Source organism: Akebia trifoliata, chromosome 2, assembly GCF_017979445.1.
Source record: "Akebia trifoliata isolate Shusen 1 chromosome 2, ASM1797944v1, whole genome shotgun sequence".
Taxonomy (NCBI): domain Eukaryota; kingdom Viridiplantae; phylum Streptophyta; class Magnoliopsida; order Ranunculales; family Lardizabalaceae; genus Akebia; species Akebia trifoliata.
This window is the reverse complement of record NC_141376.1, coordinates 58,568-122,276: the sequence shown is the minus strand read 5'-3', so window position 1 is coordinate 122,276 and position 63,709 is coordinate 58,568. Positions and strand designations below refer to the sequence as shown.

Below are 63,709 nucleotides of genomic sequence, written 5' to 3'. Positions count from 1 at the left end.
ATTCCAAAACTTCTAACCCCATCAAAATTGATTACAAAAATTGGACGGTCTATAATTTTTCAACAAAAATTGGACGGTCTAGAAGTTTCATAATGAGCTGATTTTTGGCAAGGATGATCTCCTCACAAAAAATCAGCCCATTCCAAATATTTTTGCCCATATAAGACAAAACGGTGTGTCGCAATGTGAGTCCCAATATGAGTCTTAGGAACGCTATTCATATATATATATATATATGGGTCCCGTTCGGCACCCTAAGTTTTACCACGCACTTTAACAAACGTGTTTTGTCTTACATGGGTTAGAAGTTTCGGAATGAGCTGATTTTTGTTGAGAATGATCTCTATGGTGAGGAGATCATCCTCACCAAAAATCAGCTCATTCTAAAACTTCTAACCCCATCAAAAATGGTTTACAAAAAATGGACGGTCCACAATTTTTCAACGTGTAAACATGGGGCTAAACATTTCCGAATGGACTGATTTTTGGGGAGGATGATCTTCTAATCATAGAGATCATTCTCACCAAAAATCAGTCCATTCCAAAACTTCTAACCCATGTAGGACAAAAAACGTTTGTTAAAATGTGTGGTAAAACTTAGGGTGCTGAACATTTCCCTATATATATATATATATATATATATATATATATATATAGGGTCGCGTTATTACGACCCCCATTACGACCCCCTTTGCGACACACTTTTTGTCTTATATGGGCAAAAATATTTGGAATGGGCTGATTTTTTGTGAGAATGATCTCTGTGATGAGGGGATCATCCTGGCAAAAAAACCATCCCATTCCAAAACTTCTAACCCCATCAAAATTGATTTACAAAAATTGGACGGTCTAGAAGTTTTGGAATGGGATGATTTTTTGCCAGGATGATCTCCTCACCATAGAGATCATCCTCACAAAAAATCAGCCCATTCCAAACATTTTTGCCCATATAAGACAAAAAGGTGTGTCGCAAAGGGGGTCGTAATGGGGGTCGTAATAACGTGACCCATATATATATATATATATATATATATATATATATATATATATTATATATATATATATATATATTGTGGCAAGTGAATCAATTATATTTTTCTTAATTGGAATTTGTAATTTTTTTTTTTTTTTTTTGAAGATTAATGGGGAGTTAGGCAAACCTCCAACTAAAAAAAGGAACATTACAATCTATCATGATTGTGCCTAGAGACATCCTTACATACAACGTCTATAAGACGACTTGGGGTATCCTTGTGAGTCAATAGAATCCTACCAATAAAATGGAGATAGGAGGCTAAGAAATCTGTGGCTTGGTTGCTTTTTCTATAGGTGAATATGAACTCAATTCTTTGGAAGAGGGCAACTTTAGTCTTAATAGCTTTTAACCAATCTTTCTTCTCTTCAATTAGCAACACACTCCCCCTTGATAGAGGCTATGACTACTTGAGAGTCAACCCCTGACCTCTAAAACTCGAATGTTTTCCTCTCTAGCCATTATCAACCCCTTAAGAATTGCTTGCATTTCGTGTAGGAGGATTTACTTGTCTTGGGTCGGCTCAGCTAGAGCTCTCACAACATTACCTTTACTATCTCTAATAATAATTCCCCCTCTACCCACATTACCTCCAAAGGACCCATCGGTGTTCAGGACAAATCTAGATAAATACGAAGCACATAAACTACCCGTGATGTTTGTCAAGTTGACAAGAAACATTTTAAATGCTGCATTTATTAAGGAGAGCATCAAGAAAGGTTGCTTCACTTATAAAAAAAATAAAAGGTCATTTAAATAAATTTGGTGTATGCATGATTCGAGGGAATATAAATTTATGACTAATGATAAATCGACTCAAAGAAAGTCACTAGAAATTCACTTGGCGATGCAATCATAGATCTTTTTCCTTGTGTATCTCGAAGAAAAAGATTTATTATTCTATTGAGGAAAAAGATATTTTTCCTCATTGCTTTTCCAAATGAGTCGTGTTGGAGTAACATTGAAATGTACAGGACATTTCTGACGTGGATTTGTATTATAGCCATAGATATTTTTCATTGAGATACGAAGCACATATGATTCTGACATACATCCACGTCAGAAATGCTCCCCCCAATGTACATTTTAATGTTACTTTAGCATTATCCTTTCCAAATTCGTTCTCATTGTCATATATTTGCTGGCATGTTCTTATCTTTATCATGAAAACTTTTAGCCCTCTGGTCAAGATTTCTTATTATGATTTAGTACATAATATTTGAAAATAATATAGTAAAGTTGATGATTGATTTTTTTATTTATTATAGATGGGGACAAAAATTATTAGTGCTAATAATTATATTGATGTTTTATAAGAGAGGATTAAAGTAATCTTGTTGTTAAATGCTAAGGAATTTTGTGGGACACACACTCCAAGAACACTACCAATCTCACTCTAACATGCTGAGATGTGGTAGTCTTAGGGATATGGATATGAGGCACTCTGAAATGACCTTGAGATTGACCTCATTTCGTACTTTCTTGACATGGAGTTGTGCATAGAATCATAGATGTTTTTCACTCGTATCTTGATGAAAAATACCTATGGCTCGTACACATGTCCACGTCAAGAAAGTGTGAAACGACCGAGGTCAATCCTTGAGGCCTCTTCAGCATTATTCTAGGGGTATCTTAAAGAAATGAATCTAATGTGTTGTTTTCTTCCCATCTCCTTAATGCATTATGTATGTGATGTGAACGTTAACACAAGAAACAGCTTATTTTTATGGGTGATTAAGATGTAACCCGTTACTTTTTATAGAATATTTGAGACACCCCTTATGTTTTAAAATTGTTGATATGCTTCCCTTGATTTAAGCCTTCTTAGTAGATTAAAGGAAAAAGGACCTAAATGTCATCGTCTTCAATTTTTGGCAAAACCCCTTGATTTTTTTCTTAAAAGTAATCATCTTCTTATTACTCTTAAATGTCTATGTTATCTTTTTGTAATCTACTCAACATTCTCTTTATTTCATCATTTTCAATCTAAAATTCAATCTTTTCTAAAAAATTCTAGAGTTTCTCCATAAAAATTTTATCGTTTTCTTCTTCCCCAAAAATACTATTGTATTATTCTTCCCTTAGCCAGTCGTCTTCAAGCCGTTTAACTTATTTGGTAACTTTAATATATTCAACCTTATTCTCCAATTCATCTTTTTCCAAATGTGCCTTAATCCATTGTAGAAAATCCTAGTTTTTGTTATCCAAAATTCCATCATTTTACACTTCAAAAAAACTTATCTTTCCTTGAGGTTTGAAGATTGAAGTGAAAAAATCTTTAGATTGAAGATCAAGGTACTCATTCAAAGAGGCCAAAGATGACAAGTTTTAAGAAGAGAATAAAACAAGGGTTTTGACTAAAGGTTGACGACAAGGGCATTTGAGTTTTTCCCATTAATCTATAAAGAGGACTGAGGTCAAGAGAGGCATGTAATCAGTTTCTAAAGCTGGGGGTTTCTCTAATATTCAGCAAAAAGTAGGGGTGCATGGCTAATCACCCTATTTTTATTTATTAGTATTCTCTTTTCAAACATTTTGATTATGTACCTTAAGACCCTTCCAAGGGATTTATTTTTCTTCCAAAATATCAAGCATTTATTTTATGCCAACTGTAGTTGGCTAACTTCCTAATTCAAGTAACACTATTAGCAATTAGCATCCTATAAAAAATTACCTATTTTACAAAGATTCATAAATGCTAATTATGAGTAAATAGACCCATAAGTGCAACCTGTTTTCTACACAACCACACGTTTGATATGCGGATGAAAGTTTATTTTCTGTTATTCTCCAAATATAGGTATCCCCTATGACATGTGGCACGGTATTCTATCCACCCAAGGCAAGTTCTTCACTTCAGACTTGAAAAAATATCAATGGTCATTCTGTATCATTATGACGATTAATCACATTCGACCCATAATTAGTTATATTAACATTTTTTATGGTCTACCTATCACTTGTTTTGTAACTCCAACTTAAATATTTCTTGAGTTGTGCAGGAGTGACACAGGATTTACTGTGATTCTCACAATTCTGACGTGGACATGCATACCTAACCGTAAATGATTTTTACTTGTATCGCGAGAAAAAACATTTATGGTTATGTGCACATCCCACGTCAAACTTGTGAGAATGATAGTAAAGTCCCTGTGTCATTCCAGCATTTTTCATATTTCTTTTAAGAGTCATACTTGAGTAACATTCAGGGGGACATTTTTAACATGGAAGTGTGCAGGAACTGTATATGCTTTTCATTGGATCAATGTTATTTCAGCATTATCCTTCTTTTAATTGAGACAGTAATCCATCTTTGATAAACATATCTAAACCAACTGTCAACTTTCTATTACTTTACACATATTGACTTTACTCCTACAAAATTGTAAACTAACTCATGCCATTAGATCCTATAAAGTTATTAATTAACTAGCAGTTAGAATCCCATAACTAGCCCATGAAGAATGACTTATGGAAAAAACACATGATCCCAATTATTTAAGTACAAAATCCAACAATTGAGATTTATCCTCGAGAAAAATATCCCAAGTTATGTGTGATGGAGATATATATAAATTTCAACTATTGGATTGATCGGGATCATGTGTTTTCTGGTGAGTCACTAGAAGTTGACCCTTATAATTAATTGTAATAGTGATAACAAGAGATCCCTTGATGTTTTCATTTGCTTAAAATGACAGACTTACGGGCTGGTGGACTGGTTCATATGACATGTCAGGTCTTCTAGAGAAAATGAAATTGTCAATTTTTAGAATCCAATCATGTGGTCAATTTGGGCATGCAATTGTCTTTCGTATGCCTCAAACCTCTTGAGAAAAACTTTGCACTTCAAATTTTGACCTCCAACCCTAAAGTATGTCACATAAGATTGAACTTTCTGTGGTCCCACCTCTTTTGGTTGGTTTATGAAATACTCCTAGTTCCACATTTTGATAGTTCAAAATAGAGTGTGTAGAGGGAAAATCGAGTTTTACCTTGATCGATTTTACTCCATTGATCCGAAGTAACTCCTAAGTCCCTGTTGTAAGCATCGATGTGATACCTGTCAATAATTCTCCGACGTCCAAATTAGAGTCGTAAAGATAACCATATTAAAGAAAAAAAGTTTTAACATTTGTTCTCCGAGTGAAAACCAAAAGCCTCCTTTCTTCCTAGGCCCAAAAGATCATTTTTTTTCTCCATTAATTCTTCTATTTATAGATTCTTCCTTCAAATCAGAATTTCTCTTTTTATCAGGATTTGATTACGGTGAATCCCTTGATTGTAAGGATCCTAAACGGAATTTGAATCTCTGAAATTGAGTCCAAGATTCTTAGGAGATCTCTTTCGAGATCTCCAAACTTGACATGCTTAATCCAAAATTATGCAAATAATCGGATTAGATTTGCCCTGCTAAGTAGACCAGATCTCCCCTTATGTTGTCTTGCCATATCGGTCAAACTAGACACTACTACCTTAATCTACCTTGCTGCTGGGCAGAATTGGAGTTACTGACTCGCTCCAAGTATCACTTACTCGATTAGAACACGTGTACGGTCTAGATAATGTACCATTATTAGTCTCCACAGGGTGTCAGTCTTCTTCCTCTTAGTTGGGTTGTGCCTGCAATAGTAATGACATTCTGACAGCTCATGGTCATTATAAATTCCATGAGAAAATCCCAAGTGGGCCATCCAACAGTTCTGACATTGTGAAATTTTTTAGGATCAATGTTCACTTGCTATAGATACCATAGCTTTCAGATTGCTCATGGTCCTTGCAATTCCCATTATACAAATCACAAGGATCATCTTGTTAGATATCAGAAGATGCTGCTAGAATATCCACCAATACTGCTGGCTTTACATCTTATACGTTACCTTTCAAGCAAGAGTTGTTTGGTGTAGCTTAGTTCCATCAATTACAATGGTTCAAAATTGGATTTTCAATCAAGAATTCAAAATACCTTCCAATCGAGTGCTATTTTGCTCATAGGCCAACAACCATTTGACATATGGTGCAAATAACATCAATGATTAGAGAGGAAATTTCTCTCTCCTGCCATGGTGAAAAACGAAATTTTCCTCATCTGATCACCTTGTGGCACATTCAAAAACGTGATCTAATACCATGGGGTTCTAGAGGACAAAATTCTACGAATTAAAAAAAAAGGAAAAATTTTTTTTTTTTTTTCACCGTTGAATTTTAATTTTAAGTTTGATTACTCGAGTGCCATTCTTTTTCAATTCCACGGATCAATGACTTGTTTTAAGATTTTAAATCTCAAAATCGAAATTTGTGAGCAGGAGAGAAAATTTCTCTCTATTGATGATGTCATTTGCACCACATTAGCACTAGCAATGATCCGAAATATGCCCAATGTCCGAATCAATCCGATCCAGAAAAACATGAAAAATTGGATTTTCTGATCGGATTCGAATCTATCCCAATGCAATTCATACGTATTTTAATAATTATTTTTTTATTCTTAAATTCATATGAATACATATAGATAAAATGTTTTTGTCTTTTTGGTTTCCCTTTATATTCGTAGTTGGGAAGAAGATTTTTTAAAATTTTATATTTTTTTTAACATTGATCATTTGAAAATAAGACATGTGTTCAGATTGGATCGGTTTCGGATTAAGGATGAAATGAAACGGATCAGATTCGGTTCCCATATTCATTAATCTGTTCGGATTGATATTTAAGTGGTTCTGATCCGTTACCCAATCGATCCGTTGCTAGCCCTACACATGTCAAGCAGCTGTTAAGTTGTGAGCAAAAAAGCACTAGCTACTTCTCATGGAGCACAAAGGCATTTTAAAGATGGAAAATGCTGATGTAACATTGAAATTTACATTGTTTCACACATTGCTGATGTAGATGTGTGTATAGAACCATAGATGCTATTCAACGAGATATAAGTGAATAGCTTCTATGATTATATATGCACCTCCCATCAGCAATGTGTGAAATGATGGGAATGTGAATGTCACCCAAGGACAACTCTTTTAATATTTCAAATCTTAAAAAAATCAAACTGACAATCTAACATCACATCCTTCTAAATTTCATAAAAAATTAAGATTCAATTTTTAGTTTTTCAAAATTTTCTGTTTTTTTTTTTTTTTTCAAGCTTGATCCAAGGTTTTGAAAATGGACGACTACCGAGCACCCAAATTTAAAAAATATTTTTGTTTTTTAATTCGTAGAATTTCATCCTCTACAACCCTGTGGCATCAGAGAGAAAAATTCCTCCTTTTTTTTATTTTGTCTTTTTTAGTCACATGTGAAATCGTTGAGAACAAAAAATTACTCAAAAGATTAGAAAAAATTCAGGATATCAAAACCTAGAAGTGTGTGGTCAATTATATCTTTCTCGTTTTTTAAAATATTAATATATTCAAACTAAGATGGTAATTAGCAATTTTCACATTATCAGTATTTGTAAAAAGGATCCATAACAAATAATGAAAAATTAATAACTAGAATAAAAGAAAGCGTAGAAACAAAGTCGGAGTGCAGGTCTAAAATGACAAGGAAATTTTTATAAAAATTGTAAAAAATGGAAAAAAAAAAAAATGAGAAAGAAAAGGAAAAAAGAATGAAACATAAAAAATATAAAAAATAATAATAAAAAATGCATGTATCTAATAATACATAAGACATTTATTTTAATTTATTGTATGTTTCCAATATAGCATGGTCTCCATCATAATTATACATGTCATAATGCCAAAAAAAAACTAAAAACAAAAAGTTTTACTTGTCAATATATCATTTGTTTAAAATAATACAATATTAAAAAAAATCAAAAATCATAACCTCAAGACATTATAATAAAATCCCATATTTCTACATATGTGAATCACTAAATTCCATTATGTAGCAAATCCCACATTAAAATTAGAAAGTGTTCAGTATTTGTTTTTTGAAAAAAAAAAAATTGTTTAAAACGTAAAAAATCGCATTTAAAAGGAAAAAAATAGATTTTTAATAAAACACGATGTAAGCACCAAAATTTTGAGGAGTCCTTTGCAAATTTTATAAATAAAAATAAAGTCCCTAAAATTATAAATGGGCCTCGCATCCAAATTGAGTCAATTAATTGGGAACGTGCCTCCTATAAGCTTAGGTTTGGGGTTTCGCAAATAAAGCCCACAATCGAAATAAAATCAAGTGATCTACATAAGTATCAAGCCCTACATCCAAATAAATGAGTTTGGTCCACCAATAATACATAAAATTGGATTTAAATTTTAAACAAATCAATTAAATCTCTTTAAGTTAGGGTGTAATTGAAAAGTTAAATTATCTTTAAGTCTATAAATATTAAAGTATTCATCATTGAAAGGAGATCTAAATCACTTTATCTCAAAAGACATAAGCTCTTTCTACAGAGAAAAAGAAGCTCTCAAGCCTTCCTTTAGAGACAGAACAAAGTTTTTCAGAGATCCGGACTTTGATTAAAAAGAAGATCAAGCATAAAGTCCTTCTTCGGAAATCAAAAAAACCTTCTCAATTGATAAAGCGCAAAGTTTAAAGAAAATCAAATTTACAGAAACCTCTACTGAAGATAAAAAACAAACAAAATCACTATCAAATCAACTTTCTCAATCGATAAAGCGCAAAGTCCAGAGAGAAAAAAAGCTACATACATCACTATTTTGTACTTAACTATTAATTAGAGGAAAATATTGAGATTTGTACTATCGTTTTCATCTAAATCAATAAAATTATTTGTGATCTTATTTCACAAATCTCGAAGTAGATTTGTTGAAATTTATTGTCGACACACGACTTTATAAAAAAGTCATGTTTTTTTTTAATCATTAGGGGTACAAAACGGGTTTAAACCCTTTTTATTTTTGGTAAAAAAAAAACACATTATTTTGTTACTAGCATAGAACATATGTTTATCTACACAAGAAGTCTGATACTAAATGAATTAAGAAAGAATTAGACAATTTGGGGTATATTAGAAAGTATCAACTTGCTAAGTTTGTTGAAGTTTGCGAGTAATCATTGGAGTCATCATGTAGTCCTAAACATCTTAATTTTATTGTCTACAAGGGTGGGAAGATTGAGGATGATTGTTCATAGAATTAAGGTGAAGGCTTATGTGACTAACACACCACCATCTAGTTAAGAGAAAATTTTATTAATTAGCCAGTAGTAAAATCCATTATACTTTATTATGGGGATAAATGTTCAACAATTAAAAAGCATATTTTTATAAATTGATCAATATATTAAAGATATGTATGTAGATATGGATGAATAGAAAGACTAAGAGAAATACAGTTGGAAATGAATCATCTTCATCACATCTATTATTGAAAATTGTTCATATTTGCCTTCAACTCATTACCTTGTTACACATTCTTTTGGATCTTCCTCTCACCAATTTTGAACCTACATCTTCAGAAGACACGTGACAACTAATTATTGTTGGGGATTTTTATTATTCACATTTCCTATTCTTGTTCTATTTTATTTTTGGGTCCACATTATGAAAAAAGCCCATAGTTGACGGCCCAAGGCCATGGAATTTTATCCAAGAAGTTGAATTTTTAATTGTTGAATATTTTTTTTCAATGAATCGAAACCGTCTAATTAATGACCGATGGGAGAAATTGACAGTTCTAAGCCATCAAATCTAGGGAATATCAAATTTTCAACGGTCCTGGGCTGTCCAAATTTGATTTTTAAAATTTGTGTGCCTTGGCCCATCGAATTTTCTTGTCAAATTTTTCTAATTTTCACATAGTGGTCTGGGGCATAGCATATGAACAGCAACCCTAGTGTTCAATGACTCACCCACTATGGGTGTACACAATCTCATCACCCATGTATTGGTGGTAGAATTCTTCTATTTTGAATTACTCTCCATTTGCAGGTTTAGATCATCATCAATTAAAAATAGAACCAACTATGTGAAATTTTGTTAAATTGGTTGGACCGTGGTATAGATATATTTAAAAGAGCCGTGCTACATAGACTTCCTACAACACTTCCTTCAACACTGTGTTGATGTGGTGGTGTGCACAGAAAACATTTTCCAGTATGTCTTTGAATTTACGAAATCTGTAGTTGTCTCCTCCACCATCAAACTTTTCTAACGAACAATGAACATCAATTTGGACTTTTATCAGATCGAGTTGGAATTGATCTGAATCCAATTTGAGAATTCAAAATTCAGATCAAAATCCTATTGTTTAGGATCGGATACCACCTGGTATCCAATCCATTGCCAGCCCTAGAATTTGTTCCCTCTGGGTCTATTATGGTAGAGACTAATCCCATTCCAAAAGAGTGTGCATGGGAAGAGAGAGAGAGAGAGAGACGTATCTATTCTAACAACCATTTCAATTATATGATTATAATTCTCTTTATGTTTTTGTTCCTATTACTTTTGGATTATTCCATGTAATCTGATCCGTGGCAAATTCAAAATGTTTATAATGTGACTTCGACTTTGTGTTTGAGATTCGATGTTCCATCATGTATGTATGGTACCTGGAAGTCTGGTGCTGATTTTTGTTTCCTGAGATTAATGAATTTACCAAACTAGTGTTTTATGGTCTCTGTAAATAGGGCCATCCCGCACTATTCCCTTGGTCCAAACTTTCAATCACTCGACATCACTTTAGAGCGCTCTCTCTCTCTCTCTCACATATTCCATTTTCCCTCTGACTTTAGCCTTTTTTAATTAATAAATATATATGTAGGGTACTGTACATGTCTTTAAAAGTGAGTATGCTCTTGACCCGTCTGTCATCCGTTTGGCCCAAGTGTATCTTAAATCCTAAGGAACACACACGTGGCATCCACTATATAAACTGGTTAAATTATTAATGTTATTAGTGCAATCTAATTTGATCTTTAATGGGAGATCAATTAACTAGAGTTTTTTTTTTTTTTTTTTTTTTTTCCAGAAAATTGTATAAAGTTATTCCATTGAAGCCCTTTTGGACGGGTTTCAATGTTTTCTCCAACTAATCATAGAGAATGAGTGAGTGCATGATCATAGAGATTTGCTATTCTCAATCAAATATAATCTTAAAGCTAATTAATAATCATGCACTGATAGCCATAAGCAGTGGAGCGGAAAGCCATTAGACCAGGAAGCCCAAAGCATTTGCATTTATTAATGATAAATGATGAAATAATAAAATAATTACAATTTCATGAATGATTCCTCCTTGCACTATAGCAAACTTTCTCATTTTCTCTGAAAGAAAAATAAAGCCCATAGAAAATTATTTAATTTTAAAGGAATGATGATACCAATGCACACAAGAGTATCATAATGACTGATATACCTATCATTGACCATATTCTCATGCGCTCATAATATTAAAACCCCTTCATTGCTACAAGACATGATTGCAACCCATTCAACTATTTTTGTCTGAGAAATGTTTCCTAAACGACGTAAACAATAAAGTAAAGCTTTATTAAAGCAAGTGGTGGGAGATCCTAATATTTTGTTTTTCTCTCAAATCTGTAGACAAAAGGAGAGAAAGCTCTTTGCTAAGGAAAGCACATTTGTTGGACCATGGGAACCACCATGACAGAGAAAACCTCAGTGGGTGGCATGAATTATTAAATCACAGAGGAAAAAAAACGGAATGAGCGTGCAAAACCTAGTTCTCTTAATCACTTTGGTGGACCAACCCAAATGAACACTACTATTTTACATTATGGGATTGGGAAGAAGAGGTCTTATGTTTTTTAACTTCTCTTAATCCATTGATCATTTTGTATGGGCAACTACTCAACCAAATGTTCTTGAAAAACTCCCCAAACTCTATTTCTAATTGAAATTTAAGAAAAGATATAATTTTAATTGGAATCTAGCTTATTTTATCTTAATAATTTTTGGAAAAATAAAACTAGTATATGAGACTAGAGGTCTTGGCGGTGTGGTTTTTAACAAAGTAGGTGATGAGATATCCATAAACAAATAGAGTGTACAAAGTTTCAAGGGCATATTAAGGCTTAAACCCAAAGCTCAATTGATTTGACATATTGCAGAACAACTTAGGGACAGTGGGTATAGTCCAACTTACCCATCAAAAAGAAAAAATTAAAAGGTCTATTATTATAAATTTTCATAAGAGGGAAATCATGAAATCCCCCAAAAAAAAAAAATTATAGCATCCCTTGAGAAAATACTTGCATTCAAAATATCTTGTGACAATTTCAACTTTAAACCATGTTTGCCAACTTCTAACTTAATTTATAGTAACATTCCACGATGTGAAGATATTTGTTCGGTCTCAAACCACCTTTTCTTAGAGAAGATTTTGGTTATCTCCAACATAATTTCATCATTCCAAACAATAAAATTTCCACATTAATTATGCTTAATAATATTTTTATAATTTTGTAACATAAGGTGATCATATATATATATATAAACTTTAACAATAACCCCAATATCATTGAAATTCTAAAACAGTGGGGATAATGAATCAATCTCTTTCCACGTGACCACACGTCAGATCTATCTTTTTCACCCCTATGAAATATCAATCAATTGGATTGGGAAGATAAAACACTGCAATTGTTGACCACATGCAATCACTAAAGTCCACATCATGTTTATATATAATTCAATAATGCCAAGCTAGATAGCAAAAGAAGAAAAATTAATGTAAATTTCTATATATAAATATAAATATATAAAAGGAGGGTGAATTAATGGTTGCCACACACAACCACTTATCTACAACAAATTAATAAGGTTGAAGGTGATGTTTTCTTTTTTCCCTATCTATGCTAGACCGTCTATGCTAAGATAGATAAGAATTAAGGGTCATTTTGGGGAAATTTAATTTGCTGCTCACAAAAGGTGGATTGGCAGCCAAGAAATATTCATCAAAAAACCAGTGGTCCCTCTAAAGACTAAAGGCGTGTGTGTACGTCAGACAGAGAGGTAGCATGAAGATTTTTTTTTTAATTCAATTTTTCAGCAGGTCGATGGTAGATAGATAGGCACGCCTGCTTCCTGATTAGGTGCAATGATTGCCCATGGCCAATTGGCCATGCATGAATGATGAATAATGAATACTCCCAACTCCAATCCACTATTAATCTATTATAACCCCCATTCTAATTAAGTTATAAACTAATTTGTACCTACATCTTCATCATCTCCTTAATTAATTTCTCACCCACTATCATATTTTATATCTTTACTTAAATTAATGAAGATCCCTGCCCCATTCGAATACTAAGGATATAATGCTCCATCGGATGATTCATGTTGCTAACTCCTCATCAGTGGCTTATATAAAGATTATTCGGATTGATCATCTAATCCTCCACTTATTTCCCATTCAAACTATGGTCCATCAATTACACATTTTATATATATATATATATATATATATATATATATATATATATATGTTTCAATATCAATTTAGTCTTTGCATGTTTACCTACTCCATCAACTCGTAATACTTTTTGAAAGAAAAAAATAAAAAATAAAATGACCTTCTCTTTTAGTAAGAATTGCTAATTTTTTAAGAAAGTAAAGATACTTTATTTATAACTTGTGCCTTAAAAATACGATAAGAACTCCACCTTGGTGGATAAATAAATTAGTTATACTTTCAATTTTTATGTATCCACAATATGGTAACATTTTTCACATTATTATTATAACTTATTAGTCGCCAATGTTAATATGCCACTCACAATGTACCTTCAATTAGTGTCAATAAAATAGTTCTAGATCAAAATCATTATTTATTAGTAATAAAATATTCAATATATGTTTTAACGGTTGAAGCTTCTTTTGACATATGACACATCTAGATACAAATTAGAGGTTTCCTTTCTTCTTAACTTCATCCACACGACACGCACTATGAAAAAGTTTCTAACAAAAGTTTTAAATTATTTTTAGAATTTGAGAATTCCATATACATGACCATTTACTAGAAGATATATATGTCCGATTAAAAATTAATAGAATATATTATATCTCTTCCCAGCAATCAAGCATAGATCTTCATACTAATATTACACTATTATTGTCTTCTAATTGCAATACTCACCAATATTTCATTTTAAAATTTATTTTTAAGAACACACATGATCATTATCTATTTAAGAAAGAAAAAATAATTAATATAGTGGATAAAGTGAGATTTTTCATGAAAAGCAAGTTTCCAATATTTTGGAAGTGGGCAAAGAGCCAAAAAATCTAGTCATTGAAATTTTACTTCTTTATTTGTTCATTGTGATTTTACCTCTCTTCTACATCCTACACTAACTTGTATGTCTACACTAGAATTGAATCTTAACCTACATTATCCCTTGATAGTCTTAAATGAGATTGTCTTGAGTAGAAGAACTTGAAATTGAAAATATCGACTAATTATAGAAGTAAGAGATAAGTGATAATTTTTGTTTGAAATCTTAAAAGTTGAAAGAAGATTGAGAGATGGTTAAAAGAGTTGAATAAGGATTTTGGTAGAGTTTGAGATTGAGAAATTGGGCTTGAAAGCAGGAATTGCTCATAGGAAATAAGGCTATTTATTGAGTTTTTGAATAACTTTTGAGTATAAAGTGATCCAACTCTAAAAATAAAAATAAAAATGAACATGAGATTCTGATTGTTTCTTTTAGGATTGTTTATCTTTATGCGGATAAAGGTGGAATTTGTGATATGAACCTTAAAAGTATTTTAATCTTTGATTTTTTGATAAATAGAGATGAAAGAATAAAAGTACTTTTGGAAAGATGAGTATGGGAGTGACATGTATAAAAGTGAAATAGTAGGTAAAATGTAAATTTTGATTCATTTATAAATAACTTATAAAGCAATAATTTATATATATTTTTGAAATAGACTAATGGGAGAATTCTATGAAGCTTTTGACCTTTTGGGGTAGAATTGAAAGTTCTCTCAACTTTAGAGATTTTTAACAATATCTCAAGTACTTTTTTGGTTTGACCTTGCTTTTTGAAAAGGGTATTCTTGGATTTTCTCAAGGAAAGTTGACTCTCCAATTAGGTCGGAACATTAGGCATTAGGGACTTATAAGAGATCATGTGTCTTCTTTAAGAAAATGTGTTTGGCATTGGATTTTGATTTGGAACTTGAGTTATGGGCTCATGGTAGTTTGGATTTGTATATTTGGACTAGGTTTGGTATTGAGTTAGGGCATTATTTTTAACAATAATGCTTCTCCTACTCAAACTCAAAACATAAGCCACACATAACTCTATTGTTCGTCAGAGACTCCTTGATTAGCACCACACCAATGTTTTTTCAAGTTAAAACGAACAGAGAAGATGATCTAGAAAATGAAAGTTAATGGGAAAAGACAATCGAAAACTTAGAAAATTACCGAAGAAAAAGATCAGAGAGACACATTAATTATAATACAGATCTCGATGAGTAGGATATCTTAAAAATCCCCCACTATAGGTAAGCATAAACACACATTATGTTCCCCTAGTATACCAAATTTCTATTTCAATAAATAGAAGAAAATTATCCAAATCAATGACTAAAAGACAAGTTTTAAAAAAAAAATCCTTATTTATGAAAAATGGTGAAAATTATTAGCTTGACATTTATCCTTGAGGACTATAACCAATCAGTCACTTTCCCATTATGAAAATTAGAGTTTTGATATAAATCACTATGTAACGAGGACTCACAATCCATACTAGTAATTGCAATATCTATAAGATTGTAAAATAGGAAATTTCAATTAACTCTTATTAAAATAATAAAATAAAATCCTTTATTTGTAAAACGTCTCAGAGTAAAACCCTAATTATATTTCTAAGTCCTTTTATCTTTTTGATCTCTAATCCTTTACTTTACTTTCTAATCATGTTTCTTCAACTCCAATTTGCATGGGTACGCCTATTAAAACACATCAGCGGTTAAGTTAATTGTGAATCCAATAGAGTTTAGTTAAGATAATCAAAATTGTATTGATGTGCTTTCAATTATTACTTATTTAAAGAGTTGGTATCTTTGGTTGTAGAGTGTAGAGACTTATTCATATCACACAGAGAGATGATGACACATGCCGACAAAGGGTTGGAACTCTCTTTCATTATACTCAAAAAATTTGAAGTTGCATGTACTCGGCAAATAATTGATCGCTTGGGATTTGGTTATTTTAATAAAGTGTCTGTTAGCGGAATTTACAACTCCATGCACTTCACCTGTCCATGGAATGCAATCATCTTATTTGTATCCATTTTCTTGAGTGAATAGGTGTGCCTTCGTGTACCTGATGAGTGTAGTTAATTTGTTGGTTATGATCCCATTTGAACCTTGTGTCGGATTTGATGTGATTTTCACTTGGTCTCATAATCTCTGTCTCTACAAATAAACTCGAGAAGATTAAAAGATAAAGTGTCATGATAATCTAACCTCCCCCACGTGGCATACTCAAATACTCTCCTGACATGAGATGTGTCAGAACCATAGATTTTATGCCCCACGATACACATCTACACATCCCCATAAATATGTGTAATTGTGTATCCCAAGTAAAGATTTATGGTTCTAGCACGTGCCGCATCACGAGAGTATTTTGAGTATGCCATGTGAGGGAATAGAAAATCATTACTCAAAAATAAATTGGGGAAGGTTTTTCCCAATGAGTCTTGATAATCTGACTATCCCACATGACATACTCAATCGACTACCTGACTTGACAAATTTGGAAACAGTAGATCTGCGCTTCTCGTATACACAATTCCCTCGAAATAATTTTTTTTTATGAGGAAATGCAGTCGTGTATCTTGAGGAGCACAAATCTAGAGTTCCCGAATTTGTCATATCAAGGTTGTCGATTGAGTTTGCCACGTGGGGTAGTCAGATTATGATGATGCTTTCCCAATACCACGCGCGTTACCCAAGTGCATCCATTTGGGCCCTACACTCTCTCGTGGGAAGGATTATTATTGCCTCTGATTCTTAGGCCCACTTACAAAGCCCTCATTCCCCTTCCTTCTATTTATTCAACCTCTCCTTCCCCCTCAGCTTTTCATCCTTTTTCTCTCGGCCTTGTCTATTTATTCCCTTAAAAAATCATCCCTACCCAACTAGTCTCTCTCTCTCCACCATGAGGATGATCGACTTAGGAAGCCAGAGAGGGCATCTCCACATTATCGACACGTCGACGGCAGTGGAATGTGGCCGGGAAATCAGATACAGGCGATCATTTAGGTCAATTGTGGAGTGCATGGTTCCATGTTGTGGCTTCCAACAACAATCTGAGTTACTCTCTAGCGATACTGAGTCGACTCATGGCTCGACCGTCACAGGCACCTTCTTTGGTTATCGGAAAGGCCGAGTTAGCTTTTGCCTTCAAGATGACTCAAGAAGCTCTCCTCTCTTACTACTCGAATTTGCAGTCCCCACAGCTTATCTTGCAAGAGAAATGCAATATGGGTTGCTCCGAATTGCACTGGAGTGCGACCGAGTCAGGTCCCGCTCCCATTCCAACTCACAATCATCATCATCATCATCATCATCATGTTCTCTCTTCTCCATCCCTGTCTGGTCTATGTACTGCAACGGTAGGAAAGTTGGGTTTGCGGTTAGGCGTCAGAGGAGGGAGAGTGATGTGGCAGTCTTGAAGCTCATGCAGTCTGTCTCTGTAGGTGCCGGTGTGTTACCAGTTGACCCAAAGTCAGAGGAAGGAGAACTTATGTACCTTCGTGCGAGCTTCGAAAGAGTCATTGGATCGGCTGACTCAGAGTCGTTTCACATGATCAATCCAGTTGGAAGTTCTGGTCAGGAGCTAAGTATATTCCTGTTGAGATCATGAGTGACGATGGGTTGACCACATATCACCACAGTCCACAGCTGATGATGAAGTTGAATCAATATCACATAATCCTAATTAATTGAGGTCATGATGCAATGATAATGCATGGCTGCATGCAACATGATGATGTTAAGAGAGATAGTGTGTGCGTCTCTTATCTCTCTCTCTCTCTCCGTTCCCACCAACACCAAATACAGAAGATATACAAAACCTCTCTGCATCATATTTGAAATCGAGAAACGGAAAATTCTTAAAAATGATTCCCCTGGCTTCAAGGAGTCTGGTGTAAATATTTATTCTTCTGTAATTTACTTTGGGTATGTAAGTTGCTTATTAATTAAGGTTAAAGTTCATCTAATTAATCTTTTACTTGGGAGTTAAATTCAAATTAATTAATATAGAGTGGATAAAGAAGTTAATTAGATGTTATTTGATGACGTTGTGGTCGTGCTGTCGACCATTGACCCACCCCTTCCTTTAATAATTCATCGCCCCTTGCAAAATGGTTGTGAGTGAGTTTGTGGTGACTTCCAGCTTGGAATGGTTTATTTGTCCCCTAAAATTTAAAAGTAATGTAGGGTTGAGTGCTATTTCACAACACTTTCTCCTTTAAAAGCTGGTGATGGGTAGTGTAGGATACGCCATATGTATCATCTATCAATGTAAGGGATCCACAGTGGTACATCTTTATTTTTGTTCCTTATCAGGGATAATTAGTAAATTAGGAAAGAGTCGTGCTGGGGTGACACAAAGAGAGACACAAGGGTGACAAAAACTCTCGGTATCGTGCATGTTACCATAGATGTTTTTTTGCGAGATACGAGTAAAAAGCATTTACGGTTATGTGCACTCCACCGCATCATTTTTGTCACCTTTGTGTCTTTGTTCGTGTGATTTCAGCATTTTCCATTAGAAAAAGCCGACCAACACCATGTGGGCTTTGAGGTAGGGTTTGATGATACATGACTGCTGCCCCTCTCTCTCTCTCTCTAGTCATGTTATTGGGAAATCAAATAGATAATCTTAGCCCACACTGACTTGGGGTATCTTTCTACCATAGTCATTGAGGACCGGAGGGCCTTGAAAATAAAAATCTCATGATGAAAACAAAATCTCATTATGGGAGATGTGCAGTTGTGTATCCCAAAGAAAAATTTACAGTTCTTGCACATGCCATGTCAGTGAATTTTTAAGTTGAGTTACAAAATCATTATACCTTTTTTTTAGTTCTCTAAATAGAGCTATTTATTCTAGTAACTAATGTTTTTTTGATAGAAATCCTTCCTAAAATTTCTCTTAGAAATCCTTTAAAAATAACTTCCTCCTTCCCAACATTTTATACCATTGAAATAGAAAGAGATTGATTTATTCTCTCTACCAGAAAGTCATTGAAGTTCACCAAAGAGGCTCGAGATTTGAAGAACAATGGTGAACCTTGTAGACCTACGCATTCTCGTGTTAGATCTACGATCTATTAAAAATTTTCACCAAGATTATCAATTTCTCCTATATTTTTATATAAATGAAAAATGATAGCAAAAAAAATTGATTTCACGGAATTTTTATGGTTTTGTTCATATAATTTACCTAACATCAAACCTAGATGTTAAAATGTATTATAGCATCGATGCTCAACAATACCTATTGTCGAACCTCGACGAAATTATCTAACAATAATTTTTGGAAGTAAAATACTGTTCATATCATTGAACCTCGACAATATGTACCATTGAAACTAGATGCTATAATACATTCCAGATAGCGTCGAGATCCGATATTGGGTAAATTGTATGAACCGTAAAAATTCCGTGAAATCAAACTTTTTGATACCATTTTCTATTTATATAACTATGAACGAGAAATGTAGCAATATTATAAGAATATAAGAAAATTTAAATAAATAAATAATAATAAAAAACAAGAAGAAGAAGAAGAAGAAAGAAATTGACACCATTTGGTGGAAATCTTCAATAGATTGTGGATCGAATATTAGAATGTGTAGATCTACAAGTTTCACCGTTGTTCCTAAAATCTAGAGCCTTTTTAGTGAACTCCAATGAACTTTTGGTAGAGAGAATGGATCTCTCTATTTTTATGGTATAAAATGTTGGAAGGGAGGATGTTACAATTTATTAGAGAAATTATAGATTAGAGCATTTCTGTCCAAAAACATGAGTTCCTATAGCAAATAGCCCCATTTTGAGTATTAAAAAAAGGGTCACGATCCGTAAATTCATGAAACATGAATTCATATGTTCACACACAATCCCGACTGTGTGTATGCGAGATCCATTCTCTCTACCAAAAGTTCATACTCAAAGATGTAACCCGAGAATATATTATAAATTGCTAAGATACATCTAAACCTATAGATCTCACAAATACACGGTCGGGATTGTGTGTGAACATATGAGTTCAAGTTTCATAAGTCTTCGGATCCCAATCCTTTTTTTAATACTCAAAATGAGGCTATTTGGCATAGTAACTCCTGTTTTTTAGACAGAAATGCCCTAACTTGACAAGTAGTAGTACTACTTCCCAGCAACCTCTCTACTACATATGTAACCCTGCTACAAACAACTGGATCTCTCTGCCTATCCCTTGTTCCCCACCACCACCACCTACACAGCAATTCTATCGTTGTGCCTATTCTGATGCTGCTCTCACCTTCCATCCTTACGGTTCCCCTTACTTTTTTGTCATCCATTTCTTGAGCAAAAATGGACTATTTGATGATCTGTGCCATTGCATAAACATTCAAATCTTCTCGTAAAAATCCAACCACTGGGTTAATTCCACTCTGCCCTACAACCCATGCGGTGTTCCCTCCACTGGCTCGGCGTGCTGTCTTTCTGAATGGAGCATTGCATTTATTTGTTTACCCACATCACTTGCTGGAATTCAAAGTCGACAAGGAACATATGTCTCAACTGATTGAATTGCCTGAGACCGTCAACTTACACAACACTAGATGCTTGGGGGAATTTGGAGGCTGTTGAGGATCTTACGCGGCGGAGCGAACTCTTCTATCGTGTTGCATTTCCTCTGGCGGCGTAGCTGCACCCCCTCGATCCATCGTACTGGAGCGATCCGAGAAGAACGATTAGGGTCATATTCTATCCTTTCTACAATACCCATAGACGAAGTGCTTCGTTTCATATCAATTCTTCGCTGCAATCGCTTCGATCCACCCCCTCGGTGAAAAACCGTAATCCATTTTGCAGACCAAACTATTACCCAATGCTTAAGGGTAAAGACAATGACGACACTGATATTACCCAATGTGTCTTCAAGTATAGTATAAATTTGGCCGCCTCCAGTCTTTCCTCTTTGACAAGTATAGGTTGTACTTCGAATATTCCATCTATCTTGGCTTTTCATCCAAACTTAGATGTTGTTTACCTTGCGAAACCTGGGAAGATACTTTCCTATCATCTCATCAGTGGAAGAGTGAAGGAATTCAAGACAGCTGAACCACCTTCTTATCTAAATTGGCGCTGGGTCTTCCCTTTCTCACATTGCCTGCTAGACCCATTCCATGTGAGTCACTAGTGGTAGCAGTGTGACTTTGGTGCTGGCGCCAAGCATTCAGCTCATAACATCAGCGGTATTGGAAATTTTTGGTTCAGAAATAGGGGGTGATGGAAATCACAAACTGCTTTTTTCCATGAATTTATTAGCTAGGAAAAATGTTGACATTTGTTCCTCTTCTTAAGTCACTTGTGCGTGCATGTGCTTACAATATATGATTGATCATCACTAAACTGCACGGTGTATCCAACAACAGGCATCATACCCATGGTGCTGGTGCCTAACATGCATAGTCCTGGCTGGGTCCCAGATGCAACTCATGTAATTCACCTGTAGTTTAAATTTAATCATTCAGTGTCACTTCTGTTGGTTTGGTTAAGAATCTTTGAAGATGAGATGAAGTTCAAATCTATGTAATTTGGATTGTTATGATGGTAAAAGCAAAAAATGAAGATTATATTCATCTGGTCAGGAGATCAATTGTGGGAACACATTTATTCCTAAAAAAATGGACGTATAGGGAATAAGAGACATATGAGTGGGTTAGATCCAATGTGTCACCATCATCATCACATAGCCTTAACCCTAGAATGAATTCGCCATTCCCTCCACTGGCTGCAGTGGGCTATTTCTATTAACAGAGCATTAGATTTTCTTGTTGAAATTTGATGCAAGAAGAGATTTACTCAACTGATAGGATCACCTGATACTGTAAACTTGCTTCCAAACACTCAAGGGAATTCAGAGGCCATCTCCATTTTCAGAACAAAAGAAAAATTCTGATACAAATTTGAAAACCTTATTAAAGCAACATCCTTAAGTCTTTGCATATTGTCTACCTTGGGAAACCTCATGAGAAGATTTTCCTATCCCTTCAGCAACACAAGGGTGAACAATTCAAGAAACCAGAAAAACCTTCTCATACACATTAGTGCTGGGCACTTCAAGCGACTACCATGTGACATCATCATCCTGGTGGCAAAACAATTGCTCGTAACAGCAGCGCAATTTCAACATTGTGGTCGAGGAATTGAATTTGGGGATGCTAGAATTCTCATCCTTTATAAGGAAGAGAGTGAAGGCAGGGTTTCCATTTATAGGATGAAAGATGTTCCTGGCTTCTATGCATAATTTTACAATTGTACCTTTGGTGTATAGCAGTTTTTTTCCTAGTGTGATGTGGCCACTATAGCATGAGTAGGCTAAATTTAGACTGACACATGTCAACTTGTCCTCATAAAGAATTGACTTGGCTGACAGTCAAACTCCCCCACGTATCAACTCCCCTTAGCCTTGAAGAGGACTCAGCCAGAGCCAGAGTGACATGTGACTGAAGCAGAGCACTCGGCTCAATGTAGCTGACTGATTGTTGCTCTAGGAGAAGATCATGGAAATAATGAGAGAAACCACGTGGATCCTAATAGAATATCTCCGGAGATATATAAGATTCTAATTGCAACGATGTTCTCAGATATAATTAGTAAGAGATCAGGATTGGGAATACTTGTGAATCAACATGGAATGAAAATGATAAGAATGGAGTTTCCTAATTGGGGAAGGACAATAACGATAAGCGAAGATTGACAATATTCTCACCAAGAAAGTTGGCAAAAGAAGATGAACTCTTTTAAGTTTATAAATAAAGGAATCAACTCACAGGTAAATAATTTTTCACTCATTCTCTAACTCAGACTTTTTTGATTTCTTGCTAACTTTATCGTCAAAGGGTGTTGATCTAAGAACCCCTCCCAAATTTACGATTTTTTGTAGGAAACATGAGATGTCATCGAGATACAAGTTTGGGGTGAGGTAAAACCTTTTACCAACAAGGCTACAAGAAGTTATGTAAATTTACAATTTCCCATTAGTATTGTACTGCGAATATGAATACAAAGCACCTAAATCTTGTGGCCAAGGAGTCCAGGTGCACCATTCACCAAAAGCATGTCATGTCATTTAACTTTAGGAGGAATTTAATCCTTCTATTGATTTGGTTAAGACTATTTGAGATGGGAGGAAATTTATGGGTTGTCATAATGGCAAAGAAGGTAATTTATACTTGTGTCCTTTTTTCTTCCCTTTGAAATGTTGCCCACCAAAATGAATTCTTAAACGAGGAGATTATGAATATTTAATAGTCCAATTTATATAATTGGGATTTAATCATCAAATTAGTGGTAGCTACTTATTCGAAGATAATAAATACAGGTTTGGAAATGCATGTCTTGATGGAAGATATAGTGTTAGACAGAGTTGTATGACTAAATAGGACCCCCAATATTTGGGATAATGTGTCGATGCACGATGATGGTAAAGATGAAGTATAACCTTGTCATAGTTATGTCGGTAGAGTCCTTTTTATCTGAAGATTGAGCAAATTCATAATTGAGTCACTGCGGTAAGTAGGCATTGAGGTGCCAAGAGGACAACACCATCACAGGAAAGTTCAGCATCATGGGTTTAACTAGCAATTTTTGAAAATGAGATAGTTACAGTGTTGAACATTGTTATGAGCAATTTTCTACAATAACTGATTAAATGCACTGAAAGTTAAATCAGTCTAAGAAACATAGGGCTAACCTCTCTTTGATCACAATAAATTCAGCTAAATACGCTCCAACTCTTCATAGATGGAAACAACTTAAACCATTAGTTCAGACTAATAAATATCAAAAGTTGATCACAGTGATACTTGAGCTAAATCCTTTAATCAAGCAAACTTGATAACAAACTTTTTTTTATTGCAGTCCAGCATTTCACTCAGGCTACAGGCTATGTTTTTCTGTTTCAAAAGCCTCTGCCTCAACTCCAACCTCTTCTTCAGACTGTGCCGAAAAAAGTCGGGGTAATCTACTACTTCATCGACCTGTCTCCCCATTACCTTCACCAAGAACCTGATCCTTGGTTCCAAAGAATTCCGGATGCTCTTGATCAGAATAGGGGGATACCCAGTAACCAAAATTGCAGTTTGTCCATCCCCAAACCCACATGTCTTCAGAAAAGTATAATTAGGTCTCAGGATCTTTTCAGCATCTCTACACAAAACTTCAGGATAGTTCATCGCCACCCTTTGAAGATCTAATTCAGACAGACCTATTGATTTTAGAAACTCAGTAGTAGGGTGAAGCCTTTTCTCAACACTGTAACCCATAATAAATGGATTCTTCACCAGAACCTTACCAATTGTTCCTTCCCTACTCAAGCCAAGACTAGCAAGAAAATCAACGATTTGGGAAAGTTTAGATTCAATGCTGTAACTGATGAGCCTTGGATTGAGCAACAGCAACTTACCCAATTGCTTTTCGTGGACCCCAAGCACCTCGAAGAAAGCTAGTAGAGGACAAAGTTTCTCCTCCACACTGTGGGAGAGTATGTTGGGAAATTTGGTTATTGCAGTAATCACCTCATTAGGTTTAGTTCCTAAGGTTGAAAGACACTGAACCATGGGCACGAGCTTCTCAGTCAAGCCTAGAGTAAGGATCTTGGGGCACTTTGAAACAACAGAGGGAAGCTTCCTTTCTTGAATACCAATGCTTCTCAAGTAATCCCAGTTCTCAGAGACTTTATGACTTTCTACACCTTGTAGTCGCTTGCATCTTTTGAACATTTCATCAATTTTTTTATCATCAAAACCTCTTTCCCTGAAGAATCCAACAATGCTACCCTTTTGACTGCTGGTGATTTCCATGCTTCCTGAGATGATAGTTTGAGCGGAATTATACACAAGATTGACTCATAAGAACTAAGAACACGGTGTGCTGGTGTTATAGGGAAAATCAAATATTGCTTCAGTATGCTAAATGAGTAGTTTTATTTATTTTTTATTATTGGTAAGTGAATATATTTATAGGATCTATAACCTACTAATTTGACATAATGAAAAACAATCTTTTCCGAAGGGTCAAGTGAAAATTGGTTATGTAGGTGTATTGGTGTCATAAAATTAATAGGAAAAAAGAAGAAAATGCATCAAATTTTCAAAGAGAAAAAAAAAGGAAAAGGGGGGGGGGAGGGTGGAAGAGAAACTAGAAACTAGTATCTACGAAATTCAGCATAGCTGATCAAGGTTCCAGGATCCTTAATATTCTGTTTTACAAGATAAAATGCATAGTTGCCAACTAGTAAATTGGATTAATTGCTTAAAAGGTTATTATATACTAATATATGTGGCAAGTTGAGAGCCCTTCAAAATTTGATTTTGATGGCATTTTTTCTGTGGTATTGCCACTCACAGACTTTACGAACTTCACAAGGTGGCACCTTCAATTTGATGGCACAAAATGCTTTCGAGTCTGCTGAAAATGAGTGTATCTTTTCCAATGGGTGTATCTTCTCCCTGAAATTGGTTTAATCAACCAAATGTGCAGGGCTTACAAATCAATCAAATTGAAAAAAAAAAAAGGGTTTGTCAAATAATGAATTGGGCAATCACAAACTCAATGACAGGACAAAGAGAAAATGAAGAACTTAATTTCACCAAATGAGGTATCATTTGCAAGGAAAAAAACTATATAGTGGAGTGAGTTTGAATCGAAAGGTCTTAAAGATCCTCCCTCAACTCAAAATAGATAACCAAATACTCACTTTGATTATTTCATTAAAAAAGGGTACATAGATGCCGTAAGAGCTCCTTGTTCATTGAAAGAGGAAGAGAAGTGCAAACCTTGAATAAGAAGAATTGATAGTTCAGGCAAAGCTTCCTCCAACCATTCCAGAAACTTGGGTCTCCAAACACAAATTGTGGAACCTGAACCTGATTGAGCGACCAAATAGAGTTTCGAACCAAAAGCCTTATCTTGAGAGATGTAGAAACTAGAGAGAGTAGAGAATTGAGACTGATACGAACTGAAAATATACCCCCATCCATCCGTTATGGCGTTATCCTCTCTTTTTTTTTTTTTTTACCTTATTACATTTTGTCCTCTTTAATTTGCATTATGACAAAACTACCCCTCATTTCAAGGCTACTTGGTTTTCGGCAAATTGGCATTTTGGCTGGCTCAGTGGCTCCCCAAAACCAAAACCCTAAACCCTAACTCTCTCTCTCTCTCTCTCTCTCTCTCTCTCTCTCAGACTTGTCACTCTTGATTGAAAAACAAAAAAAAAGGGAAGAATCAGAGAGTCTAGGCAAGAATCCCAGTCATGCCAGGTAAGGTTTCTAAGCTTCTCTGTTCCAATTTTTGTAGACGTTCAACAATACCTCTTTTAAACCATTTTAGTACCATTCGTAACGGACCCATAAGAAGAGGAGAAAGAAGATATGATGCATCCGAAGATGATGTCCTCCGAAAATTGGATTCTGGTTATGAAGAAAACGACCAAGTAGACGAAAGAAAGAGCGAAGCCCACTTTGATCCTCCAAACCCAATTCCAAACAGACCCTTGAGAGGAGAAAGACGAACCAATCCCTTCAAGCACGAAAAATATGATGACAATGATGAAAAAATGAAACCATCTCTGTTCCAAGTACCTAGAACCCAATTCCAGAATAGACCCATGGGAGGACGAGGAAGTGGTGGAAGGAGTAAAGATAGCATTAACAATAATGATCTCTTTACTGGAAATTTCAATCTTGGTGGAAGCATCGACAATGACGAAAATAGGAGGAAGCAATCCTACAAAAATCCTACTACATTTCATATTCCTAACAAAGAAGAAAAGAAAGATGATCAGTCTGTTGATAGTTTCCTTGAAAAGTTCAAGCTTGGTGATGAGAAAAAGGAAAGTCCCCTTAAAGATACTCCCATCCAAATCTCCAAACCCGATTCTCCAACTCCAACAGACTCACTACCACAAGACACTGAGGAGATTTTTAAGAAAATGAAGGAAACGGGTCTTATCCCGAATGCTGTAGCCATGCTGGATGGTCTCTGTAAGGACGGGTTGGTCCAAGAAGCCATGAAGCTCTTTGGTTTGATGCGCGAGAAGGGTACCATCCCCGAAGTTGTAATTTATACAGCAGTGGTTGAGGGGTTCTGTAAAGCTCAGAAGCTTGACGATGCCAAGAGGATTTTCAGGAAAATGCAGAATAATGGGATTTCACCCAATGCATTCAGCTACACTGTCTTGATTCAGGGACTCTGTAAGGGGAGGTCATTAGAGGATGCTGTTGACTTTTGTGTTGAGATGTTGGAGGCTGGTCATTCCCCAAATGTTGCCACATTTGCAAGTTTGGTCGATTGTTTTTGTAGGGAGAAGGGCATGGGAGAAGCCAACAGCGTTATTGGTAGGTTAAGGGAGAAGGGGTTTTTCGTCAATGAGAAGGCTGTTAGAGAGTATTTGGATAAGAAGGGACCGTTCTCACCCTTAGTTTGGGAGGCTATCTTTGGGAAGAAAAGTTCACAAAGATCATTTTAATTTTTCTTTTAGTTGATGAAAACTTGTAAGTTCCTGTCTTTCACTCTTCTTTGTTCCTTTGGATGTCTCTAAACTGTCATGCAATCTTAGTTGAGATCATTGCTGTCACCAGAACATGTTAGCCTATATTGTATTGCTTATTATGGAATTTGTTAGAGAGACATATCGGTTTGAGATTCCATGGGTGTTGCATGTTAGTATTCAATAATAACTCATAAGTAGACCTACTTACATCTTTTACCTAACTCATACCAATGTGTTTAATATAATCCGAACTTTTTGATGTCAGGTGCAGAGTACTTGAGTGGGTTAATGTTCTGTTTTAGAGTTATATTCCCATGTATAATCAGTTGAGAGATAAATGATGATTCACAAAGGCCTATGTACATTGATAGGGGTGGGCCCTGGGCAACCAGCTGATTCCTTTGTGCATGCAGTATGGCATAGACGTGAGTCACCTAGCTCCCAGAGATGATTTTGTAGGTTACATAAGAACAATATTGAGCAACCAACATTTTTTCATTTTCTCTTGTCGTGGGCCTTCCTTTTTCAACCGCAAGGAACAGTAATAGAGAGAACAAGATGGACATTTTTGTTAAACAACAATTCAATGCAATTCCATGACTGGCTGTGGGTATATTGTATATGAACTGCAATTTGTTATCTGTAGAAGAGGCAAAGTAGACTGTAAATTCAGAGACATGCATTTTGCTTCATGTGGTTTTAGGAGTTTTGCTGGGTCCAATAAATCACATTTTTGGTATCCCATTATAATTTCTAGAGGCTTTTCACTAAATCTTGCAAAATACAGTGCCAGTTTTTCGTAATGTATTTACTACCTTCTGTAGATCCTTGCAGGTAATGTACATGACATTGAAAGTTACTTGGTGTACCTTTTGCCATGTATAACTGTTTAACCCAGCTGGTTTCTTTCAATGGTTGGAAGTCATACTATCTCCATGCACCAATGAGTCTTATGATTTATCCTTACTCGTCCAACTTTTTTTCTTGTCTTCCCCAGGCAATGATAAATTGCTTAGCGTTAACAGTTTCTTGCTTTCAAATCCACTACCATTGTTGGAATTTGGTTCAAGAATCTCCCATTTTTAAGAATTCACCCATTGGTTTCCCATCAAGTGTGTTCCACATAGATACACCCATTGTTTTACCCAATTCTGAAAGTAGCCCTATGAATGTTATATTTTTTGCTTGACTCTCTTTTCCCCCAGTGTAGATAGAAATTATTATTTTGATGGTATATTGAAAGTTGTAAAATAATACCTTGTAGTATGGTCACTAATCAAAAAAAAAAAAAAAAAACCTTGTAGTATGGTCGCCCCATTCCTCCATATTTAAAACCAATCCACTCAAGCTCCGGTTTTTCTATGGTCAAACCATGTCATGCCTCTTAGGGATAGTTGGCATATCTTTCCCACTCTTCTGGGATAACATATTTAGTTTGTCAGAGAAATACAAATATATTGTTTCAACGTAGATGGTGCTTCGTCCTAGGCAGTTAATTTTTTGACATTTTCCCATATGTGATTTTTGTTATGTATTCCTAGGGAGTGGTTGTGTAGCAGTGTTGATTTTAGTGCTATGTTGGCAAGAGGTGTCCGACACTTCCTTTCGTTTGCGGTTAGTCTGTCTCATGGCCCTGGTGGCCATTTTGTCTGACTCATACGTCTGTACCAGGTCATGCTGCTAACTTGGTGTGTATTTTCTGTGTGTGGGCTCTTCAGTCGATGATATTTCAACAAGATCATTTTCTTTACAGACACATACGATAGCCTAGTTAGAGAAGGCTTGGCCATTTCAGTTGTTTCAAAGTTCTTGAGCACGTTGAATTACTGTGTTCTGTATTGGTTTGATCTTGTCTCAGCCATTTGACAGGATGACTGTATTTTCCTGCATAATTGTTCCCCATGGAAGAAGTGGCTCCAAAGTTGTCTTCCAGATTTTCACACAATAGTCAATGAATAAGAGCAATGACTATTTATTTTGTCAAAGTTGTCAATCAAGATTCTTTGGTTACTACGTAATGGATTTTTCAAATATTCAACATATTGTAGTGATTGGATAAAAGTTCATATTAATAGAAAGTAAATTAGGAGGCCCAGCAGACCTACCAGATACAAGCAAGAGGTCAAAGTAAAAACTGCCCCCAGAAAATCCTTTTTTCTCGACTTCATGGATAAACTTCTATCAAAAAAGAAAATCTTCGAAGAAGACCTCTTTGAATTCTGTACAAACCTTGCACCAATGCCACAACAATGATATTAAAATGGAAATGAGATTAACGGTCGTCCTGTCTTAGTCCCTAGATTTTCTGAAGAAATCCGTCATACTACCATTCTCTAGGATTGAGAATGTTGTCAAAGCCACATTTCATAATCCAATTGCTTCATTTTTCACTAAAACCCATATGGCCAATAAATATTGCAACAAGCCCCCACTATATATGGTCGTAAGCTTTATCCAAATCAATTTTGCAAATCACCCTTGGCATCCTTGATCTTAACCTGAAGTCTGTTTGTTCATTTGCTATCAATGCTCCATTTACGATTTTAATGAACCTTAATGAAAAACACCTTGAAGCAGGCTTATCACTGATGGAATTATTTCATTGAGTCTAGAAGCCAGGATCTTTGAAATTATTTTGGACATGGCTCCAATCAAACTAATTGGCTTCATTTCCCCAATATCTTCAGCTCTTGCCTTTTTTTGGAATTAAGGCAAACTAGGTGTTGTTGGAACAACAATCCAAATATCCTCTCACCTCGAAGTCCTTAACCTCTTGCATCAACTCATCCTTGATTGTGTTCCAACAATCTTTAAAGAATGCCATTGAGAAACCAAGACTCAAAGCTCTATCATTGCTGAAGCTAGAATATTTAAATTACTAAATAACTACTCAACAGATTCTTTTTTTTTTTTTACATGTATTGAATCTGAGTGAAATGTGTGCCTCCCCACACCACCTTTCTCTCTTTATAAAATCATGTGCTTCCCCTTCTATCACTCAATTAACATCTAAAGTAGATGGGTGCACTTCATCATTTTCACTAAATCTGAATGATGTACACATTTTCCATCCATTAATTGCTCTAGATCTGGGATTCCACTTCTCTCATCTTTGAATCTCATCTCCCATTTGGCAAAGAGCAGTGTAAATACTCCTAATATGTATATAAGGAATTTTCTTCCTTAATATTCTTTGTATGTTTGTCTTTCTTTACCTTCCAAGTTTTAAGAAATTGTGTTGTCACCCAAGACTTCAGGAGACCCTTTGGGATAATTTAACTCGCACCATAGGTGTAATAAGAAATTAATGCTTATTATGGATTATTGCAATAAGAAATGTGCTCAAAAATTCGTATTAGATTTCAAATGAAGAAAAAATAGTGTATTTTAGGGCTAAATTGAGAGGAGGGAAAATAAGGTTTACATGCAGAAACTACAATCACATGGATGAAATGCACATCCATATTAAAAGAGTGGCAAAAGAAATTTTCAGAAAATCTGATGGAAAAGCCAATTCTCAGAAAGACTTGGTGGGAGATCAATGAGGCTAGAAGGTTATTAAGCAAAGGATGTCACGATATAACTTGACAACCACCTAAGAGCAACGATAAGTTACAAGAATGTAAATGATGACTAATGTAGTTTGTTGGGTACAAGTGAAGATCATCATCATATGAGAGAGAGAGAGAGCTAGCTTCGAATAGGACTATAGTTCCTGAGGACCCCAAGGCATAAACTTCTGTAGGAATAATGTTGCAAAAATCTAAGAAGCTTTGGCTAAGGTAAAGATTTAATGAGATCCCTCTTTTCTTTATGGGAAGTAGATTCTATTATTAAAATTCCACTTAGCAACAATAATGTCTCAGATAGATGGATTTGGCATCTTTGAAAAACTTGTTCTTTCATGATCAACTCAGCATAGCACGCTCAGGTAATTCATATGATCAATGTATCTTTGTTTACTTTCATATAAGAACTAGACTTTCTTTGGAGGGATTGTTTCCTCCCAAAAATAAGAAATTCTATTTGGAGAGCCCTTCACAACATGCTTACATTAGGGAACAATTTGTAAAAGAGGAAGATTCATATCTGTGTTGCCATCTATGTAATGATGAAAATAAAACATTAGACCATATTCTTCTTCAATTCCAGTTTGCTAGAGCTCTATTGTTTGGATGTTCGCTTCCAACACTAACAATTTCTTCAGGAAATTTTTGTTTCAAGAACTGCTAGATCGAATGGTGCAAAATATATAAATATGGAAAGACATCATCCTATCACTTTCATCTTAGTGCTATCTTTACTTGGAAAATTTTAGTTGGCCAGAAACAAGACATTTTCCAACATCAAGCCAGATTGTGAGCAAATTATTCTATGGGCCCTAAACATGGCAAATGAACTGGAGTTGTCAAATGCGGATGATTTTGAAAATGCTTCGCCACCCCCTCAAGAACCCATTGATGATTCAGGGTCATTATCATTTGGAAATAAAGTAACGGTGTTCAGTGATGATTCAGCAAAGGTGGATAACAATCATGTGGGAATTGGAATAGTAGCTCTTCTTCCAAATAACAAGGTGATATAAAGCTGCCAAGTGATTCAACTCCAATGTCAGAAGCTTTGGTGATTGAAGAAGCTATCCTCCCGGTAATTCTGAAATAATGAATGAATGTGATTTTTCTAAGAAATTCATTCCAAATGACATTCGAAATCCCATATCAACTTATCCTTGGGAAATCCACGTGCCTATTACAAATATTACCTCAGTCAATGGGATGACTTCAACTTTCAATTTATCATGAGAAAGTTCAATAGCCAAGCACATCTTTTAGCTTCTCTTAGCTTTCTTTGTAACAATGTCCCAAGATTTTGTTTTTAATTGGGAAGCTATTTGTGTTTAGTTCCATCCCTCAACGGACGGGTTTTTCTTTCTTTGTTTTTTTCCTTGTCATTTTTGTTTTTTGTCTTGTATTTGGGGGCTATCTCAGCCTCCTCTTCTCGCTTTCTTCATTAATATAATTTATACTTATCAAAAAAAAATTTAGTACCTTGTAACCAGAAGAAAAGCAAAATCCAGGAAAATAAGACCAGTCATTTTGGACGGAGTTGAATGCTGGGTAGCCATGAAACACGTTCATAAAATCAATATATGCAGATGGGATGACAATGTGTAGATAAATGATTATTAAAATCGTAAGGACAGGATATAAAATCTCGTCCCAAGCAGTCCAGGAAGAATGAATACTGTCTATGTTCGTTCCCTGGTCAAATGGGAAAAACCCCAAGAAGATGCCGTAACTGTTGGAAGGATCAAGGAAAGATTTGAATGCATGGGACGAAAGATCCATGCAACAAGAGACAAGATGGATCGTGTTCAATAAGGAAACACAATATTTGTCCGAGTCATTCCTAAATCGAAGGAAAATTTCTGATTCACGAGGATTGAGAGAAGGAGATCTATAAGACAAAGATGCACAATCTTGCAAATTTAGAGATGTTACACTACTAAAATCAATACTAACTTGAGCGTCAAAGAGTAAACTTTGCAAGACGGCCAGAGACTCACCAAGAGTCCAAATTCAAGGCAAGGGCTAGAGGACAGCCAAAACCACCCACAAAAAGACTAAAAAAGATAAATTAAAAATAAGTATATTTAGGCAAGCCCTAATAAAAGATAGAACAAAGTGCTTTGGTGCAACTCAAAGGCTATAAAAGGGCGAGAAGATCATCTGGATTCAGCCTGTTACTCTTGTGATTATGCCATGTGGTGTTAACTCGGATGATCCAATTTGCGTGAGTATGCCGTGTGGTGTTAACTTTGGATTCAGACTGTTGCTCTTTCATAACCTAAGTCATGTATATATTAATTGTATCTAGCTAGGTTGCAAATGGATTGGATCAGCTCAAAATCGAATCTGATAAGTTAATGTTCCAATGAGGACCTGGTCTAATAAGATAATGATCTATTTTGGATCAGTTATGTCTTATAGTATGTGAGAAAGGATGTACATTAAGTATTATATGGTGGGCATGAGGGAGTCCATCATATGGCGAGAAAGTTAATGTTGTGTTGGGTAAATATACTCAACCCCTAGAGCAGAGAATCTGCAGTCTTGCACGTAAAATTCCATAAAATTGTGGAACTGATGGACTAGTCTCAGTCTCTGATTGCTCTTAATCAACGTGATGATTGAATCTATGGATTTGAAGAGTTGATTGCCCAAATTTTCAAAGTTGGTTCAACTAGGAAGATAACAAGCACTCATGGGTTCCTAGGCCTAAAGAATGACCCCTCTTATAATGGTTTTCTGGAGGGTGATAGTACTGGTCAATAAGGAGTATTGTTCATCATTTAACATAATACCCAATCTTGTATTTTACTAGTATCATAGTTATATTTTTATGGGGTATATATTTCTTTTTTCAAAGAAAGGGTGTAATCTGTAACTGCCATGTTTTTCTTCAAAGTGACATCCGTGGTGGTCGTATCTCGATCTTGAGGGAACCATGTAAAATCTATGCTTTTATGTGTGATTGCATCTTATTTCTTTCATTTTCGTTCTCTATTGTTCCTGTTTTCTTTAACACCTCTCTCTAATATGTTTAGGTGAAAACTGTGTTCTGTTAGGAAAAAGAAAGTCCATTTTGAATGCTATCCAGGTGGATGGTACTACAGATAGAGATACACTTGAAAGTATGGTGGTTTGGCACATTGATGTGGGCTATGAAATGGAAATCCTCTAATTTTGGTCCGTATTATTAGCTAATATATCAAATAAAGAAATTTGGAAGTGTTAAAGTATTTTTTTAATGAAGCACATGGTCGGTTATAGTTTAATAATATAAAGGGAGCGAGAGAAAAAGGTTATAATTAATTAAAGAAGGTTCATCCCTTCCTTCTACGGCTAGTACAGAGGGAAATGTTGAATTAATAATAAAATGATTTGCACAACTCACCTAGAAAATTCCTAAGCCCTAAGAGATCTTTGTGATTTGGTCGGTCAGGTCTCTTCCCATTCTTTCCCTTCCCTTGTGATTGAAGGCAGTCAAACAAGGTAAGAGAGCTGTTCCATTTTGGGTGTTGCATATACATGATACATCCCTCCAAACAAACTTGTTTAGTTGGCAAGTAAGCTGTCTGTGATCACACCACACCCACGCCCACACCCACGCCCACATGCTTGCCGCGGAGAGCGTGCTAGACTCCCTCAGTAACTCTGTGTGGACCAATTCCACGCTTTGAATGAAATAACAGCCACGTGTCCTCTAATTTTTGTATTGATTTCCTTTATTAAAATAACCAAACGAACAATAATGTTTCTCTTAATAAAAGCAAGGGTAGCTGCTGGAATCCTCGAGATAGTTTCATCATCATTTTGAGTGTGGACTGAAAACCAAATTGATCTTAATACTTCTTACCTACATCAATATTACACCTTTTAAATTTTATTTAATTTTAAAAAAAGTTTGCATTTTTATTTTTTATTTTTTGGCTTAGGAGAGGATCCTTGTTGGATGATCTAAAATGTTCAATTGGTTGCCGAGAACCACTAGTAAAAAAGTTTGATTCAGTAATTATTTGGTAAGGATTCAATTTGATTAATTATAGAAGGATTCATAAATAAATAAAAATCAAGAAATATACAAATGGACGTTTTGGATTTTGTGGGATATTTTCCTTGAGAACCTTTTGCCTTACCTTGAGTAGTTCCACGTGAGTGTTCCACCATACTCCCGGGGGTACACTCTAAGCAGTCCAAATCAATAAATAATCAAGCAGAGTTACACTTTGAGCTCGAGAAAATTGCATACATTTCGTTGTCATGATTATTATTTTTATAGATTTTTTATTAGGATTTCCTTCTAATTGGGGCTCCCTCACCATCAATAGTTTCTTTGTTGGCCTCCCTGCTTATTTTTTCGTGAATCAAGATTTAGCCTTACCTTTTTGTCATATCCATTTTAATTATTTTAGTACATTTCTAATTTTTCAAGATTCCCTAAACTCTAGAATCGTTTCCTAGGACCCTTTTTTTCAAAAAAGTTGAGTGTATGCTAGAGATTATGAGTGTGTGTTCGAGTTTATTACTATCATCAAATTTATTTCCTAATCCTTTAAGTCAAATTTTACTTTTTTAGTTGTTATGATTTTTATATCCCGTCTTTACAGATTTCTTAACAAAATTCATCATCTTCAATCTTTCCCAGAAATAAAATCTATCATGTTCTTAAGATTTGAATGTCGAAGAAAATAAAATTTTGTGGGTTAAAAGGTAAAAATCCAATCATATCATATGATTATTGGTAAGTCATTATTGATTCGTTCATTTAATCCGGTAGTTTTTTTTTTTTTTTTTTTTAAGGACTTTCAAACAAAGAATTTTGAAAAGAATGGGAGATATTTGTGGCAATACTGAAAAGTGCGGGCCATGTGTCATTTGGCAAAATGTGTATGGTTGTCATAAGTTAATAATTATACATGAAACGAGATGTGATTTTACTGTCAATGGGTACACCACTTTGGTCTAGACATGTGTACGTAATGATCTCACATGTCAAAAATATGATTGAGGCTGACTAAAGGGATTTTCTGAATTTATTACAAGGATGAGAGGGTGGAAGGTACATTGTCCCTAATTTGTAAGGAAGACTTTGTTGTCTAAAAATGTATTGTTTATATATGTATTTAACAATGGGCTGGGTCAGGGTGGGGTCGGCGCCGACCCTGGAGCCCGCTTAATTCTGAGTCCGATAAGGACCCTCCATAGACAGACACTAATAAAATTTTCCCCTCAAAAGTCAAAGCACTATACTTGAGAAAGAAACTGATAAAATATGATCTCTACAAACCAAAATGAACTACTAACCTTTTGACTTGTGAAATTTATATAAGAACCTCTCAGCTTCTCATTTCATTTCATCTTTCACCACAACAAACAATCAAACCATCCATCCATCTCCAACCCAAAAATACAAAACCATGTTCTGTCTTGTGTTTGCTCAGTCTCGTTTATATTTTGCTACCATCATCTTCTATACTTGTTTTTGGATTCCATTCCTACACATCAAACAGTCTCTTCTTACCATAATTGGATTGGTCATCTATGGGACATGCCAACCACTGGAGGATACCCTCCACATTGCATGCCACGATCAGCTCAACCGTTGTATCCCAACAGTGAGATTCGGGGATTTGGACTGTATAAATCGAGGGGTCAAGGAATTGTGTTCAGTTTGTTTGGGTGAGTTCAAAAGAGAAGATGAGGTGAGCCAGCTATTAGGGTGTGGCCACGTGTTTCATATACACTGTATTAAGAGTTGGCTCAATCGAGACAGGTTCACATGTCCCCTATGTCGATCAGTTTTCTTAAATGTTGTCAATGTTTGTCATGGCCAATGTAACCCGATGTGATAATGTGATACCTTAAATTTTATCTTTACATTTTTTTTTTATTTGGACCGAATTCAAATGGTGGTGAGTGCAATCTACATGATATATATTCTCAATTACTCTGCTTTTGACTTAATGTATATATATATGTATGCATTCGTGGGTGGTGAAGCATTTGTTACCCAAATCATAAATGATGATGAGCAAAATCTCAAGGGAAGTTGACCCCTGCTTCTTTTTTTTATTTTATTCATCATATGTTATATTATTGTAGGATAGATATTAAGAGAGTGTGGAAGGTCAATTGCTATATTTGATGACAAATCCTTTTATTAATTAATTTTATATGTAAGAGAGTCCCCATTGCTCTGATGCTCTTCTGTTGGTGAACCTAAGAGACACGGTGTGGGAGCATAAAAACTTATATAGGTGATTAGTGAGGTTTAGTCTTGTGAAATAAGATCACCCATTTTGGATATTGGCATTCCTTTACTGATTTCAATTTTATCTTTGGTCGTGAATTGTGATATATTCTTACCTTCAACAGGAAAATCAATGGGCAGCAGTGCACGAAGAGGAGAAGGAGAGGGTCCCATTTAACAAATACCTTACCCTAGCTAAGCTATGAATCAACTTGACTCCATGGTCATGTTTTTGTTTATGAAATTCATAAATGATAGATAATAAATATCGGATTCAATGGTTGTGACTCAACTTTTCTTTTCCTTTGACATCTAACTAATGGTAAGTGAATTATAAGATGCTTACCCTAAAAATGCTACCGATGGATTAAAAATGCTTGAATCAACGGTTAGAATGCACCCGGGTCACTAAACATTTGTATGGTTGGTTTGTGGGTCCTCCGAAGACTTTTTTTTCCCAAAAATATAATACAATTATTTTCTGTTCTTTTAAAAATTTGGATGACTTTTCTATAGTCAACTCACGGTTTAGCTCTCCATCAATATGAATGACCATTGTGATTTGAGTTTTTTTTTTTTTTTTTTTTAAAACAAACTTCATAGGGATACCCTAACATCCAACGGCTGCGTTGGTGGAGTAGCATTTTTAAAGATAAATAAAAAAAATTGACTAATTGATTGATGACGTGTGAAAATAAAGAAAAACGAAGAAGCACAAAGCGCCACGTGCCTCTTTTTTATTTTTATTTTTTTTAGTGCAGGTAAGGAAATAAGGAATCCGAGTATATTTGGCGAAGTTGGTTGTCACGTTTGTGAGTGCGGCAGTTTTCGCTTCCCTACCCTCGATCGTCAGCCATGGTAAGCTAAATATCTATTTTATCCCTTAGTGCTCGGTTGCGTATTCAGATACATAGAATTTCTGTTTTTGGTCTTCTTTAGATCAGTTTTCTCGGATTGGGGCAATTGAATCAGTTTCAAACCCTCACAATCTGCTTGTGAAAAAACCTCTTACCAGTAGCTTTGTTTCTCTTTCAAAATATTTTGATTCGAATGACGTGAGATCTTTTATAATGATAATGAGGAACGTGAAATTTCATCTTATATCTAATTAAAAACCTTTACTATAGATACATATTTTGAAGATGAATTGATCTTCCTGCTTTATAGTTTTTATATATATATATAGAACAGCGTTCCTAAGACTCATATTGGGACTCACATTGCGACACACCGTTTTGTCTTATATGGGCAAAAATATTTGGAATGGGCTGATTTTATGTGAGGATGATCTCTATGGTGAGGAGATCATCCTTGCCAAAAATCAGCTAATTATGAAATTTCTAGACCGTCCAATTTTTGTTGAAAAATTATAGACCGTCCAATTTTTGTAAATCAATTTTGATGGGGTTAGAAGTTTTGGAATTGGATGATTTTTTGCCAGGATGATCCCCTCATCACAGAGATCATCCTCACAAAAAATCAGCTCATTCTAAACATTTTTGCCCATATAAGACAAAACGGTGTGTCGCAATGTGAGTCTCAATATGAGTCTTAGGAACGTGACCCATATATATATATATATATATTTATGAGTTCGCTGAATGATTTACAATTTTCTGATTTGGATGGTGTTGGTTTCTCTTCCTTATTCGAAGTGAAACTCTGCTTCGAATCTGATTATTAACTCAAATTTTATCTTGGATGGATGGATCCTCTTGTTAGTTGTTATACTCTGCAAATAAGTCGGACATGTTTTTAAAAATTTATTTTATGGAACTTGGAGTCTTATTGCAGATCATAGTTTTTGGATTGAATTGTTGACATGACTGCTATGTTGTGTTTAAATTGTTGACATCATTGTTACACACGGCTCACGACTCATGAGGTGTCCTTGTCTGTTGATGCTCTTTCCCAAGAGATAATTAACATTGTAAGGGAGGATGCCTCTAGTTCCTTGTACTTAAGGTTGTAATCCTTTGGTTCGAATAAATCTGGTCTAGGGGTGTGCCTTAAAAAAAATCATATATGAGCTAAGGCAGTATAGAGCAGGGATGGCAAATGGTTTATTGAACTTACAAGCTCAAAAGAAATGAAAAAGGAATAGAAAAAGATATTTTAATTTAAACTTATATAAGATTGCAGAGAATAGCATGCCAAAACATGTCTTTCCCAGAGAGGGAAGCAACATAGTTGATTGCCTAATAAGGCATAGGATTCTTCCATTGGTGACTCACCAATATCCTTTATCAAATCTTTGTGTTAGGCCGTAGATTAAATATTTATTGTTAGAAATGTCAGTGACCATGATTATACTTTCAATATTTTTTGTTCAAGTTATTATAAGTGCCAATGGTTATTGGGGCTTCCCTAAGATCCCTGACCGTATCTTTGAGCTAAGCTTAAATCTGATTTTGTCTTATTCATGTCGTTAGAACTTCCAATGGTCTCCTAGGCATTCATGTCAAAGTGATACATTTGTGTTGACGGTCAACACATGATGGTGACTATTTCATAATTTTATCTATTGTTGCTATTTCAATGTCATTTTGTATTTGGGAAAATTAGATTGAACCCATACATCATGTAAAAATGAAGATTATGTTTAGTAGTCGTATAACATGCCAGCTGAAACTGGGATGAGGCCTCTCAAGTCTTAAACTGTGCTTTGGTTAAACTGAAACCTTGGTTTTTTAAATAGGTGTTTCATTGAAGCTTTGGTTTGCATGGAACACAACAAGGCGTTTGCTTCCATATGGTTTCAGGGAACTGTGTTTCTCTTTTTCTGTTTTTCAAAAAAGGGGATAACATTTCGCAATGCAGTTTTTTTTCTTTTTGTTCTTTACATATCAAGTAGGAAATACATGGAAACAGCATGGGTTGGTCTTGCAGTTCTTTATGTTAATTTCTAAATGTAAGCTTCAGCTGCCTTATTTGTTTACTAGTGAGCAGAGAAGCACATGCACTGCACGTTGATGGTGCATCTCTATATATTAAAACAAATATAGTTGTGATATACATTTGAAATCCTCCATTCCAAAGAATCTATCCTCCTAGATCTTTATGCCAAAATTTGAGCGTATATTGGATGATTTTTGTGATTTAAAAAAAAAAAGTTGTAATCTAGATTCTCGGACTAGAAGGTCTTCCCATTGATAAATTTGGGGTCCAACTCAAAACCAATTGGTAATGAGTGGAGAGACCCAGAAGCTTATAAGGAGAGAGACAAGGAAATGAGTGTCCGATGTAGGACTAAACTCAACAAGCCCCCGCATGTGTTGGCTGGACTGGGCCAAAGCACGTGGAGATATGAATTGGATGACATGGAGGAGAGAAAGGCCCGCTCTAATACCATAATAAATTTGGGGTCCAACTCAAAACCAATTGGCAATGAGTGGAGAGACACAGGAGCTTATAAGGAGAGAGACAAGGCAATGAGTGTCCGATGTAAGACTAAACTCAACACCCATTAGGACCCATTCCTCATATACACATGTTACGTACTAGAGATTCCAACGGGTGTATCACAGAGATGGTTAGTCATTTGGATCCTTGTCCATTGGCTCATTAGTTTAGTAGAATGTTTGTTCCACTAGATTATTGAATAGGTTTTCGCTTTTTTGTGCTATGGAGAAAGTTGTGACTAGAGTTTTGATTTTTGAGAACATTTAGTCTTTTTTGTAAAGAAATGTTTAGTGGTACTGTGGTATTTGCTGATGACTTTCTCATATTTCGTATAATAACTTAACCATCATTACTTTGGTCTAGTGGGATCTCATGTTATTAGTTGTTTTTTTCGGATGGTTTTGTTACTCTACAACTTAATTTTGAGGGGATTCTAACTGCATAAAGAGCTGGCTGACTTTTTTTATACAGATTTTGAATCTTTATATCCCTTAATAAATACCCAAAAATATACCACAAAAGTAAAACCCTTTTATCCTGCTGGATGTCTATTGAGGTTAAGTTGTAGCATAACCCACTGCCTCCTTGCAGTGTAATTGATCTAGTGCTTTCTTGTATGCAACAAGTAACACATGAACATATATATATATATGTATATAATATTTGAATTGTCTGTCTAAATAGAATCATCTCCTGTAGGAAGCAAATATAGTGTTATACACCTAGTTTCTTTGGATAAAAGACCTTCATTTCATCTTCTTCTACCTTATCAATCTATTTTATTGTGTTACATTGTTGTATATGTGCATAAGACATACTTATCAAAAAAAAAAAAAACAATTTGTGCATAAGACATACATTGTTGTTCTTATTCATCCTGCTGCTTTAATGAATTGTGCTTCTGCACTTCTTTCAGATTCACTTTGTGCTTCTTATTAGCCGACAAGGAAAAGTGAGGTTAACAAAATGGTATTCTCCTTATTCTCAAAAGGAAAGAACCAAGGTAAAAATCCATTGTTGTGCTTCTCATTGTCTGACTGTAGTTCCTTAGATGGGAAATTATTGTTTCAATGCTGAATCTCTAAACGACTGTTTTTTTCTTTTATCTATTTCTTTTACTTTTTCTTTTACTAACAAAATGTTTACCATGCGCTTTATTAATATTCAAGTATGTTATCCCTAATAAGAAAATTTGATTCTTCATCTGACATATTTGAGCTTTGCCATGCTATCAGATTCCCAGTTTTTTTTTTTTTTTTTTAAGATGCCAGCTTGCTAAAAAAAGAAAAAGAAAGATTCATATTTTTGAATTTTATGGTTGTGGCCTGATTGAAATGTGGGGGTTTTTCAAGGTCATCATTTATGCTTTATCCCAGATATTGGGATCGGTAACATGGATCCTATTTCCCCGTCATGGAGTTTATATCTATCCTCATTCAGTTGCAATTGGGTCTTCCCCAAGCATTTGGTAGATGTCTTGATGCACTGGTGGCTTCTTGGGAAGCAAAAGGTGAAATCCCTTGGAAAATGTTACCCTTTGCCTTGTGTCGGGCGAATATTGAAGGGTCACACTTCGAGGAATTTTGGAAGACCAAGAGGGAAAATCACAGTAGTATGTAACTCCATAGGCCACCTTTTGAGAGACTGGTCAGCAATGAAAAAGTACTAGGGTGGATTAAAAATAGTGCACATTGTGCAGGTAATCCGAGAGCTCAGTGGAGTGATTCTCACACGAGGCCCCAAGCTCTGTAATTTTGTGGAGTGGAGAGGATACAAAGTTGTATATAAAAGGTAATGCATGGATTTCAGTCATTGATTATTGTTCCTATCTTGCGATCATATGGTAAAATCCTTTCAGAAGGAAACCTACTTGGCTTTTGTAAAGATCATTAAAGGATTTAGCTTTTGTTATAAATAAAAAATTATTATATGCAGATATGCCAGTCTCTATTTCTGCATGTGCATCGATCAGGACGACAATGAATTAGAGGTCCTTGAAATAATTCACCACTTCGTTGAGATACTGGACCGATATTTTGGCAGTGTGAGTCTACTCAATGGATGATGCATAATATTAGTATTATTGTCTTTAGTTGATCTTATGAATAGAATTTAATTGTGTTTTATTCATGATGCACACTATATTAGGTCTGTGAGTTGGACTTGATCTTCAATTTCCACAAGGTATGTTCCTTGAACCTGTATTTTGTCTGAGAACTTGTGTCCATTGAAGTGCTTTAGATATCTATTCACCTAAAACCTGCATATGGATACTGACAGATCAATCTGTGGGTCATTTCTTGGCCCATTTATTATATTAATTAAGCAACCTCAATCCCCTTACATGTTCTCTGTGCAAGTATTAACCACTGATTGTACTTGAAAGATTGTTGACAGTGGTTCAATTTTTGGGGATTGACCCATTGGAAAGGTGCATCTAGGACACATTTTTTGTATGAGATGGAGATGGTGAATTTTTTTCTGAGTCAGCTAGACTGTTAAATTGGTAGGCCTACTACATATTGGATGAAGTTTTGATTGCTGGTGAACTTCAAGAGTCAAGCAAGAAAACAGTTGCACGGCTTATAGCTGCACAGGTATGGTTCATTCAAGTTATGAAGACTTGGATTCGAAAGATTTCTGTTTCTGTTAAGAATGGAAATTGATTTTGATATTGCAGGATTCTTTGGTGGAGACTGCAAAAGAGCAGGCCGGTTCAATAAGCAATATGATTGCGCAGGCCACTAAATAGATTATTCCAAGGTTATAGTTGTCGTACGTAGCATGGGCTTTTTTGTCGTGTGTTTTAATTATTGATTTTCCTGATAAATGAAATGTACAAATGTTTGATGTAGTGGAATTTCCTTTTGTTTACTGTCATTATTTTTCACTCCATTCTGGAATTTCAACTTTTGCAAGTTTGAAGGCTCTAAATGGGGTGCAATAGTGAAGAGTATATTCGCAAGTCTAAATAAAATTGGATATCTTTTACGGAATTAACATTTGCAATCTCAATATCATAAATAAATGATATGAGAGTTCTGATTTGGATCCTGCTCAACGAAATTCGACTTTGATTCAGTTAAACTACTTCTTTGATAAGCTTTAGTGGTATGTGTAAAGTGAAGTGTCCAGCAGCTTTGACCTATAATTATTAACAGATTTCACCAAATTCTGGAATTTGAAATGTCTTTAGATCTCTTGGTCAGTGCAATCAAACTTGCAAACTTGGTCAGGTGTGACCTATAGTAGCCAAGTTCGAATTCAACAATTATTCAGTGAAGTTGGAAGATTATCATATCCCTGGAAACATCTAATTCTGAAGATTTGAATGCTGGGGAAGATAAATATTTTGATGATGAAGGGAAAAATACTGTCATATTCTGCAATTAAACGGATCTTTAATTGGGGAATTTTGTGAATAGGGTGTGGCCCACAGCTTGTAGTTATCTGAAAGAGAATCCCAGTAACACATTGCAAAATTTCTGAATGGGTGTGTGTGTGTGTGTGTTTGCGTGTTGACCATCCTGAGGATTTTACCTGAAGCTGAAAGGTATTCTAGATATTTCGGCTTTCCATTTCAAGTAGGTCCATTTGGAGTTTTTTTACTTGCTAAGCTTATTTTGACAACTATTTTCCCGAAAAGAGCCCTTACACGGAAATGACCAACTGAGGCAACACTTGAGCCAAAACAATTCTTAGCAAGTCGATGGCCTTCAACAATACGATAGGAGGGTTTTGTGGCTCATATTTTGCACTGAGGTCTGATGTCAACAAAAGGTTAAAATAATTTTGACTTTTTTTTTTTTTTGATAAGTGTAATATATTAATAAAAGGAAGACGAAATACAAGATGGCCTCTACAAAAGAACATAACAAGGAAAGGAACGAAGTCAATAATCACAAAAAGAGCTCCATCTAAAAACAAAATCTTCAAAAGTGATCCCTGCAAAGTCTAAATTTTGTTTAGACCAAAGGTACAACAAGCCCAATATCTCCAAGAAACCTTCGTGAGAACTTCTGCTCTTACTATTGAAGACCCTGTTATTTCTCTCCATCCAAACCCCCCAAGCAATAGTCGATGGAAGCATCACCCAAAGGAATCTTTTTCTGGAGGAGAAGACTTTACTGTCCCATTCTGCTAACAACGAGGAGAACTTACAAGGAAATAAGGGAACAAAGCAGGTCATTTTCGTCTGGTATAAAACACTGGTTCACCTCAACACCATCCTTCCTTACAGGGTAAGTTTTCTCATCAGCCCACCATACGTCTTCACCTTCAATGGGAATGAATATTGCCTACCATTGGCAGGAACCGAGACTTGGGACATATGTAGCACACACCTACTAAAGTGCGACTCACATGGAGAACAAATATAATCCTATGCAGCAGATGTTCAAAACAATTTATAGAACAATAGACCCAAAAAAATCCACCCAAGGCTATTTATTTTTCTCTTAACGGAAGGTGGCACTAGCAGGAGGTAGTAAAGACCCAGTGAATGTGGTATTGTAAGTACATTGGCATGGTTTTGTGATCCGGTCTCTGTCTGCACGCAAATATACCCTTCAAAGAAACTATCCACACCTTTCAGTCAGCACATTCCATTTTCAAAACAAAAAAAAAAAAAGCAATCCCCGCAATGCGCACATATTCTACGAAATTGTTAGGCGCTTCATTTTCCTAATTTTCTCAAACTCCCGAGAAAGAAAAACACTGCTTTATAAAAAGATTACCACATACACTTTTCCAATATAAGATTTTACACCAAATCATACCTCAAACAAATATGATTAACAGAACATGAAATCATCATCAATAAATCAGGAAAATAATATCACCCTATTTAATTCCCTTTCTGTTCAAATATTCTTTCCACTTTCTTAATTTATCAATTTTTTTAACGCTAGCTAACTGGCCCAATTTCTTCGTTGCACCGTGTAACTTCATACTTCGTCGTTGGGGGGGGAGAGGGAACTTTCCAATATTTTTTTTATCCTTTTAAAATTATGAAGATAGTCACTGGTCAGAGAAACTAATAGATTCACATTCAAAGAAGCCTACATAGATGGTACTATTTAATTCAAGGGTAAACCAAGCACATATACACCTCTATTCTCACTATACAACTTTAATGTTAAATATTCTTTTATGGTCCCTAAGGCTATCAGCGATGTGTTGAAAACAAGGCCTTGGAACCATATCAGTGATGCAAGCAGATCTTCTATAGACCAAAAGTGCACAAGACGAGACAGAACAGCAAGTCCTGTAATCCCTCAACTGCAACCAGGATCCTCGTGGGGCGGGGAGTTGGGGGTGAAGGGTGAAAGCTAGAAAAATCATGCGGTTGGCCCATTTATGTCACACAATCTACTTACATGGAATAGCGGTTATCAACCTTCTCTCTTCCTGGGCGTTCATCCTGGATCTCTTCGAGTTCTTCGTCATCTCCCCTCTTGCCTGCTTGTTCCTTCCAGTAGGCCACCAGCTTTTTTAAGCGAGCAACTTCCCTTGATGACACATTTTTGCTCGGATCATTGATAATCGATCTGACTCTCGATGCATACCTGATTCAACATGAAAAAACACTCTATTAGAATATCAAATGAAATTGTTAGATCAACATCACTTGTCAATAAATATAACATATTTAGAACAACATTGAAAATGGCTAAACTGAGCCAGAGATTTGTTTGGGTGGTATCTGACTTGAACCCAATACTATGGAGGCCTGCCAAGCCTTGATTTCACTTGTAAGACAGTCAGTGAACAAAGACTGATATCTAAGTAACTGAGTTGGCACAGAGATTTCCAAAGCGCTAACACACCATTTCAAACTCAATGATATGGTCAGAACTCATCAACTTGATTTGATTTAGCAATGATTGAAGTATTATGTCAAATTTCGGAAAAATGAGCTGAACCTACTACTAAAATAATTGCTTCTGCAAAGATCCTAACTCAGCTGAAAAACAATTCTCAAATCAAGTACAACTAAGGGTCAAGTCAACTCAACCAACTTGTCTAGTTAGCCTTGTATTTTTATTAAGCCAGCAAACACGCTACTTTGGACCAATGAGGCAACTCGGATCTTATGAGAAGATAGAAGAAACACATACATTAGAGAACTATGGGTCTCATCCAAGTTTGACTCTGCTGGAGAGACGTTAACGAACATAAGAGTTTTGGCATTTCCACCAAGTGAGTCACTCATGAGCATTGTCAACTTGTGGTTCCTGTAGGGTATGTGTTGGCCGTCGGAAGACAATGCACTGATCACATCCCCTAGAGCTGAAAGTGATTTATTGATACTTTGGGCTTCTTTTAGTTGATTCCCAGATGAACCCGACTTCTTCACTCTTTCTGAGCCAGCAAGATCCACGAAACTTAGCTGCAAACAATGCTAGTCTGTTAAAGAATCAACATAACTGGCCAGCTCATGCAATTGAATGCATTGGACTTGATGATAATATGTACATGTATGTTCAAATGAAAGAAGCAATTAGCTATAAGGTCAGTGCAGGGTATATGCACCTTTCCCCTGGCAACGGATTGCGTTTGAAGGTTAGTACTTTCAATAACCACAGAAAGTATCAAGTGAGATCTTGAACTTTCATCATTCATTTGAGTCCCAGATGTGTGTCGCTGCTCAGATCCCCTTAAAATTATATTTTTCAGTTCCTCGAAGGTAGAAATACATACAATTGTCACATTCTCCACAGACACCATCCCCTGTGAAAGTTTGAAATTAAACAATTAGTGCCATGGTGTCATAAAGATAAGCTCGCATATGCTTCATTACAAATTAGCTGAAGCTTCCTAAACTTACTCTTCTCCTAATGTATTGGAAATAAAATCCACATCGAAAGCAAGGAGAACAAAGCTGTCAAGCACTAATTGATCAAGACAAGGGAAATCACCTTGGAATCTTTTTTAATATCTAGCTTCAAACGCTTCGAACTCTTTGGTAAAAGAAGATCTATAAGTGTATCTTGATATAACTCCACCATATACACCTGCAATTTCCATGATGATGCCAATTCCTTGTGTAAGACACTGACAGTTCAGAGACAGAAAAATCAGTGGGCACACAACATTTCATCATGATCTTTTAACCCCGTATCATATGAAGGACCACAAGTGCCAGTTGACATTTTCATTTCCAATAAGCATGGTATATAAACATTACTTTTTTCCAAGAAAAACTGTAAACTTAAGAATGAAATCAAGTCAAAATAGCAAATCAATCCAGATTGTTATTGGGACTTCAGTAGAGTTCATCTTACCATGTAACATTGCTACCTTAGTGTTTGCAAGGGTACCAACCTTTATCAAAATTTCATATAAGTTAGTGTTTGAATATCACACTTATGTGCTTCCTAATAATAAATATAATTTTGAAGAAATATTAACTTCCTTGAGCTTCCCATGGTGGACAACCATGTTGGACATCTTGGGGCTATCTTTGAGTTACGTCCACATTGTAGTTTATATAACGTCATTCCAAGATGTGTTATATTGGCTGTTATTGTTTTTCTCCGAAGGTATGAGATAGCAAAGTACCACAGGGAAAAATGCAGCAGTCCCATAATCCAAAATGGAATGCAACACTCCTGGATCTTAAATTATTGATTCTTCTCTTAGATGTCCACCATATGAAGTTTATTCACACTCAAAAATGTAAAGCCCATATTTTTAATATATAACATTACTCAGCCATGTTATTCTACTAATATATGAAACTTACATACTTAAATGAAGCATGTTACCAAATCCAAGAACCCAGTTTCAAGGTTTGTGGAGTGCAATACTCACATCTATATCTCTCTAAACTAGATTGGACTATTTATTCCATAAACATTCCCAAGTGCTCTTTTGGACAAAATTCTATTACATGCAAAAAAAAAAAAAACAATTGCAAGGTTGGATCTGTGCCATTATTCCAGCCAGCTAATTGGTAAAAGTTCCACTGATCTCACTGTAAAGGATAACACTCTCTGGTGTAACTCATTGTCCCAAGATCATAAACCACACCAAGCATATAACAAACCATTACATGCTGATAATGCATTTGCAGATATGCGGATAATATTTATCAATAGTACAGGTTACAATAATCAAGGCATGTAGAAGTTTACCAGGTTACTTTAACCAAGACCTGTTCGGAAAACAGAACTAGTTCAGACTGGGGTAACACAAAATCAGAGGATGTTTGGTAGCACACATAGATTTGAAGGACCCTCATTAGCTTTATCCATTTTCGATTATAGACTCTTTTCTACTAAATGGAAGATAAAAGGAAAAAAAGTTCACAACATTTACCTTCAAAGAGAATGAGAATTTGTTGCTGTCACGCTTTAAAATTTTGAAAAGTTCAGCAGTTGCTCTTGGAGTGAGCCCTGGATCACTCTCAGATCCATATATTGTAAATGTCTTTCCCGAACCAGTTTGGCCATATGCAAATATGCACACATTATATCCATCAACAGCTGATTGCACTAGATACTGCATTATAATCATGGGAGCAATTAAACATACCACAGATAGTAGGTTCTGTGGAGCACAAAATTTGTAGATAGAAACAGGTTGATATATGAAAGATTGAAATGGGCGCTTTTTTTTTTTTAAGTTTAGAAATTTTATTAATGAGCTAAATTCTACTCCAATGTCAAAAAATCATGGAAATTCTGCTGACCGACCCTTGTATCCTCAAAAACATATTCCTGGGAAGCAGTGCCATCAAAAACATGATCATAAAGATGTTGCTTTATCTTGTCATCCTTCCAAGGATGTTCAACTGTGAACTCATCCAGACTTGTAAGCACATTCCTTTGTCTATCAGCAATCTCTTTGTCACTAAGGGGACGCAAACGGCAGAATACTCTGATCTTGCCTTTCATATCTGTTAAGTAAACACAATCCAGACATATAAAATGAAAATGAAAAACAAAAACGAGTGTCTAGACATACCGTAAACCAGAAGCTATTTTTTTTCAATGATGTCAGTACGATTGTCAACCAAAACACAAGTCTTGTCCATATATATCAAAGTTAGTATTTCAATATTTACCTTCTATGGTGTTGAAATATCGCTTCCTTAAAACTTGTTCTTCCCTATAAAGTGCTTCTAATTCAACCAATTGAGCCCCTTGCTTCTTCAAAATAGTTGCAGTTTGCTCATTCTTTCTATCAATATCCTGAAAGAAAATAGGTACTCATCATATAAACCAGTTTCAACTTTTTTCAACAGACATTTGAAGATGAAAATGTACTGAAGTGGAAAACTTCTGTATTTTAAAATAGGTAGAATTTCAAATATTGGCATTAATATTAATGACATTAACCATGACTAATTCAATAAAAGACCACTACCTCTTTCATTTCTCGTAGTTCCTCTAATTCCTTTAAATTGTTTTGCAATGTATCCAACTCAATATTTCGAATTGCAAGAGTAGACTCAGCAGCAACCAAATCTTTTCTAACCCCTTCCAGCTTATCTTCCAGTTCAGAAACTTGTAGTCTAAGGGTTCTGCATTCTTGTTCAAAATTTCTCTCAAGAATTACCATCTGCATTTAATAACCAGAATTGACATAAGCACATCCAAGCTTACCAATGCCAAAGCAAATTTATTAGAAAAGGTAGGAAAAATAAAGGAAAGATATCTAAACATCATCCACTACTTATCACCCATAAAGAAAGAAAACATAGAAGGGAGAGAGAGATTATCCACTACCTCATCTGATTTCTTTTTCTCAATCCTCAAAATTCTCTGTTCCAATAACAATTTTTCATTTGACAATCTCTTTACAGTTTCTTCGGCTGCATGCAGCTCCTCCATGCGCAGTTTCAACTCCACTTGGAGAGTATTTATAGCCTTTATGTAAACATCATCAGCAAACGAAAAACTTTAAACCAATGCAAACCAAACAGTAGCAGATCATAGATTGATCACGTTTAGGAAAGGCTTTCATTAAAACATAAACTTAAAACTAACAAAATAGAACAAACAAATGTATCTTTATGTTTTCCAAAACTTACCTGGTTACTTCCAAGTGCGTCCTTTTTGGCACTGATATCAAACGAGGAATGAACTTGACCCATTTTCGCCAGTGTTGCTTCCATGCTCCTCTTATCCAAGAGTGCAGCCTGATAAAAATAGTGAAACCATTACTTAAGTAGGAATAAGAGGTAACAAGAGAACTACCAACCTTTCCCTGCAAACTGAGATCTTACTAACCTGCAGAGCACAATCTTTCTCATCACATAGAGATCTGAGTTTCTCAAGGTTATATGTAACTTCTGCCGAGTTATGTTTCTCAGATCTCAAAGAATCCTTCAGCCCTTCCAATTCATCTTGCATTTCTGCTTCTTGCTGCTGTTTTTCCCTCAATTCTTCCGTTAACTACACAACGTAACCAAATATCCCCAGATGCTTAGTCCATGGCAATGACAAACACTTTATACACTTAACTGAACACTACATATAAATACACATCACAAAAGTAAAGGGTGTACCTTCCCAAGCAAATATTAATTTCAAACCAAATGTGCATTCCCCGCCACATAAGAATAAGAATACCAGGCAAAGCAAGTTTTTTGAAACTATAGTTTGAAATTACCTTTATAGTGAAGCTCACTCCTTGAGCTATTATTTTTCCAGAAGTAGTATGTCATCGAAGACAAGATGAATCATTTTATAGAATGGGCATTTCAATCGTTTTACCTTTTAGAGCCATGAGCCGACTCCTTTAGCCACAGATGTCATTACTTCTGCCTCACTATATAATTTTATATTTTTAAATTTAAATTCCTTATAATACCATTAACAATTTGTCCTATTATGATTTATGAGTTACAATTAACAGTGAGATCAAAAAATGTAATATACCTCTTTTATGTTACAATTAGGCCTTTTTTAAGGCACCACCAGTTTAGCATCATGTACGTCACATTTACCCCGGCTAAAAAAATAGAATAGATAATGTTCTCAGAACTTCAAACATCTTTTTTTTTCAAAGCGTCAAAACTTGAGAACACGAAGGAAACAGACTATATTACAATATCAAAAACAATAAAACAAAACAAAAAACTGACAGAATACATTTTCAAATTTAAGATTAGTGTTGAAGCTGTTTTTCAGTCTAGATATGTAAATCGTTTCTTTTACCGACTTCTTAGATATATGTCACTTGTCATGTCTTGCACTATTGTTTGAAAGGTGGATGCATGTGGCAAGCTTGGGACCTGAGACATATGACACTGAGCATCAAGATGTGGACTTAAGGCCATAGCTATGGTGCCTTTGATTTATTTTGCGGTGTGCTGAGTTGGACCTGAGGCATACCACGATCTTCTCCTTGGTTGGAAGTTAAAAGGTTTTAGGTCATGAAGTGTTGATTGTATTGTGGCTTTTCTCCTTTGCAATAGAGCTCTTGAAGACAAAGAAACCCTTATTTGAGCAGATAATATTGAAAGTAACAATTTTGTTTCATTTGAACATCCACCAATTCTTTTTTTCTTTTTTCTTTTTTCATATATTAAAATGAGGAGAATGTCAAATATGATCAAAGCAGGGTCACCTAAACTAAGGATGAGCCAATGACCAAAAATATGGCAAAGCTCTAATGTTCAGCACTACATTCTAAAACGATTACAATCTTTCTTCAAATCTCCTACAAGTTCCCCTCATCTAACCATAAAAAATTATCAAAGTGTGGCCATCTAAAATATGGATGAACCAATGACAAAATATGACAACGCTCTAATATTCAGCACTAAATTCTAAAATGATTACAGTTTTCCTTCAAATTTCCTATCAAGGGTTAGAATACTTTGAAAGGCCACCCTAAATGATACTCCAAACTCCTTGGGATAATCTGGTAAATCACAAACAAAATGAATAACTTGCTCTAAACTTCTCCTGGGAAAACAATAAAAGAATGAAAAAATTGACTACTTACGTTACAAGATCATTTTGAGCCAACATATGATCCCAGGGCACACCTCAAGGCCTTTTTATTGCACTGCCCTGCTTTAGGGAAGAAAGCATAAAAATGCTAAATATTACTTCAGACAAAATGGGTCTATGCCTTCTTTTTTTTTTCTTTTTTTTCTTTTTTTTCCTTTTGTTTTTTGATTCTAGTAACCCATTCAGAATGCATACTAGATAAGCAAGCCTAGGCAGCATTCTCAAACAAAAAGTAATTTAGATAGACACATTATCATTAACCAAGAAGGCTCTTGCAGATGGAATCATTGAATAATAACAATTTTATTTTATGAAAATTTTTCCATACCAGCATGGCACATTTGGAAAGCTGTGCAGAAGGTCCACTGCATATTATTACTGGTCTAGAAAAAAATATGTTATTAACTATCAAAATGCAAAAGGTGTTGATGTGAAAGGACTATCTAAACAAGGAAGGAATAGAAGAATCCACTCTCAAAACAATCATAATGAAGATTAAAGTGATTCTATACTACAGGTCATTGGTTTTGTTTATATTCAAGGGATTCCACTTCTACAATATTATCTTTGGATGAGATTATTGGTTATCTCATAGCCTTCGTATTTTCGTTGTTTGGCTACTCACACTAGTTGAAAAGTGTTTATATTTGTTTGCTGGATTTTCCTTTCCATGAAAATAATATTCTATTATATGAAAAAACAAAACAAAATCGACAGCCTACATTACTTACTCGGTCACAATTCTTTTGAGATTCTTCAACAGCTTTCAACAATTCCTGGACACGATTCTCATCAACATCCAGACTGGGAGGCTTATGGTTCTGAGAAATATCACCATTTATGGATCCACTGGCAGTGGAGCGAGCTTTGGAGTATCTGCGCAGCATTACATCATTTATGTGTGTTTGAAGTGCAACACAAATTTCCTCCCCCTGCAACAAGTTGAGAAATTTATAATCCTAGATAAGCATAATGTTGTAAGCCTAAAGACGTGCAACACCTGAAAACCGATCAATAATGTAAAATATCAAGATCCAGTAGAAACCATAACAAGAGATGCTTAGAACCTGCTTAGTTTCAAACTGGAAAATGTGGAGGACACCTGCAACTCTCATCTTAAAAAATACAGCGGTATTGCTGCTACCAAACTGCATTATGTCTCTTAGTTCAGCAGAATGTAAATATTCTTTTGGAACTGGACGGAAAAAATGAACCTGGGGACAAGTGAGCAATAAAAATCATATTCAAATCTATAATTTGGACATATATATGACATCAGAAGAATTAGAAGGTTCTAACTCACTCCACGCTTATTGATGCCTAAAATGATCCGACCAGGCAGAAGCCCAATGGGATCATCAATCTTCCGAACGCTAAAGAAAACCGAGTTCCCATAAGGAAGTGATCTCAAGATCCGAAGGAATTGCTGTCTAGCATCATCCTTGGACAGATGTTCCTGCATGGGGCACCGAAAGGTTCTTAACTAGGAAATTAAGAGCAAAAAAGATAACCAATAGAAATGCGGCAACAAAATCTTTTAATGGCATTTCTGCATTCTATATCTAACCGGCAAGTAATCAGAGCTAATAGGAGTGCATGAACAAATAAAATCCACATAGAAAGCCCATGAATCAACATTATACCCAGCCAGAGCCAAATAACAGGAATATACACAAGGAAATAAAAGGCAAGATATCAATCAAAAAATAAAAAATAAAAGGCAAGATGGTCCCTTAAATTTTCATATCGCAGCTAAAAATAGAAAGTAGCATTTCCTTTCTGTGGATAAGAAGAGTCCACATAGAAAATGACCAACAAAAGCATTCATTGAAGTTCTAAAAGGAGCAACAAAAGTAACATACAAAGAAATCAATACATCCAAGCCCCAAAGAGTTGCAAACAAAATGAATACCACCTACGTAAGTCCGTATACAGCTGTTTGAAGGAATTCCAAGGATTTCAATTTTGTGAACTTATCAAATTTGTGAACGTGGCATTTCAAAAATTTGTGAATTTCAACAATTTGTGAACGTGGCATTTCAATAACATCTAATTGTTAGAAGCTTAGATCCATACCATCAAACGGTAACGGGAAAGAATATCTAGCTCCCAATCTCGCTTTGCTCGAGTAATTGCAATCTGTCTAGGTAAGAATCTTTCAAGAAGTGATATCCAGTCACTGAAAAATGATCTCAGCTTTAGAAAATACTTACTACCCTCAAGTCAATAAAATCACCAGAAGATAACAATAAAGACAGAAAAACTACTAACGTGCATGATTCAGGGCTGCTGACAAATCCTATCTCAACCAAGATTTGCAGTGCAGACAGCTGGGCAGCATCATCCCTTCCAACAGGATAATTCCCCAAGATATAATCATGTTGCAACTGCCACACCAAAAGAAAGTATAAGTATGAAACTCAAAGATATATTGAACGACAACTAACATGAAGAAATATTCAAGTAACAGTTAAAGCAGCTGCACAGTGCACGCTACCTCAAACTGATATTACATACCTGGACATAGGACAATTGCACGAACATTGGCTCTGCTACAGCTTCATCTGACTCCCGAAATAACTTCTTTTTGAATGTAAGTTTGCAATGCAAGATCTCTCCTTTACTACGATCTTTAGCTGCCTTAAATTCCGCTAGCAAATCCCCAATATATTTATTGTCATCCAACCCGATAAATTCCTCTGTTGGACGTGAAAAATACATTGTCAGATGACTAACACTGAGTAAAATTTTATTCATGAGATAGCCACATGAAGGTAACAACAACAGTTACCGTTTCCAGGTTCAAGGGTCTTAGAGCCAGTAACAACTTTACGGCACTCAAATAGACTGAAACTAGGGTATGTTGAAAGTTTAATTATCCCTGCAAGCTCCTGGAGAAAGGTACTTTCAGTCAGTAGTAATAACTGGCAAAAAAAAAAAAAAAATTGAATACCCGATTTATGGCATATCTCATTTTATACCGTGATAACTCAGAAAATTCACATAGAGAATAAGAACATAAATCCATATAAATAAAATGTACCACGTTGAAAGGGTACTTTGGAAATAAGGCAATACCAATGTATGTATGAGAATGTGACCTAGTGCAAAAACAACTCAGTCTCCACATTTCCATTTAGAATCATCACGGCTAAGTGGACCATTAACACCCCCCCCCCCCCCCCCCCAAATTCTATATAAAAGGATCCTCCTTGTAGCCAGCTCAACTAGTCATGCAAAGCTCGAAGATCTTAGTGTGACTAATAAAATGTGTACTCCTAAGCAAGTGAGTGCCTTTGAGAGTCGAGGAAACTCTTAGAACTCATTTAGGGAAGACTAACTTGGGCTACAACAGGTAGAGTGCACTTTCTCCTCCTCCTCAATCTTTTCTCTATTTTTCTGTTTTGAAATTATCCCCAACCCCTGTATTGCATCCAAAGCCTTCAACTATTGATCTAGGGTTGTCAAAACAACTCTAGAAAACTAAAATGAATCTGGCCGAACTATATCAGGTCAGCCAGACTCAAACCCAAGCCTTTTTCCATTAGTTTCCAGCCTTAGCCAAACCCATGCATCCCCTAGACCTGGCTGAAACCAGTCAGACCAATTCAAACCTAGTTATTCCCACAAAAACCTCAATTCTCTTACTTGTTTGATGTAAAAACCCTACCCCAAACCATCAGACCCCTGCCCCCACTTAAACCCTAGATTGTTCTTAATTTTGAACCATCTTCCTTACCATAGAACCCAATCAACCCCTAACCTAAGCCTACTCATTTTCTAAGCCTTAAACCAAGCCTATAAACTTTAGAATAAACATTCATTTAATTAGAAGGTAGCTGGGATTTTTTGACAAATCTGAAATTAATATTGCACTATTTTCTGTTACATTTAATTCAGTTTTAGCCATTTTGATCCTAAGCCATTCCTTGAAATCCTTGAGAGGAAATCAAGTGAATCCCATTAAACTAGAATTGAAACCTAAGCTAATAGAAGACCATCTTCCATTGGCACCACTTCATTCAAACATTTGGGGGTTGTTACTGCAGAATTGTGATTTGACTTGGGATTAGATCCAATTGCTTAGGTGTTCTTTATAATTTATGATTGTGTGGGATTTAATTTATGTTTGCATTGTTCTCTGTGATTTATTTTGATCTCAGATTCATCATTCTTGGTTAGGCATCGTAATCTGCATCACAATGATTGAAGGGAATGACATAACATCAACCCATTAGACTAGCACCAGGAAAAAGTTCAATTCGAAGGAGAAGAGGATGATGATCAAGGCATAAAGCTAGAAGAAGAAAATGAGATAATAAGAAGAAAGTAAAAGAGCAATTGGATGTGGATTCCATGCCGGTAACATCTGATGATAAGGAAACATAAAAAGATGAAGAATACATCGAAGGGGTGATGATTCAAATAATCACGGTAATGCAAGCGACGATATTGATGATGATAGTAGTGATGTACCACAACAAGCTAGGGATTAAAGTGTAGAGTACATGGTTATTACACAATACCATTAAGCCAATGACTTGTAATTTTCTAAGATTTAAATTTTGAATTTGTAAATTATACTTTTATTTGTATGTATTTTCATAAAATGAAGTTAAATTTAATACCGACTCTATACTTTTTTTATCAAATTTGTTAATTCATTTCTTAAATACTTGTTAAGCATGCAAATGTAATAATAAAATATTACAAAAATAATTTTCCCAAAGTTATTGTAATAATTGCACTTTTTTTTTATTTTCTAAAAAAATGCATTGTGTGACCGCATATGCAAGTGTGTGATCAGATGGCATACGGGCATGGCCTATGCAGATTGCACAGCATGACATATGCTATTTGACAACATTGAGTTTAAGGAATACAAATTTCTTCCTAGAGTGAAAGTGGGCTCTTGAGTATTTTCTGAAGTGAGTAAGCGAGTGACTTAGAAAGGTGAGGGAACTCTTAGAACTCAACGGGGAAAAGCTGACTAGAGTTAACATAAGGGGATTAACTCAAGTGTTACACGAGCATCGACTGAAAAACTGGAAAAGAAAAAACTAAGGATCAACTTCAAATTGGTCAAAAGCGAAAATGAATATCCAACTATGACATATATTATTGAAGACCATGATAAATCAACAAACCACATATAAACTAAGAAATTAAGTAAAATGTTTTCACATTGAAAGGGTCATTAAAGACTTGTCAATGTCAGATACAACCCTCTAATATAGTCAAAAGGAATGCTTTGGTCCAACTTTTGAGGGGTGCTAAAAAAGGTGAAAGGAAGACTGAAAATGAAATGGATTGAAAAAACAAAGGTAGATTGAGGTAGCGCAAGGAAAGATCTTAAGATACAGGCCTTAAAAAAAATAGCTTTAAAAAAGGAGAAATTGAATATATGTGATGACCACAAATAATTGGTATAAGATGTAACTAACTATAATGATGATGAGCAAGTCCACCCATCATGATATTGGGTATGAAAAGTTCACTTAGATTTCAAGTACTTAGATTCTACAAGCTAGAAGACTCAATAATTTAATAAACAAGAACAATAAACAATGTCAGTTTACACCAGAGGGAATGAAAAGAAACTAATGAGAGAACTGATTCTTAACATGAAAGGAATTTTCCATAGACTAAGTAGCAAAAACAATTAATTGCACATACAATGGGAGAAAGCAGCAGGGCATGTGATTCATTTGAGAATAGAATAAGTAGACGAACCCATGCCAAATTGTAGCCCAAACAGCCCCCTCATATACCAAGCAGGGTGATAGCTTAATTAGGTCGACATCGTGTTTAGTACTTCAAAAGCATGATGTTGTTTATTCTTTTTCTTCACTGTCCCTTTGAAATGATTAACTTAAAGTAGGCTTCACGGAATCTTAAACCTGTAGTGTTTACTGAGCCTTGACACCTCAACAGCATCAGAAACAATAGTTTTTTTTTTTTGGTGAATGAAAAACAGGACAAAGGTGTCCTCAACATGGAAAACAAGCAGAAACAATGGTTGAGGACTCCTAAAGTTTTAGTGATTGCAACAGACAACTTCGTAGAATTAAGAACCTTGTCATAAAAATCTATTTAGTATGAGGGGGGGTTAAAAATACCTCGACAGCATCAGCAACAGTAGTTGCCATGTCATATGTAATTTCTTCAAAAGTCTCATCCAAGAAAAAGACTATTGTCGTAAGCTTTTTACCAATCAAAAGCGATTCAATCTCCTCACGCGCAGGATTTGTATGCCTTGGTCCTGCCTTAACAGAACGCTTTAGAGCATTCAATGTATTCAATGCAAGGGCTTGGACTTCAGAATCAGTATTAACTCCATGAGCTACATTATGAACATACTCTGACAAATATCCCCCGATGTCCTTGCTTGGAGGCATGGAAGATGCACATAGATACATAAGCTCCCATGCTTTTACCAAGCATTGCCTGTAGATATGTACAAAACCAACGTTGATCATCAAATCAAGTATTGCCAGTTGATTTGAACCAAACATTGATTACTAATTTAAGAGATGACTGCCAATAGTGCATTCACAGGAGGCATGAATGATGCATAAGCTCCCATGCTTTAATCAAGTATTGCCCATAGATTCGAAACAAACATCAATTACTAAATTAAGAGATGAGTGCAAAAAGTGCATAAACAGTAATTTGGAGGGGATCAAATAACATAAGTGACCTTATGGGGGAGGAACTTCATGTTGCAGATAGAAAGAATACGCATACCTATCAGGGTTATTGCGTGTTTGCTTTGAAATCTGTGCAAACAGCTCATCTCGAAGTTCAGAACGCTTCAAGGTGTGCTTATAAAGTTTTCCTACAAGTTCAATCCGTTCTTCTAAGCTCATAGGATTTACTCTATCTGATGTATCAACGCCAATATACTTCAATATTATCTGGAATAACTTTATTGCCCGGTTTACCAGGTCGCCATTAATCTTAAGCAACGAAGTTGGAATGGGTTCCTGTCAAAAATCCAGCACAGCTATCTCAAAGGTTTGGTCTTGAAAACAGAAACATCACCATCAGGCACTTTAAGAACAATAAACTGCTGCTTTAATTTTAATTTTACCCCTAAAAACATCTGGAAAAAATAAAAAGTTTGCTGCTCCCTAGAGATGCAAAATTCGATCCTGCCATCCCAAAAGCATTATCTCAGCCCACTGCACTCTCAATGTTTGGCCCACCCACCTGCTGATTGGCATACTAAAGAAACCTGATTGGCAATTCCCAGCAGGCAGATTCCAGCATTTTTAATCATGAGCATGGAATCCCTCCATGGGCTTGATCACAAAGCACATGATGAAAAATGCCCGAGTCTAATGTCTAGAAATCACCAATTAGGCCAACTTTTTTCCTGTATAACCATAATGTCAAACTTTGCTCCACTAGCAAAGGAGCAATTTTTTATTTTTTTATTTTTTTGATAGAGAAAGCGATGTAGGATATCTACAACTCTAAGTAGTTTTATAATTCTATTAGGTTTTATTTTTATTTCTAGTTCTGGTAGGATTTTTATTTCATAGTTATGTTAAGAGTACAATTACTTATTAGTTTCTAATTTATTTTAAATTCGTTTTTATTATTTAGACTATAATTAGAAGTGCTTAGAAGTGTCCAATTTGAGTTATAATAGGATTAGAAAGTTAGTATTATGCTATAGTACATTAAGAATGTTAATTTTTAATATTTTAGTAGGATTCTAAGTTGTTATGATAGAGTTATCTGTATAAGGAGCTCCAAATCCGAAAATCAATGAATAATCAATTCAATTATCTTTTCTCTTTTAATTACTTTTTAGATTTATGTTATATTTTTTTTCAAGTTATTATTTGTTTATCAATTGAATCTATTGATTCAAATTGATTTAGAGTATTCCGTTGAACACAATTTATCGAATCTATTGATTCACACGCTTCCGTTATGTTAGAAAGGGTAAAATAGAGATAACCAACCCAATAACAACAAAAAGGGTAAATTATTTTGCAAACAACTTCATGAATTGTGGAAATATAAAATCCCTTAGAAACCATTCTTGTACGAGCAACAGTATTACCTTTTGAAAACACAGCATGTCCTCAAATGTGAATTTTTCTCGAATTTGAGGGCCTACGGATCTTTTAGAAAAAAATCCACGTTTCCCAGCAGAATTAATTTGTTTCTGCATAGACCTCAAAAACCCCTCAACCTAGAAAGGAGAAAAGAAATAAAAGATAAGAACCAAATGGAACAAGTTCAAAGCAGGATAAAAGTTCACTCAAACCTGGACTGATAAACAAGTCTTTAACATTTGAACATATTTTTGCATAAAATTATTAAGAACAACCACTAGTAAATCTTCCCACCTGGAATCGATCAATCAAAGGTATAGCACCTGCAAGCTCTGGTGGGATAGCCATTGACAGGGTTGTTGGAGTTCTGCAGAAATCAATAAGTAAATATGACTTTTAAATTTTTAGACACGTACTTTGCAATGAAACACAACGCAAACTTAACATTAATTTATGAAGTAGATCAATTAGTTTAAAGTAAGACCCGAAGATAGCTGAAATTATTTATAAAAAAAAAAAATTCAAAACCATCAATGTTCACTATTTAACATGAGTGTTAAGGATGAAACTTACGGAGGTGCAAAATTGGAACTGTCACTGTCGTAGTCATCCCCACCAGACGTGGGCACAAAGCTCTGCAAAGGAGTTGTGTTGCCATTGCTAGAGCTGAAGGAAGATCGACTGGTTCTTACACTTTGAGCCATTATAGGTGTTGCATCAACTGTCATTTCGATCAACCGGAAAGAAGCTAAAAAAAATAAATAATCTGCTTTACAATCTTCTCTATGACACTGCTTTAGCTCCTCTTGTCTCGTCTTACTACATCAATTACTTCTAACAAAAATGTATTATAAATAAATGAAACATGATTACTTAACTGCACAGATGGACAGGCCCATAAGTCTATCAATCTAATTAATAAAGCAAACAAAAACAAATTACAGCATAACAAAGCAATTAATTGGTCAGTTAATGAAGTAGGACAAATCAAATAGTTTAGAAGAAATAAATCTATAAATGTGGGAAAAAAAAAAAAAAAACTTTATTTTCTTTCAATCATACCAAGAAGAAATATATATATATATATATATATATATATATATATATATATATATATATTGTTTTCAATGATTGATGAACCTCGTTAAAGAAAGATCCGATATTTAAATCAATAGCTAGCCCTTTTATCAACAAACTCATCTGAAAATCAAACAATTGAGAAAGAAAAATAGATAGGGATATCAAATCTAGATAAGAAGTTTTTTTGGGAAGAAAAAAAAAAAAAAACGAAAACGAAAAACAAAAGGAGAATGTGACTAAGGTAAACTGAAGATCTACACTAAATGTTCTACATAAAGAGAAGAACTCGGATGCTGACCTAATTCCGAATCCCAAATCCCATATTTTGCGAATTAAAAAAACAATACTTGCAGTGAAGCATTGAGATAAGGAATCGACAATTGAAATTTAATAGATTACCAGAAAAAGCGAGGAAAATAAGCAATGTCGTGGAGGGAAAAAACCGTGACTTCTTCAGAAACCCTTGAGTGTGTCTTTGGAAGAGGGGGATCTACTTGTATTTTGGGTGAGATAAAGAGATTGGAGGGAAGGAGGGAGAAAGATGGACTCACGAGTATATTAAAACTCAAAAACAAAAAAAAAAACTTCTTTTTTGGTGGTGAAAAAACAAATATAAAATGCAAGCGTTACAAAAGCCCCTACTTCTTGCATAAATATCCGAAATGCCCTCTTTCGTTTCGTGAATGAGAAGAGAGTACTTCTGCCTGACGTGACTTGGGACTGATGGACGCAACAAATATCGGATGGGCGCGAGCGTTACAAAAACCAATCTCGCGCTTACTTTGAATTGAAATTTGGGTGGTGGTTGTACCTCACCAGCGTCTTATACTTTGTTAGACAAATGTCCCACGTCCACCACCCAACGTTTCCTTCTTACAAAATGTTTATCGGAATAAGCATCATTTAATTAGGAATTAGGATGGGGCATACTCATGATGGATGCATTGGTCGACAACATTGTTCGTCATAATTAAAAGAGACAACAACAACAATGTAATGCTGACTAAATCAGTTAACCTCGAAGATAAAGTGTAAAATCTTGTTTCTCTCTGTGAATATAATTGTGTAAGTAAAGATCCAACCAATACCATAATTGTCCTTCTTATCTTTTTTGTTTGATTACCTTTTTAACTTCAAATGAGCTTTTGAAATTTTTACTAACATCTAAGCCAATTTTCTATAGAGTATAGACTTGGATGAGAGAGAAGTGTGTACTTCAAACCAACCCTTTTTGAGCTTGTGATGGGTGAATTGTTAGTTTTTATTGTCCTTATCAATGCTAATTTTTTGTTCATCCTTTTACCACTCAAGATAGTGTTTTTATTAGAGCCGCAACAACTTGGCCATGGGCAGCCTAGCTAGGCTCAACCCAATTGATGGGCAAGAATATGAGTGAATTTGGATTAGAATAGTTAAACTCAATCTTAATTCTAGTTGAGGGTTTGAATAACCTAGCTCAACTTAAACCCAAGGTTATATAATAACATATATTTATTGTGAGGTTAGTTTCCGGTGAAGGTGATGATAGACTCTGCCCTACTGATTCAAAGTCACTCCTTCTACCTCCTTATTATCATTGGTGTGGTACCTGTCAAAAACTCT

At 35.2% G+C, this 63,709-nt stretch overlaps 5 protein-coding genes across 14 annotated transcripts; 3 read left to right on the top strand and 2 right to left on the bottom strand.

Annotated features, from left to right (window-relative positions):
• The first annotated feature begins 17,057 nt into the window (after positions 1 to 17,057).
• Positions 17,058 to 18,247, top strand: LOC147408481 (MIZU-KUSSEI-like protein (Protein of unknown function, DUF617)). The gene has a single exon (XM_086418628.1). It carries the CDS (start codon positions 17,152 to 17,154, stop codon positions 17,857 to 17,859), a length of 708 nt encoding a protein of 235 aa, XP_086274754.1. The 5' UTR covers positions 17,058 to 17,151; the 3' UTR covers positions 17,860 to 18,247.
• Positions 18,248 to 23,847: 5,600 nt separating this feature from the next.
• On the bottom strand, positions 23,848 to 26,271 carry PDE191 (Mitochondrial transcription termination factor family protein). Its single transcript, XM_086418598.1, has 3 exons — positions 26,054 to 26,271; positions 25,651 to 25,726; positions 23,848 to 25,083 (listed from the first exon to the last, which is right to left on the bottom strand). Exons 1-3 carry the CDS (start codon positions 26,255 to 26,257, stop codon positions 24,101 to 24,103), a joined length of 1,263 nt encoding a protein of 420 aa, XP_086274724.1. The 5' UTR covers positions 26,258 to 26,271; the 3' UTR covers positions 23,848 to 24,100.
• A 120-nt stretch (positions 26,272 to 26,391) lies between these two features.
• Positions 26,392 to 28,957, top strand: LOC147408479 (uncharacterized). 2 transcript variants are annotated; one of them, XM_086418618.1, is made up of 2 exons: positions 26,392 to 27,772; positions 28,043 to 28,957. In XM_086418618.1, the coding sequence occupies exon 1, from the start codon at positions 26,533 to 26,535 to the stop codon at positions 27,745 to 27,747; it is 1,215 nt and encodes a 404-aa protein (XP_086274744.1). In that variant the 5' UTR covers positions 26,392 to 26,532; the 3' UTR covers positions 27,748 to 27,772; positions 28,043 to 28,957. The 2 variants fall into 2 exon arrangements, with proteins under 2 accessions (XP_086274744.1, XP_086274734.1); XM_086418608.1 differs by having other exon boundaries at positions 28,037 to 28,957.
• Positions 28,958 to 38,285: 9,328 nt separating this feature from the next.
• LOC147408478 (Clathrin adaptor complex small chain family protein) lies at positions 38,286 to 43,881 on the top strand. 5 transcript variants are annotated; one of them, XM_086418552.1, is made up of 8 exons: positions 38,288 to 38,442; positions 41,903 to 41,989; positions 42,339 to 42,598; positions 42,686 to 42,777; positions 42,922 to 43,030; positions 43,135 to 43,170; positions 43,497 to 43,583; positions 43,667 to 43,881. In XM_086418552.1, exons 2-8 carry the CDS (start codon positions 41,953 to 41,955, stop codon positions 43,736 to 43,738), a joined length of 693 nt encoding a protein of 230 aa, XP_086274678.1. In that variant the 5' UTR covers positions 38,288 to 38,442; positions 41,903 to 41,952; the 3' UTR covers positions 43,739 to 43,881. The 5 variants fall into 5 exon arrangements, with proteins under 5 accessions (XP_086274695.1, XP_086274701.1, XP_086274678.1 ...); XM_086418560.1 differs by lacking the exon at positions 38,288 to 38,442 and adding an exon at positions 38,505 to 38,665; XM_086418569.1 differs by lacking the exon at positions 43,667 to 43,881 and having other exon boundaries at positions 38,286 to 38,442; positions 43,384 to 43,522.
• A 2,128-nt stretch (positions 43,882 to 46,009) lies between these two features.
• On the bottom strand, positions 46,010 to 62,687 carry ZWI (kinesin-like calmodulin-binding protein (ZWICHEL)). Of its 5 annotated transcripts, none has more exons than XM_086418505.1 (24): positions 62,507 to 62,687; positions 61,601 to 61,861; positions 61,322 to 61,394; positions 61,033 to 61,164; positions 59,703 to 59,941; positions 59,075 to 59,402; positions 55,747 to 55,846; positions 55,473 to 55,654; positions 55,227 to 55,342; positions 55,032 to 55,134; positions 54,259 to 54,411; positions 54,023 to 54,169; positions 53,687 to 53,887; positions 51,225 to 51,389; positions 51,026 to 51,133; positions 50,721 to 50,861; positions 50,359 to 50,553; positions 50,057 to 50,183; positions 49,686 to 49,888; positions 49,309 to 49,491; positions 47,907 to 48,002; positions 47,521 to 47,718; positions 47,106 to 47,377; positions 46,010 to 46,553 (listed from the first exon to the last, which is right to left on the bottom strand). In XM_086418505.1, the coding sequence occupies exons 2-24, from the start codon at positions 61,753 to 61,755 to the stop codon at positions 46,361 to 46,363; spliced, it is 3,810 nt and encodes a 1,269-aa protein (XP_086274631.1). In that variant the 5' UTR covers positions 61,756 to 61,861; positions 62,507 to 62,687; the 3' UTR covers positions 46,010 to 46,360. The 5 variants fall into 5 exon arrangements, with proteins under 5 accessions (XP_086274631.1, XP_086274639.1, XP_086274655.1 ...); XM_086418513.1 differs by having other exon boundaries at positions 61,601 to 61,858; XM_086418529.1 differs by having other exon boundaries at positions 61,601 to 61,846.
• Positions 62,688 to 63,709: the final 1,022 nt, after the last annotated feature.

What these genes read in the sequence shown, in the direction of transcription:
- LOC147408478 (XM_086418552.1), top strand. Translation starts at nt 41,953, where the DNA reads ATGGTATTCTCCTTATTCTCAAAAGGAAAGAACCAAG. An exon ending in CTCAAAAGGAAAGAACCAAG is followed by an intron (nt 41,990 to 42,338) that starts GTAAAAATCCAT and finishes GGGTTTTTCAAG; the next exon opens with GTCATCATTTATGCTTTATC. An exon ending in CAAGAGGGAAAATCACAGTA is followed by an intron (nt 42,599 to 42,685) that starts GTATGTAACTCC and finishes CACATTGTGCAG; the next exon opens with GTAATCCGAGAGCTCAGTGG.
- LOC147408481 (XM_086418628.1), top strand. Translation starts at nt 17,152, where the DNA reads ATGAGGATGATCGACTTAGGAAGCCAGAGAGGGCATCTCCACATTATC.
- LOC147408479 (XM_086418618.1), top strand. Translation starts at nt 26,533, where the DNA reads ATGCCAGGTAAGGTTTCTAAGCTTCTCTGTTCCAATTTTTGTAGACGT.
- PDE191 (XM_086418598.1), bottom strand. Translation starts at nt 26,257, where the DNA reads ATGGATGGGGGTATATTTTCAGTTCGTATCAGTCTCAATTCTCTACTC. An exon ending in ATCAATTCTTCTTATTCAAG is followed by an intron (nt 25,727 to 26,053) that starts GTTTGCACTTCT and finishes AACCAATTTCAG; the next exon opens with GGAGAAGATACACCCATTGG. An exon ending in TTTGTGCCATCAAATTGAAG is followed by an intron (nt 25,084 to 25,650) that starts GTGCCACCTTGT and finishes CTATCATCTCAG; the next exon opens with GAAGCATGGAAATCACCAGC.
- ZWI (XM_086418505.1), bottom strand. Translation starts at nt 61,755, where the DNA reads ATGACAGTTGATGCAACACCTATAATGGCTCAAAGTGTAAGAACCAGT. An exon ending in TGCAATTGTCCTATGTCCAG is followed by an intron (nt 55,343 to 55,472) that starts GTATGTAATATC and finishes TTGGTGTGGCAG; the next exon opens with TTGCAACATGATTATATCTT. An exon ending in GAGACCCATAGTTCTCTAAT is followed by an intron (nt 46,554 to 47,105) that starts GTATGTGTTTCT and finishes ATGTTGAATCAG; the next exon opens with GTATGCATCGAGAGTCAGAT.